At 42.2% G+C, this 72,089-nt stretch overlaps 2 protein-coding genes across 11 annotated transcripts in view; both read left to right on the top strand.

Moving 5' to 3' along the window:
- The window catches only part of LOC121271169 (heme-binding protein 2-like), a 19,343-nt gene extending 8,550 nt beyond the window's left edge, over nucleotides 1–10,793 (top strand). The window contains exons 3-8 of one of the 2 annotated variants that reach the window (XM_041176931.1): nucleotides 210–288; nucleotides 944–1,064; nucleotides 4,098–4,237; nucleotides 8,115–8,278; nucleotides 8,931–9,056; nucleotides 9,181–10,793. In XM_041176931.1, coding sequence (XP_041032865.1) covers nucleotides 210–288; nucleotides 944–1,064; nucleotides 4,098–4,237; nucleotides 8,115–8,278; nucleotides 8,931–9,012 — 586 coding nt within the window. In that variant the 3' untranslated portion in view covers nucleotides 9,013–9,056; nucleotides 9,181–10,793. Of the gene's footprint in view, nucleotides 1–209; nucleotides 289–943; nucleotides 1,065–4,097; nucleotides 4,238–8,114; nucleotides 8,279–8,930 lie in introns of both variants that reach the window. The other variant, XM_041176930.1, reaches the window with a different exon arrangement.
- A 6,022-nt stretch (nucleotides 10,794–16,815) lies between these two features.
- On the top strand, nucleotides 16,816–71,562 carry LOC121271401. Of its 9 annotated transcripts, none has more exons than XM_041177382.1 (10): nucleotides 16,816–16,924; nucleotides 22,461–22,589; nucleotides 24,404–24,499; nucleotides 28,663–28,767; nucleotides 33,483–33,581; nucleotides 49,555–49,650; nucleotides 64,275–64,439; nucleotides 67,516–67,586; nucleotides 69,035–69,064; nucleotides 71,429–71,562. In XM_041177382.1, the coding sequence occupies exons 1-9, from the start codon at nucleotides 16,867–16,869 to the stop codon at nucleotides 69,038–69,040; spliced, it is 825 nt and encodes a 274-aa protein (XP_041033316.1). In that variant the 5' UTR covers nucleotides 16,816–16,866; the 3' UTR covers nucleotides 69,041–69,064; nucleotides 71,429–71,562. The 9 variants fall into 9 exon arrangements, with proteins under 9 accessions (XP_041033316.1, XP_041033313.1, XP_041033314.1 ...); XM_041177379.1 differs by having other exon boundaries at nucleotides 67,516–67,597; XM_041177380.1 differs by lacking the exon at nucleotides 71,429–71,562 and adding an exon at nucleotides 70,270–70,285 and having other exon boundaries at nucleotides 67,516–67,597.
- Nucleotides 71,563–72,089: the final 527 nt, after the last annotated feature.

Genomic DNA, 72,089 nt, shown 5'->3' with positions numbered 1-72,089 from the left:
ACAAGAGAGTACAGGCCTGCAAAGGACTATCGCCCTATTTATATCATATCTCAATGATCAGACTTTATATCTTTAAGCACCTTTAATAGTATATCTATTAAAAATGCAACCATTACTTAACAGCATACCATGTTAATACAAAAACTGTGGTAAAGAATAGCTTGGGTAATATTTGCTACTAATTTTTTTTTTAATTTTTCTTTGAGCAGTTATTCTAAACCAACTCAATGCAAAGAAGTAAAGGAATGCCTCAATTATGATATTGTTTGTGAAACCCCGGATTATGAGGTGAGAAGCAGAGCTCAGAGCCAATTCTCAAATAAACAGACAAAGTTCAATATCATGTACATCGTACCCAATATGGAATGGGCTTTTTTGCACTTGTTGCTTATCCTGGACAAATAAAATTTGAAAAGAGTTGTTGGATTTGATCAGTAGTTCTTTCATTAGATCTTCAAAACACTAGGCACAATACATCCAATAAACAATTGCTGAAGGATTTATTTAATCTTTACTAAAAACTGGTGACACCTAAAAGGGCGGTGTTAAAATAGCAATTGGTTGCTTGGATGAGGCCACTGTCATTTCACAATTGCATGGGATTTGAATTTGATCCAGTCCAGGCCAACAAACAAAGGTTTACTTTTTTTGCCAAAAGTAAGCAACCTACATGGAATGAGATTGGGCAGTCTCAACCTAGTTTCTAGTGGGTGTGGATCCAGACAACAAAAAAATAGTTGAAATTTGGTCCAAATTGGCACTCATTCTCAGATAACCAGAAAGGTAGTTGATACGGGAAACAAAATCACAATGGTGTAGTGGAGGAACTTCTTTGAAGTTTGAATTAAGATATATTTTATTCAGGAATGTAGTTAGAGGTTTAATCAGTTGAACAGGCTGCTTAGTGTTTAACCACTGCTGTTCTTTGCTGCTTCACATGCAGGTTCGTCATTATAATGCTTCAAAATGGGTTGCGACCAACATTACATCCCTCTTAATGGAATTTGCTGGCTATCAAGGATTCACAAGGCTTTATCAGTATATCCAGGGCAAAAACGTAGAAGGTACAAATAAGAGAACAAAAATTAAATATAACACTGACAATCATATTAACTATAATAATTACTTGCAATTAAACTCTACATCAAAGTTAAAAATAATATTTTATCTCACAAAATAAATTGCTTAACATTTGAAAAAAGCTTTCCAATATTTGTCTATGTAGTCAGGTGTGTTGCTTTAGGGAAAAGACTGGTGGAGAGTTAGCACTTCCCCACAAGAAAAATTAAAGGGCACTCACCGAAGGTCATTCTTACACATTTCCTAGTAACTTCTTCCATAGCAGATAAAGCCTGAGACCAGGTTGTCCACCTAACCATCTCCTCAACCAGGAACTATCTCTGATACAACAGCACCCAAGAAAGTTGGAGGGAGAATACCATCCTAAAAAAATAATCAAAACCATTTTCATGGAAAGTAGTTCTTTTTTGATGGCCGACTAAAAGCACTTTTCACAATTACTAATAAGGCTGTGCCAGGATTCTACCAATAGCAAGAAGGTAAGCTTTAAGGAGCATCTTAAACCTGTAGGGGAAGGTGAAGAGGAAGAGGGCTTAGGGGAGAACATTCCAGAGAATGGGACCTAAGAGACTGAAGCTATGGTTGCCAATAGCTGAGTGACAGAAGAAAGCAATTCACAACTGCCTGAAATCAGAGTAAAAGATAACTTGGGCAGGCTATAAGGCCAGAGGGGCTTACGGTTAGCAACAAGAGGCAAGGCCACAAATTTATTTAAAAACAATGACAAGAATTTTACATTTGAGAAATAGATGTATCAGAAGACAATATAGGTCAGTAATGATGGGGAACATGATACAATACACACAGCAAGGTTTTGAACAATGCACTTTTTGAAATGAGGAAAGCTATTGAGTCTTCAGGTGCCAAAGACATATGGTAGATGAACTGAGGCAAGGGTTGAGGCAGGAGATGTTTTGGAGGTGAAAGTAGCCAGTCTTTATGACAGTAAGGATATGGATACAAAAATTTAGCTCAGAATCAAACATGTGTCCAAGAATGCAAATAGTCTGGTTGAAGCTGAAACAGTGGCTAGAGAAGGGAATAGATCCAGTGAACGTGGAAGGAATCTGAATATATTGGCTTTAGTCTTCCCGATATTTACTTGGAAGAAGTTATGGTTTATCAAAGACCAATGTCAGACAAACACCATAACGGCACAGAGACAAGGGAGAGATGAAGGAAGGCGAAGATGAAGGTGAAGAGGTAGATTCTGGTGTGATCGGTGATATGTAGAAACTGACCCCATTAATGCAATTAACATAACCAAGGGACAACAGATAGATGAGGAAAAAGTGACCAAGAATGGCACCTTCGGTGACATTAATGTTCACCCTCCACATCAGCCAAATAGCTCTGCACATTTAACTGTATAATTTGTGTTGCAACTTCTTGATATTCAAACATATCTCTATACATAATATTTTATTATTGTGGGAGGGTTGGAAACCAAAATGATGGGATTCAAACATGCAATTGCAGGTGAGATGGATATTGTCTTGGTGTATGACATGTTCCTGGACATTGGCTAGGTAAAGAAGGTTGAAGCAAGGGCCATACCTGCTGACAGCAGAGGGACCATGGGTGGGTTTTTTTGAGGAGAGATGCGATGATGAGGAATTTTTACGAGGGAGGGGAAATAATGCAAGATGAGAGGGAGCTATTTATAATGCTAGCTAGCATGGGGACAAGATGATCAAAAAAACATGATTGAAAAGATAAGATTCTAGGAGGCTATCAAGTGCAAGAAAAGGAGTAGTAAGTCAGAGATGTTTAAAGGAAGTTACAGAAAGAACAGTCAAGGTAGGGCCAAATGATGAAGCAGCAGAGCAAGGAGAACACATAGCAGGTCAAAACTGGAAAGCCATGGGGTATGGCCTGGAACTTAAAGTTGCAGATGCTTTTATATTAACTTAAGTTGGTGAGGATGCAGGGGGCAGAAGTGAATTGGGCAGTGCCTTTGTATGCATAAACAAAAGATAAATATTTCAGGATTAATTATCATACCAGTAGCCATAAAATGGAGAGGGATAAGAAAGGCTGCAGTAAAAAGAGAGAAGATGCAGGCTAGAGATAAGTTAAACGACACTTATTAAATAAACAAATTTTCCTTTTAAAGGAGTGAAAGAAACCTGTTAGAACAATCTATTTCAACACATGAAGAATCCTGGGTAGACCTGGTTTTTATAACAAGGGTTCTGAGAGGAAATCTAGTGATACACATGACACAATAAACTAAGCCGCTTGGAGGCAACTTTATCTATTAGAGCTATTGATCATTGAGGTGGTGAAGTGGGCTGAGGACTTCATTTGCAATGGGGTGAAACAGAGAAGAATGACATTGCAGGCAAAGAACTCACTCTTGGTAAAAACCATTTGCAGGATTTGAAGTTCAGCTCAGGTCACATAGTTTTGAGAAAGATTTCAAAGAGAGAGAGATAGAAAAGTGGAAAGGTTTAAGAAAGAAATTCCAACAAGTAGGAGCAATGCCATTGATTGCTCTGTCATCAATTGTGAGCCAAGCAGAGGATTATGCAAAAAAGGTGGAATCAGAGAAGCAGGGTGTTCAGGGGTAGGGGGTAGAAATGTAGAGCTGGAGCATGTTGCGAGTTAAGTGGGGTGAAGATGTAGTGGGGGCTAAAGCTAAAAGCTAAGATTTTAAATTTAAGGCATCTGGGAACAGGTAGCCAATCGAGATCAGAAAGGAAGGGCAAAGGTGATGAGAAAGTAGTACTTAATACAGGTATAGTCACACACCATTGTTTGATTAACCTTATTTTGTATTCTATACTATTAAACTTGGTAGTGCCTTGCACTACAGGTTTTGCCCATCTAGGGTTTGCACAGAAGGTCAGTATCTTAACAGGGAATAAACACTTACGTATGAATACACATGGAGTCTCCCGATTTTCGGCATTTACTAATTTTCCAGATTTCTGCCAATCTTCCACCAAAATTACAGCAGCAAATCAGGAGCGTCCCCATTATGAACAAGCACTGACAGTCTTATTTAAACACAGGCAAACGTATCGACATGACAGCTCCTGTTCTGCTTAAGATACCTCAAAATGAAGGAACAGTGGAATTCAAGAACTACATCATCCATTTTTTGATACCAGTTAATTATCAGCAGAGCCCCCCAGCACCCATTGATACTAATGTGAGTAGATAGATATTTCAACATTTGTATAAATTGTACTTTGGTCCAATTTCCTGCTCTTCTTTTCTCTCGGTAATATATATCGTTTACTGCTTGAAGGGTGAGGCAGCCAATCCGCTCATGGGGAGTTTGATGAATGTCAATCTTCATATAGCCATAAAGTGATACATAAGTGAAAAGGGTAACTCACTCTCCAATTTCCCTCACTCCATCTAAGGAAAAGATCTGGCCAATCAGGAAAATCCACGATGGTGTGTTGCCAAACAGGAGCTCTGCATGTAGGAGATCAAATGAAGCAGAGTTTTATTTCCAACACATTCAGCGTTGCCTCCTAAAACTGGTAATAATGATCAATATGCTTTGAAGGAGTGTATCCACAGATTTGGTTCCATAACCAGAGTGATAACAATTGCTACCAATTAATTTATGATTCAGTACATTTGGCCATAAATGCATTGCAACACAATGACTTTAAACTACTTTATATTTAGCTGTCACTGGTGAGTCACAACCAACCAAGCAGAAATTCTGTTCGTTACCTCAAACTAGTAAGTTTAAATGTACATTTGTTCTTTTTTTAGAACTTAATTTTTATCTCAACTAGAAATCAATTATTTCATTTGCTCCCAAAGTTAGCAACACTTTTTTTTATTCATTCACGGGATGTGAGCTTCGCTGGCTGGACCAGCATTTATTGCACATCCCTAGTTGCCCTTGACAAGGTGGTGGTGAACTGCCTTCGTGAACCGTTGCAGTCCATGTGCTGTAGGTACACCCATAGCGCTGTTAAGGAGTCCCAGAATTTTGACCCAGCAAGAGTGAAGGAATGGCGATGTATTTCCAAGTCATGGTGGTGGATGACTTGGAGGGAAACTTCAAGGTGGTGGTGTTCCCATCTATCTGCTGCCTTGTCCTTCTAGATGGTAGTGATCGTGGGTTTGGAAGGTGCTGTCGAAGGAGCCTTGGTGAATTCCTGCAGTCCGTCTTGTAGATGGTACACACTGCTGCTACCTGTGTGTTGGTGGTGGAGGGAGTGAATGTTTGTTGATGTGGTGCCAATCAAGTGGCTGCTTTGTCCTGGGTGGTGTCCAGCTTCTTGAGTGTTGTGGGAGCTGTACTCATCTAGGCAAATGGAGAGTATTCCATCATACTCCTGACTTGTGCCTTGTAGATGGTGAACAGGCTTTAGGGAGTCAGGAGGTGAGTTACGCGTCACAGGATTCCTAGTCTCTGACCTGCTCTTGTGGCAACAGTATTTATATGGCTAGTCCAGTCCAGTTTCTGGTCAATGGTAACCACCAGGATATTAATATTGGGGGATTCAGTGATGGTAACGCCATTGAACATCAAGGGGTGATGGTTAGATTCTCTCTTGCTGGAGATGGTCATTGCCTGACACTTGTGTGGCCTGAATGTTACTTGCCACTTGTCAGCCCAAACCTGGATATTTTCCAGGTCTTGCTGCATTTGGACATGGGCTGCTTCAGTGTCTGAGAAGTCATGAATGGTCTGAACATTGTGCAATCATCAGCGAACATCCCCACATCTGACCTTATGTCGGAAGGAAGGAAGGTCATTGATGAAGCAGCTGGAGATTGTTGGGCCGAGGATATAGCCTGAGGATCTCTTGCAGTGATGTCCTGGAGCTGAGATGATTAACCTCCAACAGCCACAATCATCTTCCTTGTGCGAGGTATGGCTCCAACCAGCCAAGAGTTTTCCCCAATTCCCATTGAATCCAATTTTATTAGGGCTCCTTGATGCCATACCCGGTCAAATGCAGTCTTGATGTCAAATGCAATCACTCTCACCTCACCTCACCTCAGGAGTTCAGCTCTTTTGTCCATGTTTGACCCAAGGCTGTAACAAGGTGAGGAGCTGAGTGGCCCTGGCGGAACCCAAACTGAGCATCAGTGAGCAGGTTATTGCTAAGCAAGTGCCGCTTGATAGCACTGTTGACGACCCCTTCCTTTACTTTTCTGATGATGGAGTAGACTGACGGGGCGGTAATTGGCCAGGTTGGATTTGTCCTGCTTTTTGTGTACAGGACATACCTGGGCAATTTTCCAAAAAGCTGGATAGATGCCAGTGTTGTAGTTGTACTGCAACAGCTTGGCTAGGGGCACAGCAAATTCTGGAGCACAAGTTTTCAGCACTATTGCCGGAATGTTGTCAGGGCCCATAGCCTTTGCAGTATCCAGTGCCTTCAACCGTTTCTTGATTTCAGGTGGAATGAATCGAATTGGCTGAAGACTGGCATCTGTGATGCTGGGGACCTCCGGAGGACGCCGAGGTGGATCATCTACTCAACACTTCTGGCTGAAGATTGTAGAAAATCCTTCGGCCTTATCTTTTGCTCTGATGTGCTAGGCTCCCTCATCATTGAGATCATTGAGGACGGGGATATATGTGGAGCCTCCTCCTCCAGTGAGTCGTTTAATTGTCCACCACCATTCACGACTGGATGTGGCAGGACTGCAGAGCTTAGATATGATCCATTGGTTGTTGGATTGCTTAGCTCTGTCTGTCACTTGCTGCTATGCTGTTTGGCATGCAAGTAGTCCTGTGTTATAGGTTCACCAGGTTGACACCTCATTTTTACGTATGCCTGGTGCTGCTCCTGACATGCCCTCCTGCACTCTTCATTGAACCAGGGTTAATCCCCTGGCTTAATAGATGGTAGAATGGGGGATATGCCAGGCCATGGGGTAACAGATTGTGTTTGAATACAATTCTGCTGCTGCTGATAGTCCACAGTGCCTCCGGATGCCCAGTCTTGAGTTGCTAGATCTGTTCAAAATCTCTCCCTTTAGAACAGTGGTAGTGCCACAAAACATGATGAAAGGTAACCTCAATGTGAAGATGGGTCTTCATCTCCATAATGACTGTGCGGAGGTCACTCTTACCGCTACTGTCATGGACAGTAGCATCTGTGACAGGCAGGTTAGTGAGGATGAGGTCAAGTCTGTTTTTCCCTCACAACATGCCGCACCGCCACCCAGCAGCTATGTCATTTAGGACTCAACCAGCTCGGTCAGTGGTGCTGCTACTGAGCCACTCTTGGTGATGGATATTGAAGTTCCCCCACCCAGAGTACATTCTGCACCCTTGCCACCCTCAGTGCTTCCTCCAAGTAGTGTTCAACATGGAGGAGCATTGATTCATCAGCTGAGGAAGGGCAGCACATGGTAATCAGCAGGAGGTTTCTTTGCCCATGTTTGACCTGACCTGATTAGACATCATGGGGTCCGGATTCAATGTTGAGGACTCCCAGGGCAACTCCCTCCCGACTGTATACCACTGTACTGCCAGTAACATAACCGGGGATGGTGATGCCTGGGACATTATCTGTAAGATATGATTCCTTTTTTGAGACTATGATACAACTCGGGCAGCAGAATTCCTTTCCTAAAACATTAGGGCTTTTACAAAGATCAGCAATGGTTTCACAGTCACCACTGGACTTATAATTCCAGATTTTTATTGAATTCAACTTCCACCATCTGCTATGGCAAGATCCGTGCATTATCCTGGGTGGCTGGATTACTAGTCCAGCAACAATACCACTACACCATCGCCTCCCCCACTACGTGGCAATCTAAAGGAGTGGCATAGGGCAGCATATTTGTCCTCTAATTTTTCTATCTCTGATAGTGTAGCATCATGTTTCTGCCTATCAAATTAGATCAGGAGTTTACTACACGCTAAATTCAAGACACAAACCTAAAATCCACCTTTTTTAATGGTACAAGATTATTCTAAAGAAGGGAGTTTTAATGTAGGGATTCCTCTTATCACATTAAGTAACCAATTCCATTACAGTTTATTTTTTCATTTTTTTACCTACTGACATTTTTTTTTCTTTTATATGAAACAGATTTATTTCATTGACTTCCCAGATATGTATGCCTACGTGAAATCCTTTGGTGGTTGGTTATTGACATTGAATTCAAAATTCTACGCCTCAAAATTAAAACAGCAGCTGAATAATGCTGCCGAGCGCTATGACTCCAGTTATTATTATGGCGCTGGCTACAACAGGTAAGGACTTAGGGCAAGTTTAGGAGGCTATTGATTTAATACAATGGTTATCTAGGTAATTGAGTGAACTGAAATATGTTGCACTGTAGGGTGCAGGGCAGGCAATCTCAACTGCAATCCTCTGCATAGCATTCACAAATTTAACTATGATGAAATGGGAGACATTAAGTACTCTTTCAACTCCAGATGGTCAATGTAGTTGCAGCACAGATAGAGATTTGGGAGTCTCTACTCTCGGATGCAGATAACAAGAGTATGAGAGTCAAGGAAGCAGAAGGGAATACCTTCACAATGAACAATGCAGTGGGGACACAAGTTGGTGCTCATAAATGGGGGAAGTAGATCTGTGATTTGTCATAAAATGAGACTGGATCACTGGCTATTCCAGTGACACAAGAAGCCAAGCAAAGACAAGATATTTCCCATCTGGAAGATAGGAAAATTAATATATGAATAATTTTAATAGCGGTTAGCTATGGCAAGAGATTGCATCTATTTTCCTTCATTTTTTTTATCTCCCTCACATTAAGGAAATGACTAAGGGCAATGCCCCATTCTGCAATGCATATTATGTACATTAATTTGCAAATTTTACTTCAATAAAAATTGCTTGGATTAAAATCAAACTTTTTAAAATTTCTTTTTCATGTAGTCCGAAGACATTAGTTGATCGGCATAATGAAGTGTGGTATATTGCGGATGGAGCTCCAGTGTGTTCAGCTCAAGCCCCATGACCTCACCAATAAGAACTTTCGTGGGACTTGTTTTCTGATCCATGGTATAACTCATAATATCTGTAACCATAGCTTTTCGATTTTAGCTTCATAGAAAGAAACATGAAATTATTATCTGCCTGGGTCAAGGGATCATATCTAATGGTGTACTCTTTTTCTGCTTCAAAGATGCAATGATCATTAATTCCAATCTTAGGACTGGCTAGGGACCATGATATAAAGTATCCTCACCTAAAACCAAGCTTCAGCATAAAACAAAAGAAAATGCCGAAAATTCTCAATATGTTGGCAGTATCTGTGAAGAGACAAACAAAGTTACCATTCCAAGTCGATGACCTTTCATCTTCAGCATAAATGTTTTGTTTATTCAGCTAACTACTATCCTACTTCAATTCATATTCAATTACTAGAAATGGTAGCGTATTGGTTATCTTACAGGACAAATAATCTGTGTTCAAAACCCACATGACAGCTGGGGAATTTTGATTCAGTTAATTAAAAAAAGATCTGGGATAAAAAGCTGGTATCAGTAATGACCACCATGTAGCCTACTGGGTTTGTTTTAATTAGCTACCTAAATAACCCTCAATCATTGGTTGAAACTGATGTATAATCAGCTACTAAAGATGTCCAACTTGTCCTCTCTAAACTTTGTCTGATTAGTTCTGTGTAAGGAGCCTTTACCCAACACTTCATGGCACAAAAAATCACAACTCAGTGCACAACTCAAACTGCAATTTGGTTAAGATTTTTTTTCTTTTAAATATATTTTGTTCCTGAGCCACAGACTGAACTCGATGTAGGACCATCTAATAGAGGAGCTGAATAAATTACACTTTGGCTTCTGAAAAGTATTATTGACATTAAATAATTACCTGTTCAAATTTTTCATTTTATACTTTTCCAGTACTCAGTCTCTGCTACTGGTTGGTAATGGACCACAAAACTGCTCTTGGGGTATCCTGAAACAATAAATTGAAGAAATACAATATAGTAACGTTCATACTTTAACTCCTGGCTTGTCAGATTTTGAAGGTTAATTTCTTCTGCCTTTAGACCTCAGATCATGGAAAGGTTCTACAAATTTCTTGAATGTAGGCTATTTAAGATTCTATTCTGATGTCCTTCCAGATGTACATCAGAAATATTGGAAGTAAATCACAGAATTATTACAGTGCAGGAGGCCATTTGGCCCATCGTATCTGCATCAGTTCTCCGAATAAGCAATTCACCTAGTACCATTACCCCACCTTCTCCCTGTAATCCTGCACATTCTTCCTTTTCAGATAATAGTCTAATTCCCTTCTGAATGCTTCAATTGAACCTACCTCCACCACACTTTCAGGCAGTGCATTCCAAACCCTAATCACTCGCTCGTAAAAAAGTTTCTCCTTGTATCACTTTTGCTTCTTTTACTAATTACTTTAAATTTGTACCCTCTAATTCTCAATGCTTTCATGAGTGGAAACAGTTTCTCCCTATCTCCTGTCCAGACCTCTCATGATTTTGGATACCTCAATCAAATCTGCTCTCAACCCTCTTTTCTCTAAGAAAAACAGTCCCAACTTCTCCAATCTATCTTCATGACATAAGTTCCTCATCCCTGGAACCATTGTTGTGAATCTTTTCTGCATCCTCTCTAATGCCTTCACATCCTTTCTAACACGCAGTGCCCAGACCTCGACATCGAGCTGAGGCCAAATTAGTGGCTTATAGTAATTTAACATAACCTCCTTGCTCATGTACTCAATACCTTTATTAATAAAGCCTAGGATACTGTGTGTTTTATTGACTGCTCTATCAACCTGTCCTACCACCTTCAATGATTTATGCACATATACACCCAGGTCCCTGTGCTCCTCCACCCACCTCAGAGTTGTACCCTTTATTTTATATTGTCTCTCCATGTTCTTCCTACCAAAATGAATCACCTCGCACTTCCGTGCATTGAATTTCATCCGTTGCTCAGCCAATTTCGTATCCATGTTGCTACTGTCCCTTTTCTTCCATGAGCAATAACTTTTCTCACAAGTCTGTTGTGTGGCACTGTATCAAGCGCCTTTTGGAAGTCCATGTACACCATATCAACAGCACTGACCTCATCAACCCGCTCTGTTACCTCTTCAAAAAACTCCAGCAAGTTAGCTAAACATGATCTTCCCTTAAGAAGCTTGCCCTGATTAACCTGCATTTGCCCAAGTGACTATTTGTCCCAAACTATTGTTTCCATTAGTTTCCCCACCACTGAAGTTAAACTGACTGGTCTGTAGTTGCTGGGCTTATCTTTACACCATTTTTTGAACAATTCTCCAATCCTCTGGCACCACCTCTGAATCTAAGGAAGACTGAAAATTATGACCAACCACCTCTGCAATTTCCACTTTCACTTCCCTCCGTATTGTTGGGTACATCTCATCCAGTCCCAGTGCCTTAGCAACTTTAAGTACAGATAACCTAACCAATACCTCCTCCTTATCAATTTTAAATCCATCTAGTGCCTCATCTCTTTACTATAGCCTGGGTGGCACATATAAACGCCTGGCAGATTAACTTCAGTTTTTCCCATAACCCCATTATTAAGTTTAAAGTGTAATTTCTTTAACAGACTCTGGAAAGAAGGAAAAGTGCAAATTTTCTTTTTCTTACATCTTATGTCATTATTGAATCTGCTTTTCTATAAATCCTAATATCGAATAGAATAGAATGTGAGAAATGATAAAATATTTCATTGTGTTTCAATAAATTAGCTATAAATGTACACCGTTTGTGTGTTGAATTTTATTGTATTGCTTTTGTTGAAATGAAATTGTACTAGACTACAAACACAGCCCCATATAATAGAAACATAAAATGGTTACAGCATAGAATGAGGCCATTCGGCCAGGCATGTCCATGCTAGCTCGCGACAGGAGCAATTCACCCAGTCCCACTCTCCTGCCTTTTCCCTGTAGCCCTGCACATTTTTCCTTTTCAGATAATGATTTAATTCCCTTTGATTGAATTCTCCTCCACCACGTTCTCAGGCAGTCCATTCTAAATCCTAACCATTCGCTACATCAAAGTTTTTCCTCATGTCTCCATTGCTTCTTTTGCCAATTACCTTAAATCTGTGCCCACTGGTTCTTAATCTTTCCATCAATGGGAACAGTTTCTCCCTATCTACTTTGTCCAGACTCCTCATGGTTTTGAGAACCTCTATCAAATCTCCTTTCAACCTTCTCTTCTCCAAGGAGAACAGTCCCAGCTTCTCCAACATATCTACATAACTGAAGCTCCTCATCCCTGGAACCATTCTTTAAAGTCTTTACATACTTCCTAAAGTGTGGTATACTCTCATCCATAAACTGTCTGTCAGAAAGAATTCTTCAATAAAAATGTTTCTTTTGACACAGCAAAGAAACATGAAGGTAGGGGGGAGAAATGATATGGTATTTTCTGAGTTTTTTCTGGTGTTGGCACAAATCTTCAGATGCTGCTACTAAATTTTAGGGAATCATATGCTCAAAGTAATTTTAACAGATGGAAAATCAGAGGCTGCTGGCATGTAATTTCTCAACATCCACCCCCAGGAGATGAAGCTTCTTGTCAGGAGCATGTTATGTACGGTGCAATTGGTAAAGCTGAGTTATTTGAAAATTCCAGAGGGAAACTTTAAACAACTATCATAACCTATATTTTTAAGTGGTATGTTTGAGATGCAACTCCAAATTGAGAAATCAGACCCCCAGTTCTCAAGGTTTTACATTAAACTAAATGAAGCATTTTATTAATTTACACAGGTTAAAATATATATACTCGTGGCTACAAATTACTGCTTTCATAACTTTTAACAAACTCCCAAACTAATCTCCATTAAGACAACAGCAACCCATAGACTTAACCAGAAACCAGGCAAAGTATTTTCATCTTACGAATTCAAAATGAGGTTCCTACACTTTGATTGCTGTGGAGCCAGTTGGAAGCTTGCAGCTGCCTTTTGATCTTACATTGCCTCTACCCTGTGCACCCGAAAACTGAAGTTATACCTACCACCACTGATCGTCTCTTCAGTCTCTTTGAACTTCACCTATTAACAATGGGCAGGTTTTTCCAGTCGGCGAGTGGGGGCCAGGCCCACTCGACGATGCATCAAATGACACGGGGATATGTCGGGAGTGTGTCCTGATGTCACCCTGCATCATTTAGACTTTCAGATCAGCTGCGTGCTCGCCGAACTGTCAATGGCCTATTAAGGCCATTAAGAAAACTAATTAACTTGATTGATGGGCCTGCCCGTCCAACCTTAGGGTTGGACGGGCAGACCAGGAGCCCAGGTAGGCCTCGGAAAAAGCATGAAACCTCATCCACGGGCAGAATGAGGTTTCATGAGGGCTTTTAAATGTTTATCAAATATTTAAATAAAAGTTAAGGAAATGTCCCAGCCCATGTGACAGCGTCACAAGAGGGGGCGTGTCAGGGAAATTTTTTTATTACCTTTCTGTCAGCTTTTGAATCGGAGCCGATCTCCCTGAGGCAGCACTTTGCCTCAGGGGGATCTGTGCGCATGCACGAAAGAGCACACTCCCGGCTGAGGGAATCCCACCCTCGCCCGCACAGGGATTGCATAGTGCTTCCTGGCGAACGTCACGCTGGGCGGGCCTTAATTGGCCTGTACATGTAAAATGGCAGCCCCCCCCACCCCCCCCCCAAATCAGGGGCGCCGATCAGAAGACCGGCCACTGGCGCCAGCTCCCACTCTTACCCCCAGTGTTCCCCAATGAAACCCCTTTCTTAGTACCAATTTTATTAGTAATATAAACATATTGTTTGGTAGCTGCTAGAAAGGCATCAATTTTCACCCCCCTTCTTGAATGATCTATTCAAAAAATACAAATACACGCTATGTCTCTCTTACATATCAAAACTAGTACACATCAAAGCATTCAGACTAGCTGGCTTTAATCCAATTAAGGCATACTTGCAGACTAAATCTCTATTTTAACATAAAAATATTTTTCAAAATATATTATATTAATAGCTTCATGACAAGCACAAAAGAGGCAAATTTATCCCAATCTCTTTTCCTGTACCTCATTGACCATGACGATAAGCTGCTTTCACATTAGTGTTGGTATTGTGCCAAGCGAAAAAGGTTTTCCTTCTGCTTTTCAGCTTCTTTGCTGCTCCCCTGGCTTCAGTTTTCAGTGATGCTCGGACTACATGAGAGCACTGTTCCAGCGGAGATCATTGCTGCACAGCACTGCAACATTGGGATGATATTTATGATGAGCAACAGCTGATACAAACTGTAAATTCATTTGTACACATGCAGCTTACAAAGTGACATTTCAAATAAGTTTTTTTGAAAGAAAAACTGCAAATGACACTTGCCACTGGAACGAAGAATTTCCACCAGCATGTGGCTGAATTTTCAGCAAGCAGCACAGATATTTGAAAATGCAAAGCTGACAATCATTCAAACTTTACACGGATGGTATATGTTTGCCACCTTCAATTTTTGGTGCTTTCCCATGGCATCAAAAGGTCTGACATTTCAAGTTGCCCTTAAACTATAGCACCCTGTACATTACCTACTTGGGCCTGCGAACTGTTTCCAAGCTGGTGTGATTAGACAGGATTCATTGCTTCTAACCCTTTGGGGAGGGGGTTGGAAACATTGGCAAATGTTAAAAAAAAGTTAAAAGTCTATTTTTAAACACAACCTGCATTTGTTTCTGAAACAAAAACAAAAAATGCTGGAAAAACTCAGCAGGTCTAACACCATCTGTGGAGGGAAAGACAGAGTTAACGTTTCGAGTCCGTATAGCTCTTCTTCAGAGCCTTTGTTTCAGGTGGTTCAATGTCTGGTGATTTATTAGATATTCATTGATCAATTATATAAAGGATAGAATAGTATCATAGGTCTTAGTAGTAAAGCCAACCAGAACCCTACCAAACGCCCCAGATGATTAACATGGTCATTTTCCACCTTGAAGGATCCACGAGGAGAGAATGGTTACATCACAGAAGGAGACCATTGCTGGCTCTCTGCAAGAGCAAATCACGTAGTCCCACTCCCCTGCCTTTTCCACATATCCTGCAAATATGTTCCTTTCAGCTAACTATCCAATTTGTTTTGAAAGCCACAACTGAATCTGCTCCGGCCACATTCCCAGGCAGTACATTCTAGGTCCTAACCACGCATAGCGTGAAAGTTTTTCCTCACGTCACCACTTCTACTTCTGCCATTCACCTTAAATTGGTGCCGCCTGGTCCTGATCTTTCCGCCAGTGAGAACAGCTGCTCCCTATTTACTCTGTCTGTGCTCCTCATGATTTTGAGCACCTCTGAAAAATCTCCTTCTCTTCTCTAAGGAGAACAAAACCAACTTCTCCAATCTATCCAAGCAACTAAGTCCTTCATCCCTGGAACCCTTGTCATAGATCCTTCCTGAACTCTCTCTAAAGCCTTTCCTAAAATGTGATGCCCACAAACTGAACACAATACTGCAGCTGAAGCCTAACCAGTAACTGCATAAAGATTCATCCCAACTTCCTTACTTCTGAAACAAAAACAGAATTACCTGGAAAAACTCAGCAGGTCTGGCAGCATCGGCGGAGAAGAAAAGAGTTGACGTTTCGAGTCCTCATGACCCTTCGACAGAACTTGAGTTTGAGTCCAAGAAAGAGTTGAAATATAAGTTGGTTTAAGGTGTGTGTGTGGGGGACGGAGAGATAGAGAGACAGAGAGGTGGGGGGGGGGGTGCGGTGTGGTTGTAGGGACAAACAAGCCGTGATAGAAGCAGATCATCAAAAGATGTCAACGACAATAGTACAATAGAACACATAGGTGTTAAAGTTAAAGTTGGTGATATTATCTAAACGAATGTGCTAATTAAGAATGGATGGTAGGGCACTCAAGGTATAGCTCTAGTGGGGGTTTTTTTATATAATGGAAATAGGTGGGAAAAGGAAAATCTTTATAATTTATTGGGAAAAAAAGGAAGGGGGAAACAGAAAGGGGGTGGGGATGGGGGAGGGAGCTCACGACCTAAAGTTGTTGAATTCAATATTCAGTCCGGAAGGCTGTAAAGTCCCTAGTCAGAAGATGAGGTGTTGTTCCTCCAGTTTGCGTTGGGCTTCACTGGAACAATGCAGCAAGCCAAGGACAGACATGTGGGCAAGAGAGCAGGGTGGAGAGTTAAAATGGCAAGCGACAGGGAGGTTTGGGTCATTCTTGCGGAAAGACCGCAGGTGTTCTGCAAAGCGGTCGCCCAGTTTACGTTTGGCCTCTCCAATGTAGAGGCGACCGCATTGGGAGCAACGAATGCAGTAGACTAAGTTGGGGGAAATGCAAGTGAAATGCTGCTTCACTTGAAAGGAGTGTTTGGGTCCTTGGACGGTGAGGAGAGAGGAAGTGAAGGGGCAGGTGTTGCATCTTTTGCGTGGGCAAGGGGTTGTGCCATAGGAGGGGGTTGAGGAGTAGAGGGTGATGGAGGAGTGGACTTCTGTACTCTATACCTTTATATATAACACCCAAGTTCTGGTATTATTATAATTATTATTATAGATTCCTGGTAAGTCAGTAGTTTAAAGAGATTTCCACGAGCAGCAACAAACAGTAAGACGCCTCTCTGCTGACCGCCTGAGGGGACAAGGTGCGCGCGCTTTCCAACGGCGCTCGGGCCCGTGTCGCGCGCGCAGGCGCTCCAGCCGCAAGCCGCACCTGAGGGTCTCCCGCGCGCGGCGCCGTGCTGCTCCCTGATTGGCGGTGGCCGTCCGGTGACGCCACAATGGGGGGGGGGGTGGGGGGGTGGGGGGCCGGTGTTGGGGGCGGGAAGCGCGTGGAGGCGCCTCACACCTGGCGGGGCTCAAGATGGCGGCGCGTGGTTACCTGCTGCTCCTCACCTGCATCCTGGCCCATTTACCTCTGGGTGAGTACCTGACACAATGGCGAGCTTAGCCATTGAACTCAAAGCTAACCTTAAATAAATAATTCGCAAATTTCACAGCCAATAGGCACACTCACCAGGTCAGATTTATATAGTCCTTTGCGTAATTACTGGGTAAGATTGTAGATTTTGCCGACCCTGACCGCTAACGTACAGATTTTGATGAAGAAAAGTTGAATAAACTTGTACTTCACACCATCGGGACCCAAAGCGTTTCACAGCTGATCAATCACTTTTTGAGTATAGTCATTGCTGGTATATAGTTGAATATGGCATCAATATGCACTCAGCAAGACCCCACAATAGCAATGAGATAAATGAGTGCAATATCTATGTTGGTTGAGGGAAAGATCTTCACCAGAAGAATTACCCTACTCTTCTTCAGATACTGCCATTGGATCTATTACATCTGTCTAAACAGGCAGACGGGGCTTCGGTTTAATATCCTATCAAATGTACAACTCCTCTTATAATGGGAGCATCCTTCAGCCCTCAACTGAAGTATCATCTTGGATTATGCTACCACCCTGGAATGGGGCTTGAACCTATACTCTTCTGTCTTGGTAGCAACAGTACTACCAGTAGACCAAGCCGATACAACTTTCATCTGAGATTTAAAAATTCTTAATAATTGGTGTATTATCCGCAAGGACTAACACTAACCTTTTTGTCCAATTCCTTGTTCATTCAATGGGTAAAGACAGAGTAGCCCAAGGTCATGTACACCAGATGGTCTCAAGTTAAATTCTTGCCTGTGCTGAGTCAGTTGATCTCAGCATGCTACATTTGGCCACACTATGCCGAGGCAAAGAAGAGGAATATCTGGCAGGGTTCTCCCCCTTGGTAGCTATTATTTGTTTGTGTGGGTGATTACCAGTGTTGTGCTGGTTGTAATGCCCTTTCGATAACTAAACAGCCTGCCAACACTCTGTTTGGGCTCACATATAAAGATTTGAAGAATGGCTGCTTTGGCAAGATACCAGAAAGCATCTGATACTCATAGCCCTGTACTCTCACATAAGTCAGCAGCTTCAGGATATACACACAATTGACATTATAAAATTATGATGATGCCAGATTCCTTGCAAGCGAAGATCATGTGAAGGTTTGTCTCTGTAGCAGTTGGCATGATCATTAGTGACTGAAAAGTCCAATTCTTGATCTGCAGGCATTTAAATAGTTTGGCCCAGGAATGTTGGTTCATATGGGCTGTGGTTTAAGCAGTCTCCTCCCATTGTCTGTGCCTTTCTGCAGCAGCATAGTGACTGTGGTTTTGAATTTGTAGGTTGCTTTCCCGGTTACTAGCTGTCTCTGTTGGCAGCCTCCTGCTGCCATCCCTGTTGATCAATGTCAGCCAGAGAGGGCTGGCTTTTTGGCTGGTTCAAGACAGCAGCTCACCAGCACCTTCTGAAGGGCAATTAGGGATGGACAATAAATGCTAGCCTAGCTAGGAATGCCCACATCCCATGAATGAATATTTTTAAAAAGCTGCATTATAGAACCCAAGATTCTGACCCATACAAGAATGTGATGATGACAGCCACACTGTATTCCTGAGGTTTGATTGAAATGCATAGTGAATGGTTTTGTCAGAAGCGCTTTGAGAGGCAGCTAAAGAATCTATTGGCCTTGGACAGCCAATTGTCTATATCCTTGTTTACAGTGGCATTATTTGAGAAAATGCTACCTAGATAGATAAACTGTTCTACTGCATTGAGGTTGCTGCTGTCAATGCTGATCTGCGGTAGATTGTAATTTCCTTGGGGCCACGGGTGATACAGTACTTCCAATTTCTTTAGGCTAATAGTAACGACAAAGGTATTTGCTACCTCAGAGAGATAATTTACAATGAGCTTCATTGTCTCCTCCGTGTGTGCCAGAAGGGTGTAATGAACAGCAAACAGAAGCTCCATGATAAGCTTTTCAGTGGTTTGGCATGTGCTGGTAGTCGTCGCAAGGTTGAAGAGATTGCCGTCTATTCAGAGTGGATGTGTGTGCTCTCTGTCAAGCCTGCCTTTACCACCTGAAGCATCATGCTGAAGAAAATAAAAAGGGCTGGTGGTGCCAGAATACACCCTTGCTTAACACCATCGGAAATAGGGAAACTGTAGGGGAAGGTGGTGGTGTAGTGGTTTTGTCACTGGACTAGTAATCCAGAAGCCCAGGCTAATGCTCTGGGGAATAAAAACAGAAATTGCTGGAAAAAACTCAGCAGGTCTGGCAGCATCTGTGGAGAGAGAAACACTGCGCTCCAGGGGGCATGGGTTCAAATCACATCATGGCAACTGGTGGAATTAAAATTCAATTAATAAATCTGGAATTATAAAGCTAGTCTCAGTAATAGTGACCATGACATCTATGATCGACTGTTGTAAACATCCATCTGGTTCACAAATGCCCTTTAGGGAAGGTAATCTGCTGTCCTTACCTGGTCTGGCCTACGTGTGACTCCAGATCCACTGCAATGTGGTTGACTCTTAACTGCCCTCTGAAATGGCCGAGCAAGCCACTCAGTTCAAGGGCAGTTAGGGATGGGCATCAATGCTGGTCTTACCAGTGACTCCCAGATCCCATGAAAGAATAAAGGGGTAAAAAGCTGTTTGAGAGGGCTTCATTCTGCTCAACCTGACCTTTTAGGACTTCATGCAGTTGACAGAGGATGAAGGGGATCATTGGAGGGCACCCTTAACTGGAGGGTATCTTCCAAAGTCTGTCACATCTGACTGTATCAAGCACTTCGATGAGATCTACAAAAATAGCATACAGGCCCATGTTTTGTTCTCTATACTTCTCCTGGATCTATCTCGGCACAAATCCTCACAAGCACCGGCCAAGATTTTACCTGCAATGGAGAGTAAGGTGGTGCCTCTGCAAACACTGCATCTCAAAGATCTGACACCCAGTCCCTTTCCCTCAACGTTATTTTTATTCTTTCATGGGAAGTGGGTGTCACTGTCAAAGGCCAGCATTTGTTGTCCATCCCTAATTGTCCTTGAAATGAGTGGTTTGCTAGGCCATTTAAGAGTCAGCCATATTGCTGTGAGCCTGGACTCACGTGTAGGCTAGATTTCCTTACCTAAAGGGGCATTAGCAAACCAGATGGGGTTTTATAACAAGTGATGATAGTTTCATGGTCATCATTCATGAGACTAGCTTTATGTTCCAGATTTATTGATTGAATTTATATTCCACCAGCTGCTGTATTGGGATTTGAACCCATGTGCCTAAAGTATTAGCCTGGGCCACTGGATTATAAGTCCAGTGACATTACCACTACACCATCATCTCCCATAAGTTGTAAGTAAATCTGTAAGTCTATCAAGGATCACATTTCTGTCCTGTTTATGGACCTTGGCTGAAATCCCATCTATTCCAGGGGCCTTATTTGCTTTTAATCCTTCTGTAGTTATAGTTTGGAACAAAATCAATAGTCACTTATACTAGGGCAAGATAAGTAAAGAAAGCCATCATCAATTCATTAAGGGAAAATCATGTTGGAGTTTTTTGAGGAGGTAACAGGGAAGGTTCATAAGGGAAACGCTGTTGATGTGGTAAATATGGATTTTCAAAAGGCATTTGATACAGTATCACACAACGGACTTGTGAGCAAAATTCTAGCTCATGGAATAACAGGGAAAGTAGGCACTTGGATAAGAAATTGGCTGAGTGACAGGAAACAGAGTAGTGATAAATGGTTGTTTTTCAGATTGGAGGAAGATCTGTAGTGGAGTTTCCCAGGGGTCAGTGTTGGGATTCTTGCTCTTCCTGATATATATTAATGACCTGGGCTGTGGTGTTCAGGCCATGATTTCAATTTTGCAGATGATACAAAATTGGAAATGTTATCAACTGTGATGGGGAAAGTCCTGAACTTTAAACATAGACATGTTGGTGGATTGAGCAGACAAGTGGCAGATGAAGTTCAATGCAGAGAAGTGTGAGGTGATTCACTTTGGCAGGAAGAATATGGTGAGACAGTATAAAATAAAGGGAGAGCCTCTAAAAGAGGTGCAGGAACAGAGGGACCTTGGTGGATGCGTACATAAGTCATTGAAGATGGCAGGGCATGTTGAGAGAACAAATAATAAAGCATATCGTATCTTAAGCTTTATTAATAGCAGCATTGAATACAAGAGTAAGGGGGAGGGGGGGTCACATTAAATTTGTATAAGACTCTAGTTAGGCCTCCCCTGGAGTTCTGTGTCCAGTTCTGGGTGCCATACTTGAGGAAAGATGTGAAGGCATTGGAGAGAGTGCAGAGAAGATGCAAGTATGATTCCAGCAATAAAGAATGTAACTATGAGGATAAATTGGAGAGGTTGAGACTGTTTTCCTTGGAGAAGAGAAGGCTGAGAGGAGACCTAATAGAGGTATTCAAATCCTGAGGGGTGTGGACAGGGTAAATAGTGAGAAAACTGTCCCACTCATGAGAACAACAAGGATCAGAGGGCACAGTTTCAAAATAATTGGCAAAAGGACTAAAAGCAATGTGAGGAAAAGCTTTTTCACCCAGAAGGTGGTTGGAGTCTGGAACGAATCTTCTAAGAGGGTGGTGGAGGCAGGTTCGATTGAGGTATTCAAAAGGAAATTGGATTGCTATCTGAAAAGAGAATGTACATGGTTATGGAGATAAGACAGGGGAGTGCGACTAGGTAGAATGCTCTTTCAGAGAGCCACTGCAGATTCAATGGGCCGAATGCCTCCCACACTGAAAAGATTCTGTGGTTCTTTGTAGCAGATTTGGTCTCTTCACAGGTTGATGCTTCATCCATTTCAGAATTCACTTCCCTCTGGGAGATCTTTGCGATGGACAACTCGTCCACCATCTGCTGGACATCAAGTAAGCCCTCAAAATGTCCTGACCAGTAATGCAAGATGGATTCTCTCTATGAGCAGAATTGTGCCACCTGAAGCTTTTAGTAATGCCTGCATCTTGTAGGGAGGTCCATATACAGATCTCAAGGTTTCTTAGAAAAATCTCATATCTCCCATATATGCATTCATATGTATCCTCTCAGCGAGCACTGTCCCCTAGTTTTCAATGACTCAGAGGTTTGTTTGCTGCTTCCCTATGTACAGCTTTTGTAGCCTGGTCATCAGGGAATCCAAGCAGTCTTTTGTGGCTTGAGTTAAAATCTGTCCTTCAAGAAACAACTGCAGAGGTGGCAGGCTTCTCAACCAGAAGAAGCCAAGATTGATTTGATGAAAATGATGTGGAAATCCAAGAGCTTCTTCAAAAGATAAAGTGATAGTATTAAAATTCCATATTTTTGTTAGTTGTTGTCCTCTGTATTTCTGCAAGTGTTAATTCTTGCAGGGAGGATAAGAAAATTATGAGCCAATGTCATGAGCTGCTTCCAGTTCTCATTATTTGGTGGTGGCTATGCTTTGTTTTATTGGAGGTAATTGTTCAGCTTGTTTTATTGAGAAAATTCAACATAATGATAATTGTAGCTGTAAAGTGAGAGAACAAAAGTTTGCTGTCCCACTCTTCCATGTTTATTATAAATCCCCAAAGTGCGCTTCATTTCAGAGCTTGCCCGTCTACCTGAAGGAAGAATTCTACATGAAGACAACACTCACAGACAGCATAGTCAAATCTCCATGGTGGGGCATAGAAGTGAACCCCCTCCCAGATTGCATGGAGGTGAGGAAAACCACTACATTCAAACAATAGTGAGTGAAACTTTAACTGTATCACAGATTGGGTACATTGACCATGCTCTCACCTTGCATGTTAGCTTCTAGGCAGTCTGGAGGGTGAACTCTGAATTTAACCTATGTTATGCTGATACTCATTGAAAGAAAGAACTTGACTTACATAGCACCAATTAAATACGTTTGTTGAAGCATGGTCATGATTGTAAAATGGGAAATATAGGAGTCAATTTGCACATAGCAAGATCCCAAAAATAGCAATAAGATAACCAGAAAATCTCTTTTAGTGATGTTGGTTGAGGAACACCTTTGCTCTTTTTTAATTGATGTCCTTGGATCTTTGACTTCCACATGAGAGAGCAGATGGGGCCCTAGTCTAATGTCTTATCTGAAAGATGACACCTCCAACAGTGCAGTGCTGAATTAATATATCAGCTTATTTTATCTGCTAAAGTTTCTGCAGTGGAACTTGAACCTTCTGACTTAGATGCAAGAGTGCTACCACTGATCCATGACTGACACCTTAAAAGTTCTTAATGGGGCAATGTTCCCTCCAACCTTCCCTCCTCTGTCATGAAAGTGCTGATTTGTGATATGATCGCTTTAGCCTTACAGTAATTCATCAGAATTGTAATTTTTCATTCATATGCCTTGAGTTTTGAGTCTTTCTTCATAATTATATTTCCTCAAACCAGAGTCCTAGTCAATCTGTGCTGTACCCTCTCCATTTCTTGAACATCTTTCCTATACTGGCATCCAAAAATTGCAGATAGTACTTACTAAAGTTTTATGTAGATTCACCATTATAACTTAATTTTTATATTCTATACTCCTTGTCATAAATAATAGTCCATTGGTATTTTTATAATTTTATCCACTCGAAGTGCTGCTTTAAATGTCTTTTGAACCTGAACCCCCAAATATCTTTTCTATTTCACTCAACTTTCCTCCCATTCAAAGTGTAGTAGCTTGTTTTTATTGAAAATATACCCACCCAGCATTTACTTACATTGATTTTCATCCACCAATTTGTTGTTTATTCTTATTAATATCCCCTTGCAGATTTCTTTGATCCTCAGAATTAGTTTGTTTCATTTTTTTTTTATTTCCATCTGTCAAATTGGACACTAAACTTGATTGGATAAAATAATCCATTTATTGTTTGGAGAGATTGTTGCATTAAACCTAAAAATTTATAAATTGCTGATATTGTTTAGTTTATAATGCTTGACAAAATAAAATATCATAGTGCTTTATCCTAATTATTTATGTATACAGTGAATAGAAGCAGTAAAGGAACAAGACCCTCTCGGACACCGCCACACAATTCCAACCACTCGGAAAAACTTACCTGAATTACTTTATGTTTCCTCCCTTCTAATTTGTGATTAATCCAATTTTCTTTCCTTCCCGTAATTCCATAGCACTTTGTCAAAGATTCTGAAAATCTATGTACACAACTATATCTGTCACCTCAGAACTCTTTCAAGTTAGCCAATCATGGCCATCCTTTCTGAAACCTGTGTTGATTATTTTTGCTTTAGCTAGGTATTAGGTGATTCCATGCTGACACAAGAAATGGCTGAAGTGTGTGGGGCGTGTTTCCTTCCCCTTAGATTTGTTGCTAGCTATAAGTCAATTGCAAGGCCAAAACAAACAAAATGTATTTTGCAGGTATTTGTCAGCATGGAAAAATTCTGCAAAGAGCAGGACAAAGTCACCCACAGTTGGCTGAGTGTCACATCATCTGATTGTTTCTCAGGCTTAGAGTTTTTCCTAAAACTAATGTTTTCCTTATTTCAGGTCACCCAAGGAAAGTGCCATCATTCCTTGAAGCAGAGCAGCAGAAAAATAAGCCATTGCCATTTAGGCGTAGACAACGCAGTTCCCGCAAATTATGTGAGTAGCACAGCATTACAACTGGAGCATTTATTATGTAAAATATAATTAAACAGAGCATGTTGCTAATGAGGTAAATCTTCTGGTAAACAACATTGAGATGGGGCTGCAAACAAAGGACTGGGGCACTGAATGATGGTAGAAACAGCATTGGGATTATAAAAATAGCAGGGATTAACAGCAGAGACTGTACAAAATTCAAAGTAATCTTAATAATAGCACAGGCATTGTAGAAAGGAAACAGGAATTGCAGAGTCAGTGTAGGGACTTTAGGGATTAAACGTGCATCATAGTGACGGAACAGGGATTGAGGAGATAGCACAGGGGCTGCAGGGACAACACAGGGATAATAGAGACAACAGGGATCATAGAAAAAATACAGGATCGTAGAAACAGTGCAGAGATCACTGAGACAGCATAGGGATCGTAGAGACAACACAGGGATCATAGAGACAGTGCAGGGATTGTAGAGGCTCCGCAGGGATCATAGAGACAGTTCAGGAATTATATAGACCAAACAGGAATTGGAGTCAGTACAGGGTTTCTATAGACTTAGTAAGGATTGGAGAGATAGCTCTCGTAGTGACATTGCAGGGATTGTAGGGACAGCACAGAGATTGTGGGGACAGTGCAGGAATTATAGTGACAGAGAAGGAAATGTAGAGGCAGAGCAGGAAATGTAGAGGCAGCGCAGAAAATGTAGAGGTAGCGCAGGGATCATAGTGACAGCGCAGGGATCGTAGTGACAGTGCAGGGATCGTAGGGACAGCGTAGGGATCATAGTGACAGCACAGGGATCGTAGGGTCAGCGCAGGGATCGTAGAAACAGCACGGGAAACATATATACTGCACAGGGATCATAATGACAATACAGGGATTGTAGAGATAGCGCAGGGATTGTAGTGACAGCACAGGGATCGTAGGGACAGAGCAGGGATCGTAGGGGCAGCGCAGGGATCATGGGGCAGCACAGGGATCGTAGGGACAGCGCAGGGATCATATAGACAGCACAGGGATCATAGGGACAGTGCAGGGATTGTAGGGACAGGGCAGGGATCATAGGGACAGCGCAGGGATCGTAGAGATAGCGCAGGAATTGTAGGGACAGTGCATGGATCGTAGAGACAGTGCAAGCATTGTAGAAACAGCACAGGGAATGTATAGACTGTGCAGGGATTGTTATGACAGAGTAGTGAACATAGAGACATCACAGGATTTTTAGGGACAGCGCAGGGATCGTAGAGACAGCACAAGGGTCATAGGGACAGTGCAGGGATCATAGGGGCAGCGCAGGGCTCGTAGGGACAGTGCAGGGGTCGTAAGGACAGCGCAAGGATCATAGGGACAGCGTAAGGATCGTAGGGACAGCGCAGGGATCGTAGGGACAGCGCAGGGACAGTGCAGGGATCATAGAGACAGCACAGGTTTTATAAGGTCTGTGCAGGCATCTATATGACAGCGCAGTGATCATAGAGACAGAATAGGGGTCATAGAGGCAGCGCAGGGATTGTAGTGTCATCGCAGGAATTGTAGGGACAATGCATGGATCGTAGAGACAGTGCAACTATCGTAGAAACAGCACAGGGAATGTATAGACTGCGCAGGGATTGTTATGACAGAGCAGGGAACATAGAGACAGCACAGGAATTGTGGGGACAGTGCAGGGATCGTAGAGACATCACAGGATTTATAAGGACTGTGCAGGAACCTAAATGACAGCGCGGTGATCATAGATACAGAATAGGGGGCATAGAGACAGCGCAGGAATCGTAGGGACAATGCAGGGATCTGAGAGACATCAGTGGATTTGTAGGGACAGTGCAGGGATCACAGGGACAGCGCAGGAATCATAGGGACAGCGCAGGGATCATAGGGACAGCGCAGGGATCGTAGGGGCAGCGCAGGGATCGTAGGGGCAGCGCAGGGATCATAGAGGCAGCGCAGGGATCGTAGAGGCAGCGCAGGGATCAGAGGGACAGCGCAGGGATCGTAGGGACAGTGCACAGATTGTAGAGACAGCGCAGGGATCGTATAGACAGTGCAGGGACTTTAGAGACATCACAGGATTTGTAGGGACAACACGGATCGTAGGGACAGCGCAGGGATCTTGGAGACAGTGCAGGGATCATTGAGACAACACAGGATTTATAAGGTCTGTGCAGGGATCTATATGACAGCGCGGTGATCACAGAGACAGAGTAGGGGTCATAGAGACAGTGCAGGGATCGTAGGGACAGGGCAGGGATCACAGAGACAGTGCAGGGATCGTAGAGACGGTGCAGGAATCGTAGGGTTAGTGCACGGATCATAGGGATTGTGCAGGTATCGTAGAGACAGGGCAGAGATTGTAGAGACAGTGCAGGGATCATAGAGAGAGCACGGCAATTGTATATACTGCACAGGGATTGTAATGACAGCACAGGGATCGTAGAGATAGCGCTGGGATTGTAGTGACATCGCCGGAATTGTAGGGACAGTGCATGGGTCGTAGAGAAGGTGCAAGCATCGTAGAAACAGCATAGGGAATGTATAGACTGTGCAGGGTTTGTAATGACAGAGCAGGGAACATAGAGACAGCAGGAATTGTAGGGACAGTGCAGGGATCGTAGAGACATCGCAGGATTTATAAGAACTGTGCAGGGATCTAAGTGACAGCGCGGTGATCACAGAGACAGAATAGGGGGCATAGAGACAGTGCAGGGATCGTAGGGTCAGCATAGGGATCATAGAGACAGCACAGGGATCGTAGGGACAGCGCAGGGATCATAGAGGCAGCACAGGGATCGTAGAGGCAGCGCAGGGACCACAGGGACAACGCAGAGATCATAGGGACAACGCAGGGATCATAGGGACAGTGCAGGGATAATAGAGACAGTGCAGGGATCTTGGAGACATCACAGGATTTGTAGGGTCAGCGCAGGGATCATAAAGACAGTGCAGGGATCATAGAGACAGTGCATGGATCATAGGGACAGTGCATGGATCCAAGGGACAGCACAGGAATCACAGGGGCAGCGCAGGGATCATAGGAACAGTGCAGGGATCAGATGGACAGCGCAAGGGTCAGAGGGACAGCGCAAGGATCAGAGGGACAGCGCAAGGATCAGAGGGACAGCACAGGGATCGTAGGGACAGCGCAAGGATCAGAGGGACAGTGCAGGGATCAGAGGGACAGCACAGGGATCGTAGGGACAGCACAGGGATCATAGGGAAAGTGCAGGGATTGTAGAGACAGTGCGGGGATCATAGGGACAGTGCATGGATCGTAGGGATAGTGCAGGGATCATAGAGACAGTGCAGGGATCGTAGGGTTAGCGTACAGATCGTAGGGACTGTGCAGGGATCGTAGAGACAGTGCAGAGATTGTAGAGACAGTGCAGGGATCGTAGAGACAGCTCAGAGACAATAGAGACAACGCAGGGATCATAGAAACAGCACGGGAATCGTATATGCTGCACAGGCATCCTAATGACAGCACTGGGATCGTAGAGGTAGTGCAGGGATTGTAGTGACATTGCAGGAATTGTAGGGACAGTGCATGGATTGTGGAGACAGTACAAGCATCGTAGAAACAGCACAGGGAATGTATAGACTGTGCAGGGATTGTAATGACAGAGCAGAGAACATAAAGACAGCACAGGAATTGTAGGGACAGTGCAGGGATCGTAGAGACATCACAGGATTTATATGGACTGTGCAGGGATCGTAGGGACAGCACAGGGATCATAGAGGCCGCGCAGGGATTGTAGAGGCAGCGCAGGGATCGTAGAGGCAGTGCAGGGATCATAGATACATCACAGAATTTGTAGGGACAGCGCAGTGATCATCGGAACAGTGCTGGGATCGTAGAGACAGCGCAGGGATCGTCGGGATAGTGTAGGGATCATCGGGACAATGCAGGGATCGTAGGGACAACACAGGGATCGTAGAGACAGCGCAGCTACTTCTCGATTCACCTCATCTTTTTATTATGTTCAACCTTCGCTGCAGTATGACTGTTCACCTTCCGGGAACTTTGGAGCCCTTGTTGAATATCTGATTATTCTGAAGTGCCAAATAAATAATAAAACAGATGCAAAGAGAGAGGAAAAAAACAATCCACCACCGCAACTGGATTAGTTGAGCTCATTCTGATACTACTGTTTTACAACATCTCTTTGCAGTTCCTGCCGGTGAAGACCTTGAAGTAGTTGAGGATACGATGACTGAACACAAAGAATATTATTTACCCACACCTCCACCTAGAATGAATTCACATGTATATCAAGGTTTGAAAAAAATTTTAGGACTTTAAACAAATCGCTACATTAAAATATGTGATATTGAGACTTTTGTGGTTGTATGTGTATGCGGAGAAATATTTACAACCTGTAAGATACAGAAGTGGCCTGATTTTCGAATATCATTTGGAAAGGGAATTGAGAGGAGTGACCTTATAGAGGTCTTTAAGATTGTGAAAGGGTTTGATAGTGTAAATGTAGAAAAAGTGTTTCTACTTGTAAAACACTGCAATCCATGTCGTTGTTGCAATCACTGTCGTCGCCTTTGTTCTTGTACTGGGTCACACTCTTTGCATCACACATATCTTGAGGCACAGCCCCCTCCCTCCAGCAGAAACAGAAGTTTGTGCAGAAGCAGGAGGAGTGCTAGTTTCCCATGCTTGATGAGATTGGGTGGTATACGTGGAGCTTTGCTAGCGGCGAGTGAGTCAATAACTTTACTCAGCTGCTCTACTGTAGGTTCAGTAACTAGCTCTTCCATGACAAACAGGCTATCTATGGCGTCTTGAGCTTCCTCAGAGACAATATTTTACTAGAAAACAACTCAAGGTGGCAGTATTGCACACATCTCTCCATCTGTTTATTGAAGTTAGTGAAAACCACCTCTCCCTTGCCACCTCCTTCCTTCCCAAACCCACAGGACTTCTCTTTCAACTCCCCCTGTGTCTTTCTCCAATAACAATGGAGATGCTCACTGATCCTCCTAGACCCAGTGATAAACAAAATAAATGTATCACAAATGAGAATAAAATGTTTGGTGCCACTGATTGCAGAGCGTGAGAATCATCTGTTTTCTCTTCTCTTGTGGGCCAACAGACTGTGTTCCAGTTTATCCTCACACCTTCAGGCACTATTTTCCAAGTTGATTGAAAATTACAAGTGTGGATCTTGAGCCAGAAAACTTGTGACAGTAATTACGGTCATTGCTAAACAGGTTAATCCAATTCAATGAGTCACACTACAACCTTCCAAGTTGTTGCTTAATGTGTTTACATGAAGAACACAACTAAACAGTGAATATTGCATCAAGCCCAGCAAAGGATAGCAATATGTCATCTCCTCCAATTGTGTTGGCTATCAGCCTTGTAGAAGCGGATGGTGTAAATGGTAGGCTTGAAAAATCTGATTGTTGTCAATTTCACATAAAGGAATCTTCCATGCCAAGTTCAGAATTGTTATACTCCAGCCTGTTTGATATGTACCATGTCAATAAGAAGATTCACTTTCATTCACATTTGCTGAACCCACTTTTATCAGTCCCAGGTAAAACGTACACAAAGAGAAAAATTATCATTTAGTTCCTGGGTCAGAGGTTTCTGTTGCAACCACTATGGGGGACTGCAGTCCAGCATTTGGTCTAGTGAAGTATGTAACTTAGATCCATGCTGTCCTCATCCTTCAGATTTTGTATGATTATCATAGCATTATGGATATCTGTTTGGTGCTCTAACATCCTCGCTGACCTCCATGTCGAACAGTTTTTATATTTGACCTCTTTTGACTTTGTAGCCTGTACAAATACAGTATTCTTCATACTTTGAAAGTGTTGGACTGTTGACTCACTAACTTGTAGGGGTATAAGTGAAAGAAGGAAAGGAACTTGCTTTTGTATGGTGTCATTTGTAATAATCCAGAAAACTAGTTGAAGGATAGAACTGAAGCCAATCTTTACATATTTTTATAAGCATTTATTTAGAGTTATACATTACAAGCCTGCACCTTTTAGTCCCATAACCACAGTGTCAGTCTATCTCTATAGAGCACAAATGAATCCTGGTTAATGCCCACCACCTGTGTACAATTGAGCACAATTAATATACAATTAACACAATTCACATTGTCAGGATATTGTTAGATATCTTAATTTTTAGATAAGCTTAATCCAAATTATTTCATTTTGAATACCAGAGTTAATCAAGGTGGCTTTAACAATATGAACAGAAAGCGCAAGCAAATCTGTATACTTATGAGTAGGCTATCCATCGAAGCCGATGAACTAACCAAACCAGGCAAACCTCAGTGTGGAATACCAAAGAGCTACTGAAAGTATACCAATTTATACATCTCCAGGAACAGTTTCTGAGCAAAGCCTGAACCCGTCAATTCTGAGTTTATTATCATGTGAACTTTATGAGTTGTGTGCCCCCACAACAGTGGTTGGAAATGTTGCACCACATTTACTTCATTATGGATATAATGCAAGTGGCATTTCAGCTAGAATACAGAGGCAGACTTAAATAAACTTAACAAAAATACTGCAGGTGCTGGAAATCTGAAATAAAAGCAGAGAATGCTAGAAACAATTAGCAGGCCAGGGTCACTGGCCTGAAACGTTAACTCTGTTTCTCTCTCCACAGTGTTTCCAGCATTTTCTGTTTTTGTATTATAAATAAACTCATTGGCTTTATTAAGTACAAGCAAGTTATACATCTATACTTGGTAGTAGCATATCCATATATCATCCTCTAATTAACCAATCTGGGTTAGTTGTTAATATGGAATACAAAGAATTAAGGACAGTGAACTTATGTATCAGGCGTTCTTGTATATCCAGCTAGACAATGTCAGATTACTTGCTCTTTATGGTCTTTATGTCATATGCTATGACATCAGTAGATGGCAAAGTTGTACTACTCAAACTCCATTCTCACTGGAACATGGCATTATTTTATCAATAGAGATGTTTTCTACACTTACAAACATCTCACATTAACAGAATGAGAACAGCTAAAATGTAAAGATATTAACTTAATATTAAGTATAGTTCTTCCACAAACTCTATCGTAACACCTTCTGCTTACATAGCATTGCCATGCAGAATTCTAACAACATAATTCAAACCATATGTTGGCCTTTATCACAGAGAATACATTCACATATAACAAAGTTGACCTATGGATTCCTGAGTTATTTTTCAGTATTTCCCACCAGATGTGGGAATTTTAAATTTCCTTTAAATCACGGCTAATGTACATCTGCTGATTCTACACTTCCTCCTTTACTATAGTCCTCTATGCTAACCATCCTGTGTTACCTGAGATAAAAACAAAAAAACTGCGGATGCTGGAAATCCAAAACAAAAACGGAATTACCTGGAAAAACTCAGCAGGTCTGGCAGCGTCGGCGGAGAAGAAAAGAGTTGACGTTTCGAGTCCTCATGACCCTTCGACAGAACTTGAGTGAATCCAAGAAAGGGGTGAAATATAAGCTGGTTTAAGGTGTGTGTGTGTGGGGGTGGGGGGGGGGTGTTGGGGGAGGGGGAGAGAAGTGGAGGGGGCTGGTGTGGTTGTAGGGACAAAGAGGCAGTGATAGAAGCAGATCATCAAAAGATGTCACAGACAACAACAAAAGAACACATAGGTGTTAAAGTTGGTGATATTATCTAAACGAATGTGCTAATTAAGAATGGATGGTAGGGCACTCAAGGTACAGCTCTAGTGGGGGTGGGGGGAGCATAAAAGATTTAAAAATATTTAAAAATAATGGAAATAGGTGGGAATAGGTGAATAGGTGACATCTTTTGATGATCTGCTTCTATCACTGCCTGTTTGTCCCTACAACCACACCACCCCCCACAACTTCTCTCCCCCCCCCACCCCCACACACACACACACCCATCTTAAACCAGCTTATATTTCACCCCTTTCTTGGATTTACTCAAATTCTGTCGAAGGGTCATGAGGACTTGAAACGTCAACTCTTCTCCGCCGATGCTGCCAGACCTGCTGAGTTTTCCAGGTAATTCTGTTTTTGTTCTGTGTTACCTGATGTCTATGCCAAGATGTTTATCAATTATAGCATATGCTGTCCTACATTTCCCATGTTGGAATTTTGCAAAATACTTTTTTCCAGAGTTCTGCATTCAACTATTCCTCCCCATGGTTCCCAAGGAAGTGTTGCCCTAATAATTCCATTCCATATGCCATATTTGCCTTCTTTAGAGCAAGCATCTTCATGCTTACATAACAACAGCCACTGCACTTCAAAAAAAGTAATTAATTTTATAAAGTATTTTGAGGCAATTTGGCATCACTAGGTTCTTTATAAAGAACTATATATTGCCTGATGATCTGCTTCTATCACTGCTTGTTTGTCCCTACAACCACACCCCCCCCCTCCACCTCTCTGTCTCTCTATCTCTCCGCCCCCAACACACACACCTTAAACCAGCTTATATTTCAGCTCTTTCCTGGACTCGAACTCAAGTTCTGTCGAAGGGTCATGAGGACTCGAAATGTCAACTCTTTTCTTCTCCGCCGATGCTGCCAGACCTGCTGAGTTTTTCCAGGTAGTTCTGTTTTTGTTTTGGATTTCCAGCATCCGCAGTTTTTTTGTTTTTATATTTATATATATTGCCTGAACTGTACAACTGAATTATTTAACATGTTGTGACTTACGGTTATCAAGAATGATCTAATTTCTTACTCTGACCACATTAAATTGTATTTATCATGGCTACGCTCTGATTGGGTAGCTGAGCACTAGCTGAGAATCTTATTGTAATTCACTGCATAAGTGATGGAGGCAGAAGTTGAGCAGATATTGTCTAACAAATGCCTGTGATAAAGAAATTAGTATCCAGTATCTTAATACTTGGAAACTTCATCCTTACTTGAGTTTCAAAATAAAAGAGCAAAATAGGGGAGAAAAATAAATAAATTGCACAAAAGTTCTGATGATAGTTTTAAAATATATAATTTTAGATCTTGTCCATTATGGTGAAGAGGAAATGATCAGAAATGGACCCAGAGAAGTTACAATTCCTGAACCTTCGTTTGGAGTCACTCCACATATATATCAAGGTTTGAAAAGCATCATTCTCTAAATAATTAACCTTCTGAGATAACACAACATTAAAAATTGATAGCACGTTATAGATTTGGCAGTGCTGGCCTGAGCAGTATTGATCATTTGTTGCATGGCGAATCTAAGCAAGAAGCAGAAATGAGGAATGAGTAAATTGCCTCTCTCTAAAACATAAATCCTGACTGTAGCTTTTTCTTGAAAACTGTGTGTGGGTCTTGGGAAAGTGTGCACCTAAGACAGGATAGAGGGTAATTTTAAATGTATATTTTGAATAAAATGAGAAAGAAAATGACTGACTTTAGCACTGAATGGAAAAATGGTTTGAAAGACAATTATTATTACTCATAACAGTAAGATTTCAATCTTTTTTTTTCCAATATGCCTCACCTGAATGTGCTGACTGTTTTACAGGGTATTTAGTCCATAGATGCTAGAGCCCTTGAAATACTTCATGTTAGTGCCTCTCATCATTAGTGTGAGCCTAAGCAGTCACTTTGGAGGATATCACAGGTTAGCCTGATTCAGTTCTCAGGTCAGTTTATTAACCATGTACGTGCATTTTTTAGATAACAGTCACCAGATAGTGATCAGGTGCAGGATTTCATTTTCTGAGCTCAGGGACATTGACATAAATTTTTAGCTTGCTGCCAAGAGAAAAAACTAGCTTTGCAGAATGGCCACCCAATATGGAGATGATTTGATTTCCATTTCCACCGAGCCTGATTGTTGACTGGATTACTTAGCTCAACATGATAAATGAATCTGTGACGTGTGAGGTTGAATTTTCAAAGTGGAGTCAGGAACCCAACACCTGTGAGACTTCCAGGTCCCGAACCCACACCTAAACAGAACAACACTGTTACTAAATTCAAATGACCTATTTGGCTGGGAGGCGGGCTCGGCATCCATCAGAGCCACAAGCGAGCTGCCTGCCTGGCACCAAGTTGTGAGCTACTGCTGCCTTGCCAAAGAAAGCAGGCAGCTCCTCAGAGGGCCAACAGCACTGATGAGACTAGAAGCGACCATGAAAGAAAAGTCCAGCACTCACCAGCACAAGCAGTTCCCAGAAAAAACAGGTAAAATACATAGACAGACTTTTAACAAAAATTGGCCCATGTGTATTATCATGCACCAGACTTTTCAGGTTCGCCAAAATAAAGTTTGAAAATTCAATTCTACCTCAGACAGGCCCCAAACAAGCTCTAGGGGCCTTTAATTATCAGTGAATGGATTCCCCACTGTCTCCCCCTAGTAGCCCTTTGAACATTGCAAGGCATCCCAGAGGCATCAGGATCCCGAGATGATCTCCTGGACTGCAATTTTCAAATCCCACCTGCACCTTGTCCCAATCCTGTGGCCCTTTGAAAATCTGCCCTGTGGCCTGTATAGCTCAGTACCACATAAGGTGGTGCATTTCTTCACTGAGCTATTAGTGAGCATCATGGTGGAATTTCTGAAGGAAGCCACACGTTAAAGACAATTTATTCTGTCGACCTTCATCCACTGTGAACCAAATTGGGCACTGCGCAAGGATGTGCTAAGGGCTCAAAAGGTAAATGCAACTTTTTGTTTGACCTTGAAGGCATACAGATTTATCAAGTTCAATCCATGTTTTATCTGATCTCAGACAGAAGCAAAATGAGAGGAGCACCTCAGTTAATCTCATTATTCCCTGACGAGGGAGGGAAAAGTTAGCTTGGACCCCTCTCCTAATGAATGCTCAAACCAAAGCTCCTCTCTTTCTTTATTATTCATTCACTGGATGTGGGTGTCGCTGGTTGGGCCAGCATGTATTGCCCATCGCTAATTGCCCTTGAAGTTGATGCTGAGCTGCCTCCTTGAACTGCTGTTGTCCATGTGGTGTTGCTACACCCACAGTGCTGTTGGGACGGAGTTCCAGGATTTTCACCCAGCAACAGTGAAGGATATATTTTCAAGTCAGGGTGGTAAGCGGCTTGGAGGGGAACTTACAGGTGGTGGTGTTCCCATGTATCTGCTGCCTTTATCCTTCTAGATTGGAAGTGATCATGTGTTTGGAAGGTGCTATCTCAGGAGGCTTGGTGAGTTCCTGCAGTACATCTTGTAGATGGTGCACACTGTTGCCACTGTGCATTGGTGGTTGAAGGTGCCATTGTTTGTGGATGGGGTGCCAATTAAGCAGTCTGATTTGTCCTGGATGGTGTCAAGCTTCTTGAGTGTTGTGGGAGCTGCACTCATTAAGGCAAGTGGAGAGTATTCCATCACACTCCTGACTTGTGCCTTATAGATGGTGGACAGGTTTTGGGGAGTCAGGAGGTGAGTTACTCGCTGCAGGATTCCTAGCCTCTGACCTGCTCTTGTAGCCACAGTATTTATATAGCTGGCCCAGTTCAGTTTCTGGTCAATGGTAACCCCTCCCAGGATGTTGATACTGGGGGATTCAGCGATGATAATGCCATTGAATGTCAAGGGATCTCTGTACACAGTTATATTTTTTCTGCGGAACTTTAATGATGTAGCAATGTTTTTCCTGCTGTTCACTAAGAGGTTAATTGCACTCCCCAATGGTTCATTGAGTTTATTCAATGAGTAGCTGTGTTGAAGGATGTTCTAGAAAATCTAGCAGAAATGTTTCAGTTCTGAAGGCTTAAATCAAATGAGACTGAGTAAAGAAAAGAGAGAAGTGAATTGGAATATGAAAAAGAGCATGAGTAATTGAGGGAGGATGGATAACATGAAATGGTACGATGATGTGTACTTATGCAAACAATGAAAAATAAAGAGACATAGATGGCAATGGGATAAATTAGAGGTGGTAATAAAGAGCAAAGATAAAGTACAGAGCTTCTGATCAGTTAATATATGAAGAAGGCATAAAGGCAATGTCCTGCATACCCAAAGGCCTGAATTTTTCACTTATCGGGCATGCGGGATCGGTGGACCCGGGAGCAGACGGGGAATGGGCCCCGACCATGATCGACCCCCAACTGCGATTTCACACTGGCTGGTCAATTAACGGAGAAAGGCTCAGCACTGCCAGTTGGAGCAGGAAGAGGATGGGTGCCAACCTCACCACGGGTATTGGTGAGCGTTTCTAGTGAGCTCCTTGAAGGCAAATAGCTACATCAGGGAGCTGCAGACCTCCATAGAATAAACAAAACAAAAATGCTGCAAAATATTTCCATGCAGCACAACCAAACACCAGAAAACTAACCTCATAAAAAAAACAGTCCCCAGACATCTCTCTTCATTTTATTTCCCCACGGGGATTTCATCCCACCCTGGATCGAGGTTTGAGCAAAAACGTAAGGACCAATTGGCCCGTCTGCCAACCGTAAAAGTGTATGGGCCACAAAAAATTGCTTTCAATTACCTCCTTGGGCTTAGTTGCCCACTTAATTGTTGCCCACTTAATTGTTGGCCAGCATGCCTCTGACTGCCGCATGCGCCCACTGAGTGAAATATCGTGCGAGTGTGCGATGACATTGGAACGCTCGCCTGACGTCATCTTATGCTGTTTCATGGCATCCGCCCGCGGGATGTAAAATTCTGGCCATAGTGTGTATGGTCTCCCGCAATTTTAGCTTCTATTTAAAAGTGGCACAAAGTAACCCTGCTTTAACAATTTCTGTTTGCAGAAATTTACTGCTTATAGCAGTATGGCTCTTATGGCAATTTTGTAGAATAACACCCACTGAATGATGAGTAAAACATGAAAAAGCTAATTATTGAGGGGTAGTCCTGATAAAAATACATTATGCTGCCTTTTGCTGTGTTCTTGTTTGTGCCAAACCTCATGCTATGAAGTGCCTTCAAAATGTCGCAATCTAAGCAATGTATCTAATATATTACTTTTCAGCTACAGTTGTATTCCTTTATTTGCAAATTTCGTAATTGTAAGTCCTGTTTTAACACAATTGTTTCTAAAATCCCTACATTTCCAATTGTGAAAACTTTCTTTTAAGAACATTATACCAGCAGGAGTAGACCATATGGCCCCTTGAGCCTGTTCTGCCATTTAATACGATCATGGCTGGTCTTATGCCTCAACCCCACTTCCCGCCTGCTGCCATATCCCTTGATTCCCTGAGAGACCAAAAACCTGTCTTTCTCAGTCTTAAATATACTCAACAGAAAAGCAGAATACTGCAGATGCTGGCAATCTGAAATAATATCAAAAAGTGCTGGAAATACTCAGCAGGTCAGGCACCATCTGTGGAGAGAAATATACTCAGCAATGGAACATGCACAACATTCTGGGGTAGAGCATTACAACTATTCACAACCCTCTGATTGAAGGAATTTCTCCTGACCTCAGTCCTAAATAAATGTCCCTTTATCCAGAGGCTATGCTCCATGCTCTCAATTTCCCCAGCCAAGGGAAAAAACCTTTCAGTGTCAAGTCCCTTCAGAATCTTGTACGTTTCAATGAGATCGCATGCTAGCCTTCTAAACTCCGGAGAATATAAGCCCCTCAGCCTCTCATCATAGGTCAACCCCATCATCCCAGGAACCAACCTAGTGAACCTTCACTGCACAGCCTCTAATGCTATTATATCCTTCCTTAAATATGGAGACCAAAACAGCACACAGAAATTCAGGTTTGGTCTCCTGCAATTTTAGCTTCTATTTAAAAGTGGCACATAGTAACCCTGCTTTAATAAGCATGTCACCTTTCAACCAGAGACTTTCACCTCTCAATTTGATTGGTTTAGCAGTCAATATGCCCAAGAATCAGATTGACCTGGTTTTCACTGATGTAGGTAAGAGGGGAGTGAAAGTCTAATTTCTAGATGGCTGAACAAAAGAAGCGTTGTGACTTGTTGCTATTTTGGCAGGGGAGTATTTTGAATAGTTTGAAGAATCTGAGGATTGAAATAGTAGTCATACAGAAGCATAACATGTTGGAATCTCAAGTTTTTTGAATTCTGAAAAGGAACACAATAATGTGAAGCAAAAACAGAAATACCTGGAAAAACTCAGTAGGTCAGGCAGCATCGGCGGAGAAGAGCACAGTTGACGTTTCGAGTCCTCATGACCCTTCAACAGAATTAAGTAAAAATAATAGAGGGGTGAAATATAAGCTGGTTTAAGTGGGGGGGGGGGAGGTGGTTTGTTGGGACAAGCAGTCAGTATCACTGAGCAGGCAGGCATGCGCCCAACCCACTTGAGTTTAAAGTAGCACGTGATGACGTTGGGCAGGCGCCTCGATGTCATCACACACTCGGGTGATATTTTGGTTGGTGGGCACGCACTAAACTCGGAAGCGGGCTCACCGACAATTAAGAGGGCAATTAAGCCCATTAATGATGCAATTGACAGATTTTTTTGCTGCCCATCCAACGTTACAGTTGGCAGGTGGGCGAATTGGCCAGGCAGCCTTTGCAGTTTTCAGGTTACCTCATCCACAGGGGGGATGCAGTTTCTGTGATAAATTAAAATAAAAATAAATTTCTGTGGACAGCATTTTCATTACCTACATTTTCAGGTGACTGATTATTAAGCTTGGACAATTTTTCCAGTTTCTGTGATCTTTATTTTAGGTTATTCAGATCTTCAGCTCTCTGAGGCAGCTGTCTGCCTTCAGGGAGCTTTCTGTGAGTGCTTGCCCATGCCCGCGCTGACCTCAGTGCTCACCCTCCTCCCGCCCCCCCACCGACCCCAGCAGCGCTGGGCATTTCAGCACACACTTCACACTGGCTGGCCGTTAATTAGCCAGCTGGTGTGAAATTGTAGTCGGGGGGGCTGATCGCGGGCATCAGTCTGTTCCCCGGCACGCCTGGGCCCACCAATCGCGCCGCACGCCAACCTGAAAATCCTGTCCATTGTGTGTATTGCTTCAGCTAACTGGGCTGAATTTAAAGGTGGCAGCAGGGGTCCTGCCAACCAGCCCAAAAGCATGGACAACCCTACTTCAGCAATCAGTAGGACTGGAGTCATAGCTTGGTAGACATTCCTCTCTGGTAGTCTTTCAAAGCAAGGAGGACCCTTGCCGTGGAGTACAACCCACCCCAAGAACCTGCATCTGGAGTCTTTTAACGTGGGGAGGTTTTTCAGCTACCATACAGATCTGGCTGACCTCGAGACTCCGGCTCTTGCCAACTGTTTTAGGTGTATTAGAAGGATTTGCAGGTTGATAGTCAATCTGTTTGGCCACATCTGGCCACCTTCCGTGGCCATCAAGTTTTGGAGTGGGACTCAAACCCAGAGCTTCTGGCTCAAAGGTAGGGACACTACCCACTGTGCCACAAGACCTTCGCAGCCATCCCTATTAAGGATGCCAGGAGATGACAGACAATCACATAGCCAGCAGATCAGCAATATGAGCAATGCCACAGTAAAGGGTGAGCACTGCTGGGGCTGCACCTGGAGCAAGAGGGCACATCGATGGACACATGCCCTCACAACTAGGTAATCGGGATCTGGGGGCACTGGTGCCAGTGTGGCATGCCCTGGTGAGGTGGGGAGGGGTCTTGATGAGGGCATATGGCAACTTTGTTGTGGCCATTGCCGCTGAGGAGCCCTTCAGTCGGCCAGTGTGCCGCAAAGGAGGGGCCCCTGGCCATATCCGCACATGGCAGAGGATCTCCCTGTCACTGGCTAACTACCAGCAGGGGTGGGAAGAGGCCCTTAAATTAGCTGAATTGACCTCTGGACAGGAAGGGTGTCTGCCACGCTCCCTGTTTTCCCACGTCATTTTGCCCCCCCCACCCCAACTCCAGTCTTGTAGCAGATCCTCACGGGGCTGGTAAAATCCAGCCCATTGAATCAAGATAGTGAAACTGTTGATTATTTGTATGCGTTGGAAGGATAAATCCAAAGGCTGATAACCAATAAAGTACCACCTTATTCTCTGCACCATAAATCAAATTCAGGAGATGTGAACACTTTAATTTTCAAGATGTGATACTGTTTTTACCATTTCAAGATATTGTAATTTTAAAGATGTTACACCATATTCACCTTTGTGGGAAGATGTTCTACAAAATTTAGAGAAATAAATGTTTTATCTTAAGCTTTGATTTTGTTGCTTTATAGAATTCCCATTTTATTGCACTTTACGAAGTTACCTTAAGGGTTTGCAATTAAGTGGGTTTCACTGTGCTTACGGTGAATCACTTATATTTCAGGGTTAACTTAAAGGTCAGAAAGTATGGCATTATTGGAAATTGCACTTTGCACAGTTGATTATTTTATTTGATTGAATTACCCAGCAAAGAGGCAGGCCTTACATATATAAGGCATTGAGGATCCAGAGGGTAAAAGAGGGCTGCAGAATCTCAAAAGGAAAGATACAACAGAGCTACATGACAGTACATTCTATTCAATTTTAATTTGAGAAGGTAACCAGTTTTCCATCATTGAATAAATAGAAGCAAAACTAATTTAAAAAAACAATTTTCAAAGCTTAAAGAGCAAATTGAATTTCACTACTATCACTTTTGTCAACTATTCAAAGTATAGTTCAGAGAGTAAGATTTGTTAGAAGCATCTTCCAGTGCTCAGATTCATGTAAACTAGCATGAAAGATGTTCCAACAATACTGGGTGGACCAGTTTAATTAGCAGGTTGACAATGGAACCAATATAATTAGCCAAGTATTCAAATATATGCTGTTATGAGAGGATAGATTATCCCTGCATAGCTGATACAAACCAGACATGTGTAACATCCATATATTTTCAGTGCTTCAACCATTTCTTCTTTTCCTCACTCAATTTGAGTAGAGTGTGTAAAGGGACTTTCTGCTAAGCTTTGTGGCTCTTATGTTTCACAATATCTAGATGTTTCCTTAGATGTTCTCTTTTACACAATGATTCAGTGGGTGATGCTGTTCCTGCATATTTTCTTGATTTACTTTTTCCATTTGATTATTACGTCTCCAAAACTGCAAGATCCCATCCTCTTTGCTTCCTATGCATCTTCCAAGTTATTTTGTTCCTGTTCAGGCATGATGATAGATTCTTTGAAAATTCAACTCCGGTTTTGGATGTAGAGGAATGGAAAACAAAAATCTGCTTTTAGATACCACTGTTCACGACCACCATATGTTCCAAAACTCTTTACAGCCAATTAAGTACTTTACAGTGTAGTCACTGCTGTAATGTAGGATATCGGGCAACCAATTGTTCACAGCAAGATTTCACAAACAGCAATGTCATAGTGACCAGGTGACCTATTTTTGTGATGTTGATTGGGGGTAAATATTGACCAGGATACAGGAGGTAACTCCCCTGCTCTTCTTTGAAACAATAGCATGAGATCTTTTCATCTACCTAAGAGGGCAGTCGGGGCCTCTGTTTAACATCTCATCCAAAAGGTAACACCACCAACAGTGCAGCATTCCCTCAGTATTGCACTGGAGTGTCAGACTTGATCCTTTTTTAGCTCAAGTTCTGGGATAGGACTTAAACCAATCTAGTGAATCTTTAGCCAAATTTGCTGATGATACAAGGATAGGTAGGAAAACGAGTTTTGAGGAGGATGCAAAAAATCTGCTAAGGGAATTAGACAAGTTAAATGAGTGGGCAAAAATGTGGCAGATGGAGTATAAAGTGGGAAAATGTGAGGTTGTCCACTTTGACAGGAAGAATATAGAAATATAGAATATTATTTAAATGGAGAGAGATTGCAGAATGCTGCAGGACAGAGGGATCTGGGTGCCCTTGTACATGATTCACAAAATGTTAGAATTCAGGTGCAGCAAATAATTCGGAAGGCAAATGGAATGTTGACCTTTATTGCAAGGGGGTTGGAGTATAAAAGTAGAGAAGTCATGCTACAACTGCACAGGGCATTGGTGAGACTGCACCTGGAGAACTGTGTACAATTTTGGTTTCCTTACTTTAGGAGGGATTTATTGCATTGGAATCAATTCAGAAAAGGTTCTTTAGGCTGGTTCTCAGGATGAAGCAATTGTCTTATGAGGAGAAGTTGAGCAGGTTGGGCCAATACTCATTGGAGTTCAGTGTTATGGCACAGTGGATGGTAAATGTCCAGCTGCTCAAATCCCAGAGGAAAACTTGAAAGAGCTGTCATAACTGTTCTGCAATTTATATTTGATTTTAAGATGGGTGTCCCGAATTCAGTACTAATATGTCCACCGAGGCTTAGAATTTGTTACAAAACTAAATTAAACTTTTATTAATAAAAGAAAAGATTTTAAGCACATACATAGGTCTACAAGTTACTACTATGATGATCTCTAAATTCCCTAATTAATCTCCCAGTCAAATCTCCGTTAAGGTAACAGTAAAACAAAATAGATTTTAACAGACCCAGGCAAAGCACACAATACCCTGGACAGTGATATTCAGTGAGTTTTCTTGACTTCGGTTCCTGTAGATAGCAGCTTGATGCATAGAGGCTGGAGACTTTTCACACTTGTGTTAGATCTTAGAATGCCTTCTCCCTTTCACATAACCTCACCTCCTTTATACACATCTTTCACTCTTTAATGTAAATTCCATTGTTCCAATATGCCTTTGCAACTTTACTTGGGCATCCGAGGGATAGGAAACAGAGAGTAATGGTTAATGAATATTTTCGGGCTGGAAGAAGGTTTATAGTGCAGTTCCCCAGGGGTTGGTATTGGGACCCTTGCTTTTCCTGATATATATCTAGATAAATGATCTAGATCTTGATGTGCAGGGGACAATTTCAAAGTTTGCTGATGACCCAAAACTTGGGAGAATTGTAAACTGTGAGGACAGTGTAGAACTTCAAAAGGACATTGACACATTGGTGGAGTGGGCAGATAGGTGGCAGATGAAGTTCAATGGGGAGAAGTGTGAGATGATACTCTTTGGTGCGAAGAACATGGAGAGACAGTATAAAATAAAGGATACTATTCTAAAGGGTGTGCAGGAGTGGAGAGACCTGGGTGTATATGTACATGAGTCATTAAAGGTGGCAGGACTGGTAGAGAGAGCTGTTTCTAAAGCATACAGTATTCTAGATTTCATTAATAGGGGCATAGAGTACAAGAGCAAGGAGGTTATGATAAACTTATATGAGACACTGGTTAGACCTCAGCTGGGGTATTGTGTCCAGTTCTGGGTGACACACTATAGGAAGGGTGTGAACACTTTGGAGAAAGTGCAGCAGAGGTTTACACACTTCATGTATAGTTTCTCATGGGCATACAGACTCGAAACGTTAACTCTAATTTTTCTCTCCTCAGATGCTGTTAGACCTGCTGAGTTTTTCCAGCATTTTCTGTTTTTGTTCTAGATTTCTAGCATCCGCAGTATTTTGCTTTCATCATATGCATTCGAAATAACTTTTTTTTACCACATCATAGTTCACCAACATTTCTTCTGACAGTGAAGCATAAACCTTATGCTCTACCCACCAACCTGGATTGTAACAACAATGCCCAGTTTTCCTGTGGCCATTTCATCTGTTTAATTATCTTCTCAAATGAAGTAAAGAATGTTTCAACATCTCTTCATACTTTGGAAGAGCTTGTACAAAATTAAACATCTCCCCACAAGGTTCTGATCTGGAAATAAGTCCTTCTTCTGGTGTCTCTTTTTTAACTGCCAGCATTTTAAGCTAGAATTCTCTCTCTTTTTCTCTTTCCTGCCTTTTTAACCTCGCCGTTTCTAACTCCCTTTTAAATGTCCTTTCTCTTTCCTTTCCTTTTTCTGCTGCCTTTAGTTCTAATTTTTTGATTTGCAACTGACTCTGAGCCCATTGCAACGACCCACTCTTGGAGAACTCCGTCTCTTGGGTATTCCTACCAATTTCAAATGCTGTGCTATACTTTCAATTATGTCTGATTTCCTTACCCCTGCAGGTAATCCTAATTGTAACTTATCTGCCAATTCCATTAACTTAGCTTTATTTGCATTTTGTAAATCAACCAAAGTCACAACTTCAACTTCCAAACAAGTCTTAGCAACTGCCAAAGCCATATTGCAGTCTCACCACTTAAAAAAAAATACCTCACACCACTCCTGAATTCAAACTGCTTCTCATACTGGTAAGCTTAAGATTCACCAACTCCAAACCAATCAAGGAATTTCAAATATATCCTGCAAAGAGCCGGAGCCCCCAGTTTTGTTATGGCCCAGCGGATGGTAAATACCGAGCTGCTCAAATCTCAGAGGGAAACTTGAAACAGCTGCTCCAGCTGTTTTGTAATTTGTATTTTATTTCGAGATGCATGCCTTGAATTCAGTAGTGATAAACCCACCGGGACTATGAGGTTTTTTACAAAACTAAATTGAATATTCATTGGTACAATAAAAGATTTTAAGCACATACATAGGTCTACAAATTACTCCTAGAATAACCCCTAAATCCCCTAATTAATCTGACTCACAGTTGCACCTCCATTAAGGCAACAGTAAAACAAAATAGATTTCAACAGACGCAGGCAAAGCACACAATACCTTGGACAGTGATATTCACAGTGAGTTATCTTAGCTTCGGTTCCTCTAGACAGCAACTTGATGCACAGAGGCTGGAGGCTTTTCACACTGGTGTTGGATCTTAGAATGTCTTTTCCCTTTCACATAACCTCATCTCCTTTATACATGTTTCTCCCTTTTTAATGTAAATTCCATTGTTCCAATTTGTCTTTTTAACATTACTTCTCTCATAATAGAAATCTTTCAGATATTATGCCACAGCTGATGATAAATGCTGAGTTGTTCAAATCCCAGAGGGAAACTTAAAACAACTGTCATAACAAATTTTTGCAATTTGTACGTTTCGAGATGTAGGCTTTGAATTCAGTTATAATTAGACTACCAAGTCGCAAGAGGTTTTTATAAAACTAAATTAAACATTTATTAATTAAAAGATTGTAAGCACATACATATGTGCTTACATATGTATGCACATATGTAGTAACTTCTAAAAAAATCCCGTAATTAATCTGACTTCCAGTTACACCTCCATTAAGGCAACAGTAAAACACAAAGATGTAAACAGACCTCTGACAAAGCACACTCTGGACAGTCGCATTCAAAATGAGTTCCTTTCAGCTCTGTGTCCCTGCACATACCGGCTTGAGGCTTACAGGCTTGAGGCTTACAGGCTCGAGGCTTTAGATCTTAGAATCCCTCTTCTTTTACTAACAGCCTTCTCTTCCTTTATACATATTTTCCACTTTGAATGCAAATTCCCATTGTATCACTAGTTTTTTTGAACTTTACCTCTTCTAACAATAAAGCCCTTTCATAGCACCAATTTTATTAGTAAGCTTTGGAAAAAATAAACACATTGTTTGGTTTCTTCTGGCTAGGTATAATATTTCACCCATTCTTTTGAATGGTTTATTTTTAAAATGCAAATTTCCCCCTTTACACTTCACCTTTTAACTTCACTATGCTTACCTAATTAACATTTCAAACCTACTTCTCTTCCAAACATCAAAGTCCCTAGATCAGCTGACTTTAATCCAATCAACACAGACACACACCACTAGAACTCTATTTTAAAATAATTTCTAATAACGTTATACACATGATTATATCTTCTTGACATGTAGTACTCATATTATCAGTAACCTTGGGAAAAATAAACACACTGTTTGACTTAGCTTCTTATGGCTAGTGTAACGTCTTACCATCTCTTTGAAATTCAAACTACTCTGGTTTATCTAAAAGTGCAAATGTTCCTCACACCTCACATTCTGAAACTTCAGCCATGTTTACGTATTTAGCATTTCAAACCTAGCTTGCCTTTTGATCACTCAAAAGCCCCAAACCGGCTGTCTGCAATTCAATTAAATCCCCTCCACACACATGCGCACAGAGAAACTATTCCAAACCCTACTATTAACCTACCTTTACAATAAATCACAATAATAATTATTAGATTTTCATGACAGAAGAATGGGAGGTGATCTTATTGAAACATGTAAGATTCTGAGGGTGGATAGTGTGGATACTGCGAGAAGTTTCCTCTCATGAGGGAATCTAGGACTAGGGGGCACAGTTTAAAAATAATGGATATCCCATTTAAGACATAGATGAGGAGGAATTTCTTCTGAAGTTTGTTAGTCTTTGGAATTCTCTTCCACAGAGAGCAGTAGAGGCTAGGTCATTGAATATGGTTAAGATTCTTAATTGACAAGGGAATCAAGAGTTATGGGGGAGCAGGTGAAAAAGTGGAGTTAAGGCCACAATCAGACCAGCCATTATCTTGTTAAGTGGAAGAGCAGGCTTGATGGTCTGAATGGCCTACTCCTGCTCCCACTTCCTATGAACATATGAAACCCACAACCTTGTTACTCAGAGGTGAGAGTGCTACCAACAGAGGAATGATCTGTATAAACATGAATGTAAGATTCATGAATGCATAACTCAAAACTGCACATTCTCTGAAGAAGATTAATGTTCAAAGACTTTTGCTGAAGACATTGCAGGAGGCTATGGAGTTCTGAATTGTCTATCTGGAGAAGGGCAACCTTCTGATGCAATGCTCTTGATAGATCTTGTGCTTCATGTTTTTACTGGTCGTGACCTCCTATGAACAATTCCTATCTTATAACACGCTCAACTGCTGCTGGTTGCAGAGGCTAATTGTTGCTCCTTTTCTTCCAAGTGCTCCTCCATCCAACTGAAACTGGCACTAATTAGAACCTTGATGAGCAGATTAAACTTACTCCAGGAATGATATGGTAATATCAGAAAGAAGCGATTTGGAAACTCTGATCTAATTTCATATCAGTCTGTACTTTGTTAAATACTGCTTCAGTGGCTCCGAGAGACCAATTTGTGAATTTTTACTGATGGGTTGTGTAGTATAGGATGTTTATGGTTGAAAGGGTTAATGTGTGCGACTGGAGAAACTGTACCATCCAAATGATGATGTAACAGACACACATGACTAAGAGTCAAGAAGGAGAAAGCTCATGGTTTCAACTGAGTAACAGCTGTAGTCTTGTATATCTGTATATAATTATGTTCATCCAATAAACAGTTATTGTTCAGACATACCTATGTCACTGCAATCATTCCTTAGCCAGACACAACCAACATGCAACATGGTCTCAGAGGTGGAATCTTACAACAGGTTGGGCACTAGATGGGCTTCTCACAATTTTCCATTAACATACCATCAGAATGTTAATTAAGCCATAAGGTCCAATTTACTTGTATTTATGAGGTCCCCACCTGCCTCTGACAGGAGCCTCATCTGACTCCAAAAACTGCTTGGTTAAGATGGTGGCATGGCTGAGCACTTTGGGAAGGGTTCAGTAAGCATTTGGGCAAGATTGCATTCAGGTCTTTGACTTCGATGTAGATTGATCCAAGGTTTATATTAATCGAAGTAGTTTTGTTTCCAAAGGAGAGAAATCTCCCTGGGTAACAACTTGTATTTATACAGTGCCTTTAATATAATAAGGTTATGGATGACCTTAAGTTTATGGAGAGTAGAATATGAGAGGCCAGCCATGAGTGTGGTAGAAGTTAAGCCACCGGTAACAAAGGCATGGATGAGGGTTTCAGCAGCAGATGAACTGAGCTGAGGCCGAGTCGAGCAATGCTAAGAAGATGGTTTGTATTGTCATCTGATTTCTTTAGTTTGGGATTTGAGTCATGTCCCTCATCAGTAGGCCAAAGTAATTAACAAAGGTCCTGTGATTTGGGTCTGATTTTTAAGCTAGCTGGTTTGTCTGATTGTATCAGTCTACTTCATTGGATATAAGTAATATATCACAAGTAATCACAAAAAATAACTTTCTCCCACACAGTGGTAACTGCAAAATTCACACTCACACAAGGACATTTAGGTCCAATGGACTGCTGATGTTAACTTTATAGTGGTAATTGAAACCATAGGATAGTATTTCCAGAGTCAACTTTGGGATGTTAGAACTTCCGAGTAGCTGGGGAGATGGTGGCTTTTTAGTAATTACACTGAACTCATAATCCAGAAGCCTAGGCTAATGCTCTGGGGGCGTGGGCTGGGACAATCCCACAATAACAGCTGGTGGAAAATGTGGTTGACTCTTAATTGCCATCTGAAATAGCTGAAAGTCATTAAGTTCAAGGGCAACAAATGCTGGCCTTGCCAGTGATGTCCACATCCCATTAAATAATTTTTTAAAAGCTCAATTTTAAATGTAGCATGTAACTAAACCAGAGGATTCTCCATTTGAATCTGAGCCTTGCTGAGCTGGATGCTTTCGGGCAGAACGCCAGGAGGGATATTACATTTAGCTCAAACTCTATGGCCAAGGAGGGGAAATGAGATGGGGTTCCCTGTTCCTGGTTGCTATCCAGTGACTGCAGGAAAATGCACATGTATCAGCTGAACACAGGATTGGACTCAGCTGTGATGCCCACAGCAGCTAATGCTCACTGTCTTAAGTTCCCACATGAAGAACGGCCACTTTAATGAGGTACTAGATGATTGCTAGCAGCCATGAGACCATATGCCAACATGATAGGGGAAAATAATTGGATGGGAGAAAACATTATGATGCTGAACTAAATCATTCCATCAAGCTGTTCAACAATGAGATTTAGCTTCTGGTTATTCTGTTGCAAAGCATAGTAGTGGACTATAGTGAGACCTGTTATCTGGTTGTGTTGTCATACTAGTATCACATGAAACTTTTCTCTACATTTTATTTCTCCCTATTTTCTAACTCTTGCTCCACAGCACGCTCTGATTTTATTTTCTGTTTCCTCTTTCTCTTTGTCAGTTAGACCTTTACACTGACATCAGTCTGCACTGGTCAGACCAATAGAATTATCCAACCCTGCACACCTCCACAAACAGTATTCATGCCATTGCTGAGGCAACTATTCATGTCCCAGATGACATGCTGAAGACAAACCAGCTCATTGTAAGCACAAACATCAAATGAGACTGTACCTTTGGTTTCTATACCAACTGTCTCAATGTACTGAGGAATAGAATAATCCTATGGGTAGTGTCATTGGGTTAATTTGTGAGAGATAACTAATCTCTTACCTTGATACATGTAACAAGATGGTACAGTTATCAAATATTTCATTTCAGATCCTGTTTTTCAAAATGAATGGGACATAAATCATGGAAGAAGGCAGAATATGATCAGAATGCCACATTATGAGTCTTTGGAACAGAAGTTTACAGGTGTGAAAAACAATTATAGTCAGAAGTAAATCACTCACCAAGTGAGAGGATAAAGAAGTTCTAACTTTCAGATTTGTTTGATGGTTTTGGAGAATGGAAATATGTTGTACAAAGGGCACACCCAGGAATCCCTCCTTTTTAAGTTTACTATAGCAGGAGCAGGATCAATTTATTTAGTTTAACTTTCCAATGTCTCACCTTCTTCCCCCATCCTCCCCACCTATCTCCATGCACCCCAGTTTGAACCTTGTCAAGTGAACAAATTGCATTGGAGGCTACAGGATGGCAGACCGTTGACTGAAATTCATGTATTTGATTCTAAAGACTTGCTTATAGTATCAGACACATAGATACAACCATACCAATACAGTCATTATGTTGTGTAATGAATATTGGTTGTGTGCACAGAAGTACTTGTGAGGGCTTATCAGTGTTTCTCAACTCAACCTAATAAGAATTTATATTTATATAGTGTGCCTTAGGAGATCTCCTGGCACAGTGGCTCCTGGCGCAGTGGGTAGTGTATGTTCCTCTGAACCAGAAGCTCCGAGTTCTAATCTCACTGCAAGGAAGGTGCATTCATAAGATGGCTAAACAGGTATCAATTTTTAAATCCTTTCAAAATATGCCAACGGCAGATGGTAAGGGCGAGAGAGGTTCCTGATCAGCCATGTGATGGAAAAAAATTGGAGCCTCAACCATCACTATCCATAGCTCCAGGCTACAATATGCATGTAAAAGTGTATGTTGCCACAGCAACTCGGACTCCTTGGGCAGGGGTGCCATTTGGCTCAGTTGGCTGGATGGCCGGTGTGGATCGGATTGGTGCCAGCAGAACTGGGTCGATTCCCTATTCCAGCTTGGTGGATTCGGTACCTGCCTCCTTTAACTACCGATGGTGGAGGTCGTGGTGCTGTGGATAGACCCGCTAGATAGGGATAGCAGATTTCCTTCCCTAAAGAGAACATTAGTGAACCGGATGAGCTTTTACAACAACCCAGTAGTTTCATGATCACTACTTAGACCAGCTTTTATTCCAGATTTACTTAATTAAGTAAATTTAAATTCCCCCGCTCCCTTGGTGCATCTCCAGTTCATTCGATCAGCCCCGTGGACTACTAGTCTATTAACATAAGCACTATGCTACCATACCCGTTTTTAGTAAAAATGGTCATTATCTGACACTTGAGTGGCAGAAATGTCACTTGCCAGTTACCCCAAGCCGGGATGTTGTCCAAGTCTTTCTGCATGCAGTCAAGGGCTGCTTCGTTATTTGAGGAGTTACAAATGGAACTAAACACTGTTCAATCATCAGCGAACATCCCCACTTTATGATAGAGAGGAGGAAGGAGAGAAGATGAAGCAGTTGGTTGAGCCTGGGTAGGGCAGCAGTGTCCTAAGGTTGAAGCGATTGGCCTCAAACAACAATAACTACCTTCCTTTGTGCTAGATATAACTTCAGCCAGTGGAGAGTTTACCACCAATTCAATTTACAAGGCGTCCTTGATGCCACTATCAGGTCAAATGCAGCTTTGGTATCAAGGACAGTCCCTCGCACCTCATCTCTGGAATTTATCCCTTTGGGCCATATTTGGATCAAAATTGTAATGAGATGGCAATTGTAAAGCAAAATACTGCTGAAAATTTGAAATAAAAACTGAAAATGTTGGAAACACTTAAGTCAGGAAGCATCTGTGGGGAGAGAAAAGCAGAGTTAACAACTCAGGTTGCTGACCTTTCATCAGAAGGCCTGGAGCTGAGTGGTCCTGGTGAAACCTAAACTGAGTATCCATTAGCCTCAATTGAACTTGAACTTTTTCACACAGCAAGTGGTTCCGCACTTCCAGACAGCGCATTCCAGACCTGAACCATTCGCAGTGTGAAAAAGTTTTTTCTCACACTGCATTTTCTTCTTTTGTAGATCACTTTAAACCTGTGCCCTCTAGTTCTTGATCCTTTTACAAATGGGAACAGCTTCTCTCTATCTACTCTGTTCAGCTCCCTCGTGATTTTGAACACCTCCATCAAATCTCCTCTTAGCCTTCTCCTCTCCAAGGAGAACAGTCCCAACTTCTCCAATCTATCTTCATAACTGAAGTTTCTCATTCCTGGAACCATTTTTGTAAATCTCTTTACCCTCTCTCCAATGTGTTCATGTCCTTCCTAAAGTGTGGCACCCAGAACTATACACAATACTTCAGCTGAGGTCTAACGAGTGTCCTATACAAGTTCAGCATAACCTCCTTACTGTTGTACTCTATGCCCCTATTATTAAAGCCTAGGATGCTGTATGTTTTATTAACTGTTCTCTCCACCTGTCCTGCCACCTTTAATGGCTTATCTAGAATCAGAAGAACATAGAATGTGGCCTGGGAGGTAGGGCTGGTGAATATTTCCCATTGCAGAGCAAGGATATGGAGGGTTTTGAACATAAGGGCCTAGATTTTCGTTCGAAGATTGAGAGTGCGGAGTCCGCTGATTTCCCAGCTCGGCGAACCCAACCTTTAAAAATGGCCCCTGCAGATGGGATTTTCACTGAGGTGGAGGGGGAGGGCAATCATGGAATGAATCTGCAGGCTGCCAGATGAGGTGAGCTGGGCAAAAGGCCTGCCTCTGTGCCCTGGTACTGTGTTTAAATGATTAAAAAATAATAATAAAACAAAAGACATTCCTCCAGACCTTACTACCCCCCATGCATTCCCTATGCCCAATCCATGCCCCACCACCCCACCACCACACCCCCCCCCCCCTCCCCATGGCCCCCATGCCCCTATGCTAACTTACTTCCCCTCTAACCACCCCCATACCCCATGCCAGCTTATTGCCAATTCTTGCCAACCCATGCCCTCACCACCCTTTGCATTTACAAAGATGGTACTAGATATTTGTGGGTATTGTTACAACCGGTCCTCGGCAAGGTTCCCCCAATTTGTTATGGTCCCAGACGAGGTACCCCAAATTGTTATTTCAGGAGCTGGGGAGAGATGAACTGGCTCCCTTTCTTTGTTCAACCCTCTCAGTTGCTCACAAAAAGGTTAATTTAAAAAGGACCCCTTCCCTTGTGGATACCTTTTTCCCATTGCAAATGTATTTATATTTTAAAAGTAGCCAATTTAACGAGGCTTCTCTGAGTTAAAGAGTGAATTTATTAATTACTAAAACAGAAAAAATAATGAAAACACAATACACATACACACAGATTAGAAATGAGAAGAGACTCCAGAAATAAAAGTTAAAAATCAGTCTTTGGCCGGTCTATGAGGAGCAGATGATGAAATGTTGCAGCCATTAAGTTAGATGATTCCAGTAGAGCTGACTTTGGTAGTTGAGCAGTTGATTTGGAGATTTTTGGTTCTGCAGTTTGGCTGAAAGGAGTTGTCCTGCATCCTTTTCGACTGTGGCTTTGCTGTCTTGTGACTTGCTTCCAGCAATCAGAGAGAGAGGACTTTTTTTACCTGCAAGTGCAGGGATGCCTAGTTGATGTTCTTCAACTGTGACCTTCACAGCCCACCTTCACACACCAGGCCTGGAACACCAAAAACTAGCACACAGAACTACTGTTGCAGTTGGTTTTTTAACCCCTTTTCTTGAGTATTCTTAGAAGGGAAAAAAACAAACATGTCTTTTGCCCAGATCTGCTTTCTCTTCAACTCACGTCATGTCCACAGTCTGGAATATAACTCACAGGAGATGGTTTCTGCTAAGATGGTAATCAGCCTCCATTATCTCTGCAACCATAGGAGATTACAGTTCAGTTTTTGCATTGCATCTTTTCCTTTGAAGCATCTGTTTCTGAAGTAGGCCTTGACACCTTTTTAGATGCAACATTCCGTTCTCTGGACTATTTGGTCAAGTGTAATCCCCATTGGAATTTTCCAGCAAGTGGTTAATTTACAGTCTCCACCAGCTTTTGCTTGTAGGTCCTTTTTAAAAAAAAACACGTCTTACTTCAAAGTCCAGTATGTCTGTAAGTAATTTGCAGCTATGATCCGTAGGTATGACAGTATACTTGTCAAAATAGGATTAATGGGGTGGGTCTCTTTTCTCTTGAAAAGAGGCTGAGGAATGGCCTAATGGAGGGCTTTAAAATTCTGAAGGGCTTTGATCGAGTGGATACAGTGAGAATGTTTGCTCTTGTGGGGAAGAGCGTAACTAGAGGATATCAATATAAGATAGTCACCCAGAAATCCAGGAGGGAACTCAGAAGAAACTTCTTTATCCAGAGAGTGGTCAGAACTCGCTACCATAGGGAGTGGCTGAAATGAATTGTATAGATGCATTTAAGGGAAGCTAGATAAGGATATAAGGGAAGAAGGAATGGAGGGTTACAATGATGGATTTAGATGAGGAAAGTTAGGCCTTCCTGAGGAAGGCCCATAGCTGGCTACATAAATGCCTGAATGGCACTTCATATGGTGTGTCTTCCCTAAAGGAGGTGACATGGGACTTTTGTCAGCTTTCCAGCCGGTGGGTGAGACCCTTGTCACCTAGATTAGGCTCATTTTTTAACTCATGTAAAAAATTAATACTTGGGTGATGCTCTGGCAGGCAGCAGCCAGTAGTGCAGAAGACACATCATCAAAAAGGGCAAGGAATAAAATAGATTTTATAGATCTAGATGAAAAAGCAAAACAGGGAAAATAAAAGAAATAATCTTTAGCACTGTATGCCACAAATTGGGCTAATATACAAGGAGTAGGTTCCACACATGATGAGATTTTCATCTCAACAGAAGTGTCAAATGGAGGTAAGGTAATTCCTAAAGGGGAGGGATTTAACTGTCAAGCTCACTGCATATTGCTGTGGCACTCCTCCAATTAGCCAGTTAGGCAACATTGACAGCGCTGTCTGATATAAGCCTTTACTCTTAGCCAGACATTTACTGTGAAACTTTGTGGCACAAATTCAATCGTGGAGTTCTCCCACATCCTGTAAAGTTACCGAAAATTTACCCTTTGCATTATTGTTCCTTTAGCAGTAAAGCTACTTTTCTTCAACTTTTCTCCCCTTTTCTTGGCTCTTCCATTGCTAGAATATGGTTCCACAGGCACATCTGGTACTATCCCAAATGTGTAAATCTAAACAATGAGTTTCAGCAATGTGGTTGACTCTTAAATGCCCTCTGAACAAGGGCAATTGGGGATGGGCAATAAATGCTGGCCTAGCCAGCGATGCCCACATCCCAGAACGAATAAAAAAAACCGGTCAAGGAATTGTTATTCAATCAAGCCCGGCTATCCCCAGGTAACCATCGTGCGTACATATAAGATAGCAGTTCTATTCCACGACAAAAAAAATACTTAACCTGTGAGTACATAAATACCATTGTCCGTAGTATCTTTCGCGTTGCAATAAACTGTTCTAAGAAAGAAAAAGGATTTCCATTTCCATAGTGCCGTACACAACTTCATGAGATTGCATTTAAGTACTTGTGAAGTGTAAGCACTGTTATAATGTAGGAAACTGCAGCAGCCAATTTGCACACACCAAGCTCCCATTAATATATGGACCAAAATTGTGGAACTACCTCCCTAAAAGCACAATGGATGTACCTACACCATGTGGAATGCAGCGGTACTAGAGGTGGCTTCTCAAAGATAATTAGGGATGGGCACTAAATGTTGGTCTTGCCAGTGATGCCCACAGCCTGTAACATTTTTTTTAAAATGACAATGACCAGATAATCTGTTTTAGTGATGTTGATTGAGGAATAAATATTAACCAGGATACCAGCAAAAACACCTCTGCCTTTCTTTAAAATAGCTCCATAGGATCATTTATGTCCATCTAAGAGGGAAGGTAGGGCCTTGGTTTATGTTCACCTTATGTTTTTTCTGTCGGGTCACTTTGTCACGCACATGGTTGCACTCCTATCTGCCGGTGGGTGAGTTGGCAAACAATATACTGCAGACGCAGAGGCCAATATAAGATGAAGCACATGCTGTTTATTTACACAATTCACAGAGCGCAAACTGCAGATTAACATTGTAGCGCGCGCTACACAGCAATTGGGTAATACACTCATGTAGTCAATCTGCTCACGATCTCTTAAAGGTGTATTGCACCTCAGATTACTACATCCCTCCCCCTTTACCTGAAAGTACAATTTACAATCTTTACAACATATCAACTATTTACGTAAATAAACCATTTACAAATTCAGTCTCTCTGGAAGCTTCTTCAAACATGTTGAACATCATAGTTCTACGACATCGGACGGTTTATCCGAGGCCTCCCTCTCAGGAGTCATCTGTCCACTAGGCTCTCCAGTAGGAACCTCTAAGTTTGTCTCTTCGACTCTCAGGCTCCACGGATCCTACAGGCACTTGCAAACCAAGTGGAGTTCCTTCCACATGTGGTATAGACTCCAATGCTTTGTGCATCCTTTCTTGTAGATCTGTTTCCCTTTTCTTGAGGTGATCTACATATCTCCTAATTATCCGACCTTTGACCAATATATGATAGGACAGGGGTCCTGTCACAGCACTAACTTCACCTGATAGCCATTTGGGCCCATCTCCAAAGTTCCTTACAAAAACAGTGTCTCCAACAGTGAAGTTTCTTTGACGACTGTGGTAATCATGTCCATTTTCCTGGGCTCCTGACTTCTCTCTACCCTCCCCACTAAATTCGGCCTTATGAGACTCAAACGTATCCTGCGACATCTCTTCATCAATAATTCTGTGGGGGAAATACCGGTGGTCGTGTGTGGCGTAGTCCTTTGGCTGAGTAGGAAGCATGATAATCTAGTTCCAATAGTCTCCATCCAGTTTTTCCATTCCAGACTTGAAGGTCTGGACTGACCTCTCAGCCAAACCATTGGATGCAGGATGGTATGGTGAGGACTTATCGTGAGTTATACCTTTGAGGCTTGTAAATCTTTGGAATTCCCCACTGATGAATGCCGTTCCATTATCAGACACTATTATCTCTGGCAAACCATGTATCGCAAAACTCTGAAGCAATCTGTCCATGATGGTGGCAGATGTGGGTGATCTCACCTCGTATACATGAATCCATTTTGAGTGAGTGTCTGTAATCAAGAGGAACATTGTGCCCAAAAAAGGCCCCACGTAGTCAATGTGGAGGCGGACCCATGGCCTTTCTGGCCATTCCCAGGGATGCAGTGGAGCAGAAGGAGGCAATTTTGGCAGTGTTAGCACTGTATGCAGCTCTTGACCAAGTTTTCGATTTCTGTATCCCTCCTAGGCCACCATAAGTAGCTGCGCGCCAACATTTTCATTCTAGAGATGCCAAGTTGAGCACTATGCAATTTGGTCAATAATGGTTGTCTTCCTCTCAGAGGCGCAATGACTTTCACTCCCCACACCAAGATGCCATCTTAACAGGTAAGCTCGTAATTCCTATTAATATAGGGCTTCATTTCGTCCGACTTTGGCTCATTAGACCATCCATGTAAGATTTCTTCCCTGGCATGAGACAAAACTGGATCATGGTCTATCCACTCTCTTATTTGTTTGGCATGTACGAGTGACAAATCCAGAAAGTTTAATAACAAGGCAAGTTCTTGAGGAATGGGGATGTTCACATTGCTATCTTTTAGAGGTAATCGGGTCAGTGCTTCGGCATTTGTAATCTGGCTCATGGCCAGTGCATAAAAATACATTTGTAAGCAGCTAGAATCAGTGCCCACCTTTGGATTCATGCCGAGGCAATTGGGGATATTGTCTTATCTTTCCCAAACAAGCCTAGGATGGCTGGTAATCGGATACAATGGTGAGTCCTCAACATCAACATCACTGAAGTCTCATGGCATCAGGTCAAACATGGGCAAGGAAACCTCCTGCTGATTACCATGTACTGCCCTCCCTCAGCCGATGAATCAGTGCTCCTCCAAGTTGAACATCACTTGAGGGGAGCATTGAGGGTGGCAAGGGCACAGAATGTACCCTGGGTGGCGGACTTCAATGTCCATCACCAAGAGTGGCTCAATAGCACCGCTACTGACCGAGCTGGCCTTGTCCTGAATGACATAGCTGTTAGAATGGGTCTGCGACAGGTGGTGAGGGAACCAACAAGAGGGAAAAACATACTTGACCTCATCCTCACCAACCTGCCTGCCGTGGATGCATTGTCCATGACAGTATCAATAGGAGTCACCACTGCACAGTCATTGTGGAGACGAAGTCCCACCTTCACATTGAGGATACCCTCCATCGTGTTGTGTGGCACTACCACCATGCTAAATGGGATAGATTTCGAACAGATCTAGCAACTCAAGACCGGGCATCCATGAGGCACTGTGGGCCATCAGCAGCAGCAGAATTGTACTCGAACACAATCTGTAACCTCATGGCCCAGCATATCTCCCACTCTACCATTACCATCAAGCCAGGGGATCAACCCTGGTTCAATGAAGTGTGCAGGAGGGCATGCCAGGTGCAGCACCAGGCATACCTAAAAATGAGGTGTCAACCTGGTGAAGCTACAACACAGGACTACTTAAGTGCCAAACAGCATAAGCAGCAAGAGATAGACAGAGCTAAGTTATCCCAGAACCAATAGATCAGATCTAAGATCTGCAGTCCTGCAACATCCAGTCATGAATGGTGGTGGACAATTAAAGAACTCACTGGAGGAGGTGGCTCTACAAATATCCCCATCCTCAATGATGGAGGAGCCCAGCACATCAGTGCAAAAGATAAGGCTGAAACATTCGCAACAATCTTCAGCCAGAAGTGCCGAGTGGATGATCCATCTCAGCCTCCTCCAGAGGTCCCCAGCGTCACAGATGCCAGTCTTCAGCCAATTCGATTTACTCCATGTGATATCAAGAAACGGCTGAAGGCACTGGATACTGCAAAGGCTATGGGCCCTGACAACATTCCAGCAATAGTACCGAAGACTTGTGCTCCAGAACTTGTCACGCCCCTAGCCAAACTGTTCCAGTACAGCTACAACACTGGCATCTACCTGGCTATGTGGAAAATTGTCCAGGTATGTTCTGTACACAAAAAGCAGGACAAATCCAACCCGGCCAATTACTGCCTCATCAGTCTACTCTCGATCATCAGTAAAGTAATGGAAGGGGTCATCAGCAGTGCTAGCAAGCGGCACTTGCTCAGCAATAACTAATGCCCAGTTTGAGTTCCGCCAGGGCCACTCAGCTCCTGACCTCGTTACAGCCTTGGTTCAAACATGGACAAAAGAGCTGAACTCCTGAGGTGAGAGTGACTGCCTTTGACATCAAGGCAGCATTTGACCGAATGTGTTATCAAGGAGCCCTAGGAAAGCTGGAGTCAATGGGAATCGGGGGAAAACTCTCCGGGCTTGGAGTCATAACTAGCACAAAGGAAGATAGTTGTGGTTGTTGGAGGTCAGTCATCTCAGCTCCAGGACATCACTGCAGGAGTTCCTCAGGGTAGTGGATATATTGGTGGAACTTCTTAATGCCAAACAAAATGGATAAGCCTTCATTCTCTATTTGAGAGTATCTTCGCTCTGCCACACAGTGTTCTTGAGACGCTACCAATGGACCGTTCGGAGCCATCCGTCATCCAGTGGGAGAGTACTGCCCCTACTCCATAGGGGGATGCATCACAGGTTAAGATTAATTCTTTCTTTGGATCGAAATGTACCAACAGGATCGATGAATGCAGCAACTGCTTTACTGTCGTAAAAGCCTGTTGTTACAGAGCTTGCCAAAAGTCCAGTGGTTTTTCTTGAGTAAACCGAATCATTGAGCCAGTACTGTTGACAAATTTGGGAGAAAATGGCCATCATAGTTAACCATTCCCAAGAAGGACTTTAGTCCTGTGGTGTTTTTTGGTGCTGGTGCTGTCGAATCGCGACACAACTACGAGAACACTGACTTGTTAGAAGCATGTATTTATTCAAGCATGTAGACTGCTCAGGACACCACACGTGGTTCCTAGTCAGTCTCACACCCTGGACAGAGAATCCAGCGTCGTTTATACCCCTCATAACAGCAAATTCAAACCATACAAGGTTCGTACATCAAGAAATCACAGTTATGTCATGGTGAGCATGATCAAAGGGAGAACACAGTAATACAATTATAGGCAGATGGTACATTTCACAATAAGACAGGAGACAGTTTAATTACAAGTATAAAAACAAAAAACTGCGGATGCTGGAAATCCAAAACATAAACAGAATTACCTGGAAAAACTCAGCCGGTCTGGCAGCATCGGCGGAGAAGAAAAGAGTTGATGTTTCGAGTCCTCATGACCCTTCCACAGAACTGAGTGAATATAAGGAGAGGAGTGAAATATAAGCTGGTTTAAGGTTTGGGGCGGCGGGGGTGGAGAGAAGTGGGGGGGGGGGGTGGTGTTGTTGTTGGGACAAGCAAGCAGTGATAGGAGCAGATAATCAAAAGATGTCACAGACAAAAGAACACAGGTGTTGAAGTGGTGATATTATCTAAACGAATGTGCTAATTAAGAATGGATGGTAGGGCATTCAAGGTACAGCTCTAGTGGGGGTGGGGTGGAAAGGCTAGCAGGGCATAAAAGATTTAAAAATCATGGAAATAGGTGGGAAAAGAAAAATCTATATAAATTATTGGAAAAAACAAAAGGAATGGGGAAGAAACAAAAAGGGAGTGGGGATGGAGGAGGGAGTTCAAGATCTAAAGTTGTTGAATTCAATATTCAGTCCAGAAGGCTGTAAAGTGCCTAGTCGGAAGATGAGGTGCTGTTCCTCCAGTTTGCGTTGGGCTTCAACTACAAGTATGTTAGATAAAGATTACATAAATTACCATATTAGCAGATTTAATCGGGGCACCATTGTTTCATTTAGCACATAACAGGATGCAGTTGTAACCATAATCTTTCCAAAGATACTCCGCGTAATTAGTTTTACACTGCTTGATTAGTTTACATCATTCCTTACTGCAATATAATCACTTTTAGACCATTTAATCCATTAGAAATTTATCTGACTAAAGCTCAATTCCACACTCACGAATAGCTCTCACTGTGTCTTCTACTGGGTGAAGGCCCTGCGAGTCGACCATATGACCCAGGTAAACCACTCCTTTTGCTTGGAAGATACATTTTTCTCTTTTCAAACGTACTCTGGCTTTTGAGAAACGTTTCCTTACCTCTTCCAGGTTAGCCAGGTGTTCTTCATCAGTTAGTCCTGTTACTAGGACATCATCGAGATAAACCACCATATGGGGTAGACATTGAAGTAAATTTTCTATTGTCCGTTGGAAAATCGCACAAGCCGAGTGAGACTCCAAAGGGTAACCTGGTATAACTCCCTATGTGTGTTGATAGTCACAAAATCCTGAGAGGCCTTTTCTATCTTGACATGCTGGTAAGCATGGCCCAAGTCGAGTTTCGTATATGTGGTACCCTGTGCCACTTTGGAATACAATTCATCAATTTTCGGTATAGGATGCTTGTCAAGTCTGGCACACTTTGTTAACGGTCAATTTGTAGTCCCCGCATATTCACACACTCTGGTCAGGATTTAGTACTGGAACTATGGGTGCTGCCCATTCGGAAAATCGTACAGATTGTAAGACTCCCGACTTTCCAGCCTGTCTCATTCAATATCAACTTTCTCTCGTAAACCATAGGGGACTGGCCTCGCCTTCAGGTATCTGCCCTGGGATCCATGTGGATTTTAGCTTGCAACCCCTGAATCTTCCCTGAACACAGAGGCATATTTCTGTAATAGTTCTTGCAGATCTTTCATTCTGAGTTGAAAGATCTCAGTCCACTCCAACTTTATTCCCTTAAGCCAGTTCCGACCAAGTAGATTTGGACCCCGCCCCTGCTGCCACAATCAGGGGTAAATTAGCAGACCAATTTTCATACTGTACTGGAACCTTGCATGTACCTCTTCCTTGTATGCCTTTACCAGTATACGTCTTTAATTTAGCATCTGAATTTTGCAGATTTAGTGACTGGCCTCCTCCATTCAGTTATTTGAATGTATGTTCCCCTATAACTGCCGTGGATGCCCCTGTATCCACCTCAGATGGGTTTTCCATTGATTTCCACAGTCACGTAGATTGGCTCTGCTTTACCCATTTTTAAGTTGTGCAGTGAGTGAATATCTGACTCTGTTTCTTCTGGCTCCTGTGGATTTCATGATTTCTACCTTTTTGTTTAAAATTTTGTCTCAATCTGTCTTTACGATATTGCATAATGTGCCCACTACAATGGCAGTAGAAACACTCGATTCTTTTAAATTGTCATTTGTTTGCAGGCTGTCAGGTTCTATTTCTATTACTAACGTGGGTTTTCTCTATTAAACCATTGCTTTTTACTGGTCTGTTAATGATGGCTGTTCCCTGCCTTTCCATGGAGCTCTGCGCCATTTCTAACTGGTGTTTCCCTCCCAGCGTGATGGATGGCGCCATTTTGTGCTCCCTTGATTGCTTTTGAGTCCCTGACAGCGTTTTCCATTGCGAGCGCCAACTCCAGCGCTTTGCTGAAGCCTAAATTCATTTCTGGTAACAACCGTTTTTGAATGGTGCCTTCATTAATCCCACATACTAATTGGTCTCTTAACATGTCGTTAATCGATGTCCTGAACTCACAGTGCTCTGTCAGTTGTCTTAAGGCTGCTACATAGCAAGCAACTGTCTCTCCAGGAGCGCGACACCTCGAATTGGATTTAAAGCGCTGTGTTGTTACCGAGGATTTCAGCTGAAAGTGGCTTTTCACGAGATTTACCAATTCTTCAAAGCTCTTGGATTCTGGGGCATTAGGTGCCGATAGACTATGATTGATGCCATATGTTTTCACATGCCGATAAGAGGATCGCCCACCTCTTCTCCCCTGAAAGAGGAACATGAGGCGTTCAATATAATGTGACCAGTCATCAGTTGTCTAATTAAACAGTTCAATACGGCCAAACTGTGGCATACTGGAGAGAGATAACTTTGACAACTATGGTGAGGGCTGTAAGGCACGGCTGATTCACTTCAGTGGAATTTTCGCAGCTTTTCTTGGTGTCGTTGACTGGTCGCGCTTTGCCTCATTGCCAGTTGTTATGTCCCTTCTTTTGGGTCACTTCACTCGTGAACACGGTTGCACGCCTATCTGCCGGTGGGTGAGTTGGCAAACAATGTACTGCAGATGCAGAGACCAATATAAGATGAAGCACATGCTGTTTATTTACACAAGTGACAGAGCACTAATACAATGTGTGCTTTTCCAACCAGACCCTATTTTAAAACTACAGATTAACATTGTCGCCCGCGCTACACAGCAATTGGGTAATACAGTCACATGGTCAATCTGATCACATTCTCTTAAAGGTGTATTGCACCTCAGATTACCACAGTCCCATACTCCTCCAGTACTGCACCAGCGCTTCAATCTAGATAACATGCTCAAGTCTCTGCAGTGGGACTTGCGCACATAATCTTCTAACTAGGTAGCAAGACCCCAACAAAACACAGCTAACACATTCTACAACTGCATATGATTAAATTCATGATATTTTATGGAAAATGTAAACATACTATGCACTTTATTGGGGAAGCTTTAATCTTGTTATGATGGGCTTTCTTGTAAGGAGTCAGTTTTGCTGAGTTCTGGCTGTTACAGTTGACTATAGCTGAGTAATTAGCTGTTTGGTGTGTTGTTTGGAAGATATCCTGTATACCATGACCAGGATGAGGTATTTACCAAGTGGAGGGGAGGAATTGCTGGCTATGTACAACAAATCATGTGTTGGTGAAAGTGGTTGCAAGGATGGGAGGGTGCCAGGCAGATGTAAGATGGTTTTGAGTTCCCTAAAGGCATTCTGGCTAAATGCAGTGCCCACACTGGTAGTCAGTGATATGACACAGATGTTCCCATGGTCAATACCGATGCTGAGTTGGTGATTCTCAGCTCCACTGCAGTAGGGATGCACCTATTTGCCTCAGTGCTACAGCTAATCAATATCCAATGATATCTGATGGAAATTGTGTATGTGTATGGAACAGGAGCTGGTTTGACTGTGATGCCCAGTGGTCAGGTGTCCTGCCAATTTTCATTGTCTAGCCTCACACTGAAAGAAAGGTCATTTGTAAACGGCATTGGAAAGCTGCAAGTGCATAAGGAAAAATATTCCATAACTAGTCAGTGCCTTCAGGTGTGTGTGTGTTTGTGTGTGTGTGTGTGTGTTGAGATTGTGAGGGGAAAGCTACTGTTATTTGATCCACGTCAGTTACCAAAATTATATGCAGAATGCTTGCAAAACGGCCAGCTATGTCATGGAACAGGACATTCTTGAAGTGTTCCCAAAATTCAAGATTATATGTATTTCTTTTCTTCTGGTTACTGACTTTTCTCGATGTAGGTCAGAGGTACTAGTCTCAAGTGCAAGCAAAGTTCAAACACTGAAACACATGCACACATATTCGCATACCCTAGAAAAACGTAAAATGCTGGAGACACAGAACAGGTCAGGCTGTATCTGTGGAGAGACTAATGAAGTTAATATCCATCTCTCTCTCTCTCTTTGCTTAGACACTGCCTGACCTGCTGAGTGATTTCAGCATTTCTATTTCAGATTTCAACCACAAGCAGATTTTTTGCTTTTCATCTATGTTTAGATACCTGCCTGATGTTATTATAGTCCACTATTCAAGATTTAACCCTTGTTCAAGCTAACTTTTCCCTTCTTTCCAGATTTAGAAGATGAAAAGTTGAGGCAGGCTCATAAGCACCACAATAGTCGTGAACAGGAACACAGACGTGAACATAAACATAAGCATGAGCTTGAACGTGGACCTATTATTGAGCGTAATAATTATTGGATACTCGGGCAACGACGCTTCAGAATGATCGTTATCAGTAAGTAGTGAAGTGGCTGGTAACTGAAAACTCCATTCAGCTCCTGCATTACCCATTATGTTTATATAAAAAAATAGCAGGCCATTACCCTGCAGAAAGATCTTAAGTTTAATTTCCAATTGGACATTGTTAGTCTTCAGTATCAAGTATGGTAAGGGACTCAGGGGTTCCAATGAAAAGGGATCAGTACAAGCATTCTCAGTGCACCAACAAGCAAACATAAACATTTTTGCAGGCAATTCAGTGGCTGCCTCTTCCTCCCATTACAGCCAGCTCCCGAGGTCTGTTGCTGCAAATTTCAACCTCCATCCTAGCCCAACTGCCCAGCAGTGACTGGGCTGCCCACCCACCCTCCATGTGCAAGTAATTCTAGGGATGGAGACCTTTCCATGGAAAGTGACCATACAACCTGCTGACATTGCAGCCATGGGAAAATCCAGGCTAACATCCATGACAGATTAGAGGAATTGATGGAGTAAGTCGAAAAGGCAAGTGGAACTGTGAGCTTTATGCCAAGGGGGTGATGCTAAATTTGTATCAAACAATCATTGGGCTACATTTGGCCGACTGCATGCAGTTCTGGGAATCCCATGGTAGGAAGGATATTAGAGCCATGGAAAAGATAAACAAGGACTCAACAGAATGACACCTGGAATGAGAGGGAATAGATGTAAGACTCACAGTGACACAAATGTAAGATAAGCAGGACAAAGGTAAAATAAGACTTTTTTCAGACAGAGGACTGTAAGAATGTGAAATTCCTTATCAGAAACCCAGACAGAGGCTGAAATATGGTAAATAGAATTGCATATATGTTTATAAAAGAGGAATATGGAAGGATAGAGAAATGGAATTATGAGGGGGGATCTCATAGAAACCTATAAAATTCTAACAGGACTAGACAGGGTAGATGCAGGAAGGATGTTCCTGATGGTGGGGGAGTCCAGAACTAGGGGTCACAGTCTGAGGATACGGGTAGACCATTTAGGACTGAGATGAGGAGAAGTTTCTTCACCCAGAGAGTGGTGAGCCTGTGGAATTTGCTATCATAGAAAGTAGTTGAGGCCAAAACATTGTATGTTTTCAAGAAGGAGTTGGTTATAGCTCTTGGGGTGAAAGGGATCAAAGGATATGGGGAGAAAGCGGGAGCAGGCTATTGAGTTGGATGATCAGCCATGATCATAGTGAATGGTGGAGCAGGCTCGAAGGGCCGAATGGCCTACTCCTGCTCCTAGTTTCTATGTTTCTAGGTTGACTGCTCCAATTGAAAAGTTAGCACCAGCTCTGACCCTAAGAACAGAAGTATAAATAGAAAGAAAAAAAACTATAAAATCAGAAAATGCTGGAGATAGAAAGTTAGTCAGGCAACAGACTGGCTCCTTTTTTGTTATTGTCCTCAGCCAAAAATACTGACTCTTTCTGCAGTGTGATGTTAAGGCTAGACATAGTTCCCCATTTGCTGCCCAGATTGAGATCAGTTAAATCAGCACCAACCAAGGATTAAACCTTCCTGGTCTGTCTGGCTCAGTACAACAGCATGGGCTGGATTTTATGGCCCTCTGAGGAATGTTGGCAGGTGGGCGGTGGGGGGGATGGGGCTGTAAAATTGGGTGCCATGCCATGTGTGCCATAGTTTCCTAACCACAGGAGTTTTACAGACAGTTGTGTTTCCCCTAACTCAGTCCTGGGTGAGAGCTCAGCACAAACTGGAGAATGCTCTGAGACCTTCTGTTCTGAATGTCAAAGAGGCTTTAGCCTCTTCCTAAATCATTCAGACTCCATGTGGGGGGAAATTATCAAACACACTTTCCCTGAAGTAACTCCTAGGAGCTGGTTAAAGAGTGGTATTGAGAAAATGCACATTGCAATTTTAACATGCAATGATTCAAAGATGCTGGACTGCTGATGAATAGCATTAAAGTGGAAATCTGCAACCTCCCACTGTTCTTTTTCATCAACAGCATGATGAAACTGGATACTGTTGAAAGCTGAACAGTTTGTCTCCTTTAAGTAGAGAGCATATAGAGACAATATTGCCCGTCTGCTGCTGATGGGAAGGGATGGACAAGTTTCCTATTAATATTCTTTTTCACATAGCTGTATTATCAGGACATGCCTATAGAGAGATTTGGAATGGCATACACAATCCATCAGCACAATGTGCATTTATATCTGCAGGTTTATTTCACCTAGTTTTAGGCAGTGTTTCCATGCACTACTCTTTCACCTTTAGACAGACCATCTACCCATGATTCTCTCTCTCTCTCTGTTCACGGATCATGCCCTAAGAGGGCATTGGCGACCCTGGACTTCCATGTGTTGGCCCATGGTTATGCTTGGCGAGGTACTGCAGTGGTTTGCCATTGCTTTCTGCAGGTTCTGGTGACCAAGAGATTCTCCTGCTCTTATCACCTGCCATAGGTATATTGGAAGAATTTGCAGGTTGATAATCAACCTGTTTGGCTACGTTATGAATGCACCTTCCGTGGCTATCAAATTCCACACTGGGACTTGAACCCGAAGCTTCTGGCTACCCACTGCACCACAAGATCTCCCACCCTACCTATGACTAAATAACCAGAACCAGCTACCTTATGCCAATAGCTGCATTTGTGGATCTATCATCCAAGCAGGTTAAAGGGTAATAAGAACAGAAAGTGCTGGAAAAACCCAGCAGGTCTGGCAGCATCTGGAGAGAAAAACAGAGTTAATGTTTCGAGTCGAATATGACCCTTCTTTGAAACTCTTCTTTGACTTGAAACGTTAACACTATTTCTCTCTCCAAAGATGCAGCCAGACCTGTTAAGTTTTTCCAGCATTTTCTGTTTTTATTTCAGGTTTCCAGCATCCGCAGTATTTTGCTTTTATATCGGGATAAGGGGGTCTGTCTTGTTACACATTGGAGTATAGCACTCGTAGAGTATAAAAAGGACCTTTAGTGAATCGATTATTCCCTCATTAGGAATATATTTAGTATGCAGTTGTACGCTCTGTGCATCAACCAGATGCTATATAGTTCAAGGGACTTACTCAACATTCCTGCCATGGTAACTCCTTTTTCTTCCTTTCTTTCCAGTTATTTTAGCTGTTATCGTGTGTTTAATTATATTACTGATGTTGGTCTGGTTTATTCACCCGAGAAAAAATGTAAGGAAAACGTAAGTCTGGTGCAAACACATTGTACCCGTTCAAAATGCCATGTTAAGTGGGATAGTTTTTGGAAATATCTGATTTTTAAATTACAAGCATTGTCATGGCCCTTATAGAATTGGGAAATGTTTCCAACCTTACCTGACTGAAAGAGAACATTACAGATGTGAAGCTTAAGTTTCAGAGCTCTGCTGTGATACTCAGACCACCTCATTTGTACATTGGAGAGAACCTTGCATTAATGTCATGTCTCAAAATGCCTCAAAGTGTCTCACATACAATGAAATTACTCTGGGGTGCAAGAACTATTATATAGACCTGTATAATCATTATACACACAAAGATTCTCACAGGCAATAGTGAGATGAATAAGCAGTTAATCTGTTTTTGGTGGTGTTGGTTGCGGGAGGAACGTGGACCAGGACACTAGGAACTTCTAGCTCATCCTTGAATAATACCATGGAATCTTTGAAACATCATTCCCACCTATTAGAGCAGGCAGACGGGATCTCATTTTATCTCTTGCAAAGGACAGCACCTCTGACACTGCAGAACTCCCTCAGTACTGCTCTGGAGTGTGTGCCAAGATTATGAGCTCAAGCTATGGAGGAAGGGTTTAAATCTGTAATTTTCTGAACAAGGCAAGACTGTTACTAAATGAGGCAAGTTTATTAGTTTAATCACTTGTTTTTGAGGTTAATTTTCCATTTTCCTTCCCCTATGCAAAAGCATTATTGTTTTAATTCCTTCATAGGATATGGGCATCACTGGAAAGTCAGCATTTATTGCCATCCTTAATTTCCTTTCAGAAGAAGGTGGTTGAACCTTCAATCACATTTTCTACTTTATATAAGTTAGTACACTTAAGAAGTACTTCATTAGCTGTAAAGCTCTTTGGGAACTCCTGAGGTCGTGTAAGGTGTTATATAAATGTAAGTTGATCTCTTTAAATGTGGAAGAGATTACAGTGAAACTTCATGCTTTCCTCACCCAACAATCATATGCACAGATGATAGCTGCTGAAGCTAATTGTAGCACCTAAGTGTTGCCTGAGCTAAGAAAAGCTCACTTAGTGCAGACTGAGATCAAATTTAGGATTGTCCTAGTCTATATAATTTAGAGAAGTAATCTTTGCATCAGCTGAGAGGAGCACATCATCCGTTAGTGCCACTTCTAGCTTCAGTAGCATTTGAACATTTATTTTACTTTTAACTCAGACTATAGTGAATTCATTTCGTTTAATGTTTAATTAAAACATTAATTTGGGAGGAAAATAAACTTTAAATGCTTTCAAGACAAATCTTGTCTGTTCTGTTAGTCCTATTCCTCCATTAAATCAGTATTTAAATGTAATTCGCTTTTCTGAATTTGTGAAGTTTCATTTAACAAATTTTCACATTAACATTGACCTATTCACTCTAATTCATATTTCTGTTACATTTTAGACGTAGCAAAAATTGACAACGTAAAATGAGGTGAGTGATCTATGTCACAGAGATATTTGCAAGCATTGCCTCTATGCACTGAATCTACCCTGGGCCTTCTAATTCTCAGAAATAAGCTTGGGGTCAGTTTTCATGTAAAGGCCAATGTTACATGGCCTTATCTCATCCAATCACCCTCGATTCAATGACTGTCAGTGTGCTGTGTGATTGCCTATGTATGGTCAAGTTGTCGATAGACCAGAGGCTTTTGCCATTAACGTTGGCAAGACCGATTCTAAACTGTTCAGCCCCATTAGAAACTTCACACTATAGGCTTTTTAATAACTCCCATTCCTGTTCTTGTCAATGGAGTACAACCACAATGTTGTGCTAGACCCTAGACCTCAGATTCAAAGCTTACATCTTATCCTTCACCAAACCATCCAGTTTCAATTTCTACATACTGTCTGTCTGAATTATCAACTATTCTGGGTGAGTGTAGTTAAGGATGCAGATAGACAATATGTAATCATATGAAACGCTTACCTTTGACTTGACTTTCCCAGCTTGATCCTTGTTGTAGGCCTCCTGAGTTTCACTCCACATAAACTCCAATTCATCCAGAACTGTACTGCCCTCATCACCCTCTCCTTGATTAAATTCCACCACCTATATCACCCAATGTTTACTAACCTCCATTAACTTCCCTCCCCCAGTGCATCAACTTTAGTCCACCCTCTTGATAATAGATCCCAACGCCCAACCCCATGTTCCACCTTCCTGCTGTTCCCACTGTGATTTACTGTACTTACCCTCAATTAGGAACATAGCAGCAGGAGTAGGCCACTCAGCCCCTCTTGAGCCAGCTCCGCCATTCAGTTAGATCATGGCCAATCATCAACCTCACCGCCATTTTTCTGCGCTATCCCCATATCTCTTGATATCATTCATATCTAGAAATTTATCGATCTCTGTCTTGAATATACTCAATGATTGAACTTCCACAGCTCTCTGAGTAGAGAATCCCAAAGATTCACAACCCCCTAAGTGAAGAAATCCCTCCTCACCTCAGTCCTAAATGGCTTGCCCCTTATTCTGAAAATGTCTCCCCTAGTTCTAGAGCCCCCCAGCTAAGGGAAACTTCCTTTCTGCATCTACTCTGTCTAAAAAAATGTGTAAGTTTCAATGACATCACCTCTCATTCTTCTAAACTCTAGAAAATGCCCATGCCCAGTTTCCTCAATCTCCCCTCATAGGTCAGTCCCGCCATTCCAGGAATTAGTCTGGTGAACTTCTGCTGCACTCCTTCAACGGCAAGTATATCCTTCCTTAGGTAAGGGGACTAAAACTGTACACGGTACTCCAGATGCAGTCCAACTGAGGTTCTATACGATTGAAGCAACATGTCTTTACTCCTGTGCTCAAATCTCTTGCGATAAATGCCAACATACCATTTGCCTTCCTCATTGCTTGCTACACCTGCATGTTAGCTCTCAGTGACTTATGAACATGGACACCATCTGCCGCGTTGTTTCTCATTGACTGGGCCTGTCCAAATCCCATTGAAGCCTCTTTGTGTAATCCTTACAATTTATATTCCCACTTAGTTTTGTGTAATCCGCAAGCTTGGAAATATTGCATTTGGTTCCCACATCCAAATCGTTGATATAAATTGTGAACAGTGGGGGCCCAAGAACTGATCCTTGCGGTACCCCTAGTCACAACCTGCCAACTTCATCATATGTAACAGCCCTCAGCTATATCTCTCCCACAGCTTGTAACCCTCCCTTGTTTCTTCCTTCTCCATCTTTAAAAGCTCCCTTAAAACCTAGCTATTGACTGCACATTCAGTCACCGCCCTGACCTTCCTAGTCCTGCTTGAATCTAAGCCTCAGCTGTGAAGCAGTCTGTGATTCCTTGTAATGTTAAAGTTGCTGCATCGTCCATTGCCACTTCCCATACAGATATCTCCATTTGTCAGTAAGGGTTTAGATATGCTCAGTTACATAAAGCAGTAGATATTTGAGCTACAGAGAGCAGCAGGTTGCAGGTTCCATCCTTGGTTTGTGCGTTGATCTCAGCAACGGCAATAATTGGAGTGCTACAGTTAGTTTAATTAATTCTAGATTAAGAAGGTTAAACTTAGGCAGGGACTCTCTCCTGGCTACTACCCATTGAACCCTGCCAGAAAATGGATGTCAGGTGAGAACAGGATTAGTTTAACTGTCATGTTTCCCACTTAGAATTGTCTGCCAAGACCAAATGTCCAGGTCCAGATGTGAAGAATGGCCACTGGAATGAGATACCAGGTGTTTCCCAGCCTCCAATAAACTGTATCTTTGTCAGGAGAGGAAAGGGAGAAAATTGACTAAAACAAAAGATTCTAATGCTCCTGTTCCATTTTACCCTTCACAGGAATTTGAACCTTGTCAGGATGGAAATTCAACACTAGCCAGTAAGGGCTGGCAGCATGGAAACTAACCATTTAATCAGTTGACAAAGTATATTTTGTTGGTGTGTAACTATAAACAGGACGCTTTTCATATTCACTTTGTATTCAATCATTATTGGCTGAAATGTTTAGACCTGAGAATGTAGTATTATTGAAACCGATCTTGATTGTTGGAAATAGGTTTGTAGGTACTAGAAGTTATTGAATCATTACAGCACTGAAAGGGCATTAAGCCCAGGTCAGCCCTCTATAGAATGATCCCATTGGTCCCATTCTCTGCCCTATCTACATAGTCCTGCAAGTTTATTCCTCCAATGTCCAATTTCCCTTTGAAATCTTGTCCTTATTAATAAATCCCTCCATTTTCTTAGCCCACCCTAACTCTTGCAGCTGTACATCTCAAGCTATACTGTACTGTTCTCCAATTCTGGTCTCCTGTCCATTGCTCCTGCTAGTGATATGATTTTACAAAATACTGGCAGCCGCTTTATTTTGATATATGGTACATAGTTCTTGAAAATAAATAAACTGGGCTCATGTTGCACATTGCCCGCTGTAAAGATGGGGGAATGGTAGCTGTGCATGTACCTTGCTGCACATTGCCCCCTATAAATATGGCAGCCA

The sequence above is a fragment of the Carcharodon carcharias genome, chromosome 30, assembly GCF_017639515.1.
Source record: "Carcharodon carcharias isolate sCarCar2 chromosome 30, sCarCar2.pri, whole genome shotgun sequence".
NCBI lineage: Eukaryota > Metazoa > Chordata > Chondrichthyes > Lamniformes > Lamnidae > Carcharodon > Carcharodon carcharias.
This window is presented reverse-complemented; position numbering and strand designations above follow the sequence as displayed.

Bases quoted from the DNA above. Each gene is read 5' to 3' on its own strand.
- LOC121271401 (XM_041177379.1), top strand. From the start codon at position 16,867: ATGGCGGCGCGTGGTTACCTGCTGCTCCTCACCTGCATCCTGGCCCAT. The intron at 16,925-22,460 runs GTGAGTACCTGA...AAATCCCCAAAG, and splicing joins CCTGGCCCATTTACCTCTGG to TGCGCTTCATTTCAGAGCTT. The intron at 24,500-28,662 runs GTGAGTAGCACA...ATCTCTTTGCAG, and splicing joins ACGCAGTTCCCGCAAATTAT to TTCCTGCCGGTGAAGACCTT.